Source organism: Schistocerca serialis, chromosome 8, assembly GCF_023864345.2.
Source record: "Schistocerca serialis cubense isolate TAMUIC-IGC-003099 chromosome 8, iqSchSeri2.2, whole genome shotgun sequence".
NCBI lineage: Eukaryota > Metazoa > Arthropoda > Insecta > Orthoptera > Acrididae > Schistocerca > Schistocerca serialis.
Genome location: NC_064645.1, coordinates 114,013,653 through 114,085,741, shown reverse-complemented (window position 1 = coordinate 114,085,741; position 72,089 = coordinate 114,013,653).

The following is a 72,089-nucleotide window of genomic DNA, read 5'->3' as shown; positions in this document are numbered from 1 at the left end:
TATAACTTCTGTCTTTATTTTGATTGATAGACTGAGTATGAGTGGTTCTGAAGCGAGAAAGGTATTTCTGATGGGCAGCAGTTTTAACTAGAAGCATTTCTGACATATGCTTCTTCTGTTATTTATGAAGCATTCTGAAGAGTGATACTTTCAGAGTTGTATGAATACACACTGTGAATCTAGGGTATACTGTACGATATATATATGGAATGTGATGAGGAATTTTGCTTTAGGATTGCCATATGATGCTTATGATGTTATTATGGATTATTATGATGCAGCTGTTGTATAGTACACTGCAATTATGATATATTATGTGAAGTGGATTATGATTTGTCGGATATTACGCTGAAGGTCCCCCAATGAACCACAGACCTTGCTGTTGGTGGGGGGGCTTGTGTGCCTTAGCAATACAGATAGCTGTACCATAGGTGCAACCACAATGGAGGGGTATCTGTTGGGAGGCCAGACAAACGTGTGGCTCATGAAGACGGCCTGCAAGCTTTTCAGTAGCTGCAGGAGCAACAGTCTGGATGATTGACTGATCTGGCCTTGTAACACTAACCAAAACGGCCTTTCTGTGCTGGTACTGTGAACGGCTGAAAGCAAGGGGAAACTACAGCCGTAATTTTTCCTGAGGGCATGCAGCCTTACTGTACGGTTAAATGATGATGGCGTCCTGTTGGGTAAAATATTCTGGAGGTGAAAAGGTCCCACATTCGGATGTCCAGGCGGGGACTACTCAAGGGCATGTTGTTATCAGGAGAAAGAAAACTGGCGTCCAACGGATCGGACCGTGGAATGTCAGATCCCTTCATTGGACAGGTAGGATAGAAAATTTTAAAAGGGAAATGGATGGGTTGAAGTTAGATATAGTGGGAATTAGTGACGTTCAGTGGCAGGAGGAAGAAGACTTTTGGTCAGGTGAATACAGGTTATAAATACAAAATCAAATAGGGGTAATGCTGGAGTAGGTTTAATAATGAATAAAAAAAATAGGAATGTGGCTCTGAGCACTATGCGACTTAACTTCTAAGGTCATCAGTCGCCTAGAACTTAGAACTAATTAAACCTAACTAACCTAAGGACATCACACACATCCATGCCCGAGGCAGGATTCGAACCTGTGACCGTAGCGGTCGCGCGGTTCCAGACTGTAGCGCCTTTAACCGCTTGGCCACCACGGCCGGCTAGGAATGTGGGTGAGCTACTACAAACAGCATAGTGAACGCATTATTGTGGATAAGTTAGACATGAAGCCATGCCTACTACAGTAGTACAAGTTTATATGCCAACTAGATCTGCAGATGATGAAGAAATTGATTAAATGTATGATGAGATAAAATAAATTTTTCAGGTAGTGAAGGGAGACGAAAATTTAATAGTCATGGGTGACTGGAATTCGAGAGAAGAAAAGGGAGAGAAGGAAACATAGCAGGAAAATATGGATTGGGGGTAAGAAATGAAAAAGGAAGCTGACTGGTAGAATTTTGCACAGAGAATAACTTAATCATAGCTAACAATTGGTTCAAGAATCATAAAAGAAGGTTGTATACATGGAAGAATCCTGGAGATACTAGAAGGTATCAGATAGATTATATAATGGTAAGACAGAGATTTAGGAACCAGGTTTTAAATTGTAAGACATTTCCAGGGGCAGATGTAGACTCTTACCACGATACATTGGTTATGAACTGCAGATTAAAACTGAAGAAACTGCAAAAAGGTGGGAATCTAAGGAGATGGGACCAGGATAAACTGACTAAACCAGAGGTTGTAGAGAGCTTCAGGGAGAGCATAAGGGAACAATTGACAGGAATGGCTGAAACAAATAGAGTAGAAGATGAATGGGTAGCTCTGAGATATGAAGTAGTGAAGGCAGCAGAGGATCAAGTAGGTAAAAAGACGAGGGCTAGTAGAAATCCATGGGTAACAGAAGAAATATTGAATTTAATTGATGAAAGGAGAAAATATTAAAATGCGGTAAATGAAGCATGCAAAGAGGAATACAAACGTCTGAAAAATGAGATCGACAGGAAGTGCAAAATGGCTAAGTAGGCATGGCCAGAGGACAAATGTAAGGATGTAGAGGCTTATTTCACTAGGGGTGAGATAGATACTGCGTACGGGAAAATTACAGAGTCCTTTGGTGAAAAGAGAGGCACCTGTATGAATATCAAGAGCTCAGATCAACCCCCAGTTCTAAGCAAAGAAGGGGAAGCAGAAAGGCGGAATGAGTATATAGAGGGTCTATAGAAGGGCAATATACTTGAGGACAATATTGTGGCAATGGAAGAGGATGTAGATGAAGATGAAATGGGAGATGCGATACTGCGTGAAGAGTTTGACAGAGCACTGAAAGACCTGAGGCGAAACAAGGCCCCGGAAGTAGACAACATTCCATTTGAACTACTGACGGCCTTGGGAGAGCCAGTCCTGACAAAACTATACCATCTGGTGAGCAAGATGTATGAGACAGGCGAAATACCCTCAGACTTCAAGAAGAATATAATAATTCCAATACCAAAGAAAGCAGGTGTTGCCAGATGGGAAAATTACCTAACTATCAGTTTAAAAAGTCACAGCTACAAAAGACGAACGCGAATTCTTTATAGACGAATGGAAAAACTCATAGAAGCCGACCTTGGGGAAGATCAGTTTGGATTCCTTAGAAATGTTGGAACACCTGAGGCAATACTGACCTTACGACGTATCTTAGAAAATTGATTAAGGAAAGGCAAACCTAGGTTTCTATCATCTGTAGACTCAGAGAAAGATTTTGACAATGTTGACTGGAATACTCTCTTTCAAATTCTCAAGGTGGCAGCGCTAAAATAAAGGGAGCGAAAGGTTATTTACAATTTGTACAAAAACCAGATGGCAGTTATAAGACTCGAGGGGCATGAAAGGGAAGCAGCTGTTGGGAAGGGAGTGAGACAGGGTTGTAGCCTCTCCCCGATGCTATTCAATCTGTATATTGAGCAAGCAGCAAAGGAAACAAGAGAAAAATTCGGAGTAGCTATTAAAAACCATGGAGAAGAAATAAAAAATTAAGGTTCGCCGATGACATTGTAATTCTGTCAGAGACAGCAAAAGACTTGAAAGAGCAGTTGAATGGAATGGACAGTGTCTTGAAAGGAGGATATAAGATGACCATCAACAAAAGCAAAACGAGGATAATGGAATGTAGTCGAATTAAGTCGGGTGATGCTGAGGGAATTATATTAGGAAATGAGACACTTCAAGTAATAAAGGAGGTTTGCTATTTTGGGAGCAAAGTAACTGATGATGGTCGAAGTAGAGAGGATAGAAAATGTAGACTGGCAATGGCAAGGAAAGCGTTTCTGAAGAAGACAAATTTGTTAACATCGAGCATAGATTTAAGTGTCAGGAAGACGTTTCTGAAAGTATTTGTATGGAGTGTAGCCATGTATGGAAGTGAAACATGGATGATAAATAGTTTGAACAAGAAGAGAATAGAAGCTTTCGAAATGTGGTGCTACAGAAGAATGCTGAAGATTAGATGGGTAGATCACATAACTAATGAGGAGGTATTGAACAGAATTGGGGAGAAGAGGTGTTTGTGGCACAACTTGACTAGAAGAAGGGATCGATTGGTAGCACATGTTCTGAGGCATCAAGGGATCACAAATTTAGCATCGGAGGGTAGCGTGGAGGGTAAAAATCGTAGAGGGAGACCAAGAGATGAATACACTAAGCAGATTCAGAAGGATGTAGGTTACAGTAAGTACTCGGAGATGAAGAAGCTTGCACACGATAGAGTAGCATGAAGAGCTGCATCAAACCAGTCTCAGGACTGAAGACCACAACAACACCGAGGAAGGTTAATGAAATATGTTGTTCTAAGGAAGACAGACGAGCCATTATATACGATTTAGTAAGGAAGCATTGTTTGCAGCTGTATATTGAACAAAACAAGGTAAGGACTGTACACTCTTTAAACGAAGCAGTCCACAGCTGTAATAGATACATGGAGGCTGTGTTTGTACGCACTTAATTGGAAGGTAGAGTCACAGTGATATCTTCAAAAGGGTTTCTGAGAGCACAGCACTACTGAATTTTTGTTGCTACTGACGAAATACATTACTACATTAAGAGCCATCGATTATAGAAAGAAAACGAATTACAGTTTGAGACACTAATCATACATGCTATAAACATTTTAAACTCAAAAAAACACTGAACTTTTATCTGCATGGAACACTAGCGGTTGCAGATGACACATTTTCATTTTACCTATTTGGAGCTAAGAATGCATATGTGGATGTGACTGTCGACAAATGAGCATGAATAGCTTTCCCACTTTTTTTTTCTCTACTTCTGAATTACGTGAGGTAGCGTGAAATTAATTATCTAGCTTTGTGAAGTTGTGGAATGATTGTTCTGTTTGTTGCTGTTTACACACCCTGTACTTCCTTTTTTGAGTTTGACATGAACATAATTGAATTTGTGTATGATATTGAATAAGTGATTAAAAAATATCAGAGGAGGAACGTAACATATGCATGCATCAATGCATCTCAAAGTTTGTAAATAAACTTGGTGATCAGGATATGTCATCGACGCCACGTAACGTACGCTCTGTATGTGTTGAAGAATTCACAAAGCGTGTTTCTGAAGTTATCCCGGCAGAAAGGATATTCCATTATCTCTCGGAAGTGTATGCTGTACACCACTATCTCTCCACACCTTGAAGAGAGCCGTACGGTCATCAGCGGAAACAGCGAAAGAAGAAACGTTGCTGTCTCGGATGCACGCCCGAAAGGAGATGGAATGGAACTCATAAGACTGTTAAAGATAAAAAGGAAGCCTTTTGAATTGCTAGGCCAATTGTATGGTATGGAGACTATTCACGTGTCTCTGTGAAAAGTTTTCTCATCTCGCGGAAGAGAATTTGAAAGAAGGCCTATTTGTTTGACGTGGCATTCGAAAAGGTTGACGTGACATTCGAAAAATGATCTTCGAATCCTAGTTTCAGTCAAAAATGACAGAGTCAGAGAGAAGCTCGGTTGTTGTTCAGGACTCCAGCGTGGTCCACATTTCTTGTGTTTGCCGGTCGCAGTGGGCGAGCGGTTCTAGTTGCTTCAGTCTGGAGCCGTGCGACCGCTACGGTCGCAGGTTCGAATCCTACCTCGGGCATGGATGTGTCTGATGTCCTTAGGTTAGTTAGGTTTCGGTAGTTCTAAGTTCTAAGGGACTGATGACCTCAGATGTTAAGTCCCATAGTGCTCAGAGCCATTTGAATCATTTTGAACATCGCGATCGAGGTGTGTTTCTGTTGTATCCAACAAGCTGGAAAAGTTCAAGAATTTAGGATGACCGACTGGCTTCAAGATCCTGGAAAGATACCTTGATAGTTTCGCTGAAGTTATGGGTGTTGTTAATGTGAAGCAAAGTGTTCGTCTTCATGCAGACGTTGGAAACACGCTACAGGGGACGCTAGAATAAAAATATGATGGGTGATCACTGTTGGCCACTTAATCGAAACGTATCAGCAAATTCCTAGGAGAAAAATTATATTGGCTGCATTAAGAAATGATGTATAAGCCAACAAGCACATAATTTGTATGTAATAATGAAGTGATTAATTTTCTTATTGTTGTCATTCTTGGCAAAGCGAGACGTTGAACTATATAGAAAGCTTAATAATAAAAACTGTCCGCTGTCTCTATAGCATAATTACTACATCAATATACATTACGCATTCACTGAACTTTCTGTAGTTTTGTAACGACCTCCATTGTGTTGACAGTACGCCAGAAAAGCGGATCAATTTATTTCTTTTGTATATGACGTTACAGTGAATCAGCTCCCACTCAGATAGAACTGTCTGGCACGGATCCCTGCTCTGTAGTAGTTACATATGCGGCGAACCAATTACTACATGTAAGTATAGTGCTATCAACATTTACTTCTGATATATAGTATAAAACTCAGGCATAATATTTCACCGATATGCCAGACACCTCAATGTTCCATCAGCCTATTGACGAGGTATGCATTGCTAGAAGTATTTCGAAACTCACAATGCTGAAATAGGGAAGAACGTTCCGTTTTCTGAGTGTCTAACATACCCGCGCATAGTCATGTATTTTGCAGGTAGAGTTCACGGCCACTGCATTTACAGGATCGCCTCGTTTCAGTGCAGCGTACAGCATCAGTCATCTACCTGTGGCCAAACTGCACCCAGAATGCCACTTTAGCAGTCCTGATTGGCGATCAGTGCCGTCTGCTCAGAGTCACCGCCATTCCTCGCAACAGCTCTATTTTTACAGCTGCCTCCCTGGAGCTTACACACATACCGTGTACGGGGGGGAGGGGGGGGGGGAAACAGCATGCGTGCAATGTTGACCAGTGAAGTTTTATGTGTCCCTGTTATTCTGAGCCGAACGTAACCATAACCGTAAGCATCGATTGACGCTGCCCTTTCTCGATTTAATGGGGTGCTTATAGGACATGATAGCAATCTGATCTCTAGCGCACTTTTTGCGCTATTCCACCGTTCCGTTGCATGTATATATGAGATTTAGCTAACACGACTATTCCACATTTCAGTTCACTGGAACCAGAGATCCCCATGTTTGTAATTTGCGTTATGGTCACCTGTGAAATAGTAATCATTATGCTTATTATGAAACCATCAAGTTTCATCTGCAGAGGGCAGATTATTCAAAGCTTGTTCTCAGTGATAATCGATGACCCATTATGTAACTACTTCTGATGGTTTAAGATGAATGAACTACCAGTTTTCTTATATACTAATTTTAATTTTAAAAACCAACAGCCTTAGTTGCAAAGTTTACCTACTTTTACCTGGGTTTCAGTCGGAATAACCCAACCTTCTTCACAATAAATGTAACTACCGTTTGTCCATAGTGCACACCGTTTATTCTGAAGAAGGTTGGGTTATACCTACTGAAACCTAGGAAAAGCTAGGTAAACTTTGCAACTGAGGATGTTGGTTTTTAAAATTAAAATTAATATTTTTACATTTGCTGACAGGGCGCGAAATGTGGAAAATATTAAATTTCTTGTACACCTTTTTTAATATAAGTGCTTCTCATCCTTTCATTTACTTCGTTATTCAATAAATTATGATCATAAATTTTGTGTAGTACTTCTTTTGATGATAATTGTTATTATACCTTCTTCTGTAATAAGTGAATTATTTGTTGCTATTTCTGAGGTTGGAAACTCAAGTTGATTGAGTTCTTTTATTGCTCATATAATTGCATTTCCTTGCCATCAAATCTATTTTAACACTTACTACTCATATGTTTGCTGTAGGTTCTTATTTGGTTTATGATATCACTGCGTTTGCTATATTATTACTCGCAATATTTTTCCTATATTTCTGCACTACTAGCCATTAAAATTGCTACACCAAGAAGAAATGCAGATGATAAACGGGTATTCATTGGACAAATATATTATACTAGAACTGACATGTGATTACATTTTCACGCAATTTGGGTGCATAGATCCTGAGAAATCAGTACCCAGAACAACCACCTCTGGCCGTAATAACGGCCTTGATACGCCTGGGCATTGAGTAAAACATAGCATGGATGGCGTGTACAGGTACAGCTGCCCATGCATCGTCAACACGATGCCACAGTTCATCAAGAGTAGTGACTGGCGTATTGTGACGAGCCAGTTGCTCGGCCACCATTGACCAGACGTTTTCAGTTGGTGAGAGATCTGGAGAATGTGCTGCCAGGGCAGCAGTCGAACAGCTTCTGTAACCAGAAAGGCCCGTACAGGACCTGCAATATGCGGTCGTTCATTATCCTGCTGAAATGTAGGGTTTTGCAGTGATTGAATGAAGGGTAGAGCCACGGGTCGTAACACATCTGAAATGTAACGTCCACTGTTCAAAGGTACCGTCAATGCGAACAAGAGGTGACCGAGACGTGTAACCAATGCCACCCCATACCATCACGCCGGGCGATACGCCAGTATGGCGATGACGAATACACGCTTCCAATGTGCGTTCACCGCGGTGTCGCCAAACACGGATGGGACCATCATGATGCTGTAAACAGAACCTGGATTCATCCGAAAAAATGAAGTTTTGCCATTCGTGCACCCAGGTTCGTCGTCGAGTACTCCATCGCAGGCGCTCCTCTCTGTAACACAGCGTGAAGGGTAACCGCTGCCATGGTCTCCGAGCAGATAGTCCATGCTGCTGAAAACGTCGTCGAACTGTTCGTGCAGATGGTTGTTGTCTTGGAAACGTCCCCATCTGTTGACTCAGGGATCGAGATGTGGCAGCACGATCCGTTACAGCCATACGGATAAGATGCCGGTCATCTCGACTGCTAGTGATACGAGGCCGTTGGGATCCAGCACGGCGTTCCGTATTACCCTCCTGAAACCACCGATTCCATATTCTGCTAACAGTCATTGGATCTCAACCAACGCGAGCAGCAATGTCGCGATACGATAACCCGCAATCGCGATAGGCTACAATCCGGCTTTTAGGAAAGTCGGAAACGTGATGGTACGCATTTCTCCTCCTTACATGGGGCAGCACAACAACGTTTCACCAGGCAACGACGGTCAACTGCTGTTTGTGTATGAGAAATCGGTTGGAAACATTCCTCATGTCAGCACGTTGTAGGTGTCGCGACCGGCGCCAACCTTGTGTGAATGCTCTGAAAAGCTAATCATTTGCATGTCAGAACATCTTCTTCCTTCGGTCAAATTTCGCGTCTGTAGCACGTCATCATCGTGGTGTAGCAGTTTTCATGGGCAGTAGTGTATTACATTAGATTTTTCATCTCTGTGTTATACCTTGTACAACGCTGATGCTATTTAAAGCGTTTCTCTGTGATAAGCAGCTCTATTGCAGCAGTATGTGAGATGAGCATGCAGGTACAGAGGTGCTGGTATGTGATTTCAATAAATGAACCTGTTTACTAACCAGAAGGCGATCAGGACGAAACTCGGAACGGTGCAGAAAACTACTGGAACTACGAATCAGTCTGATGTGAGTTTCCACACCACTTGGTCACGAAGGTGTTGACCCGTACGAGCCTGGGCCAACGCATCGGCACCGCAAACGTGCCATTAACCACTACAAACATCCTCTGCTTCTAGCACAGTAATGCGCGTTCTGGCAGCACACTCCGCGATACCACCGCCATACAACTCCCCGCCACGTTACGGGACAGCGCGTAGACAACGCCGGCCCGGGTAGCCACCTGCTCCAGCTACGGGGGTTGAGTCTCCAACAGTGAACTCGGAGCACTGCGACTGCAGGCTCTGCAGCGGAACCCTTAACATCTGCCTTACAGGACAGGGGGGTTTCGCAGCCAGGGCAGTATCACCGCCATCCATCCGCACCAGGGGTAGCGCCGGCCGGTGTGGACGAGCGGTTCTAGGTGCTTCTGTCTGGAACTGCGCGACCACTACGGTCGCAGGTTCGAGTCCTGCCTTGGGCATGGATGTGTGTGATGTCCTTAGGTTAGTTAGGTTCAAGTAGTTCTAAGTTCTAGGGGACTGATTACCTCAGATGTTAAGTTCCATAGTGCTCAGAGCCATTTGAACCATTTTTGAACCAGGGGTAGCAGTACGGTAGTAGTGTGCACCTCTGCGAGAATCCGGGCTGACGTTCGCGACCGCACAGTAATGACTGCTGCGTAAAGCACGTCCATCGTGCCGTCACGGTCTTCCCTAGCTAACAGCGCAGCCGGCGATCGCACACCTGCAGTGGGCGTGTCCGTGGGTGCAAGACTGAATAAAAATGATTTACCTTGCAGCCGCATTCTCCTAGCATCCACTGGACAACACCAGCCCCTCAACACCCCACCAGTCCGGCACCTCTACACTGCAGAGGGACCATTCGCACCGGGTAGCTACACTCTGATTTCAACAAAATTTAGTAGAAATTTGCCTTTGAAATAGGTTGCTATTCATTAAAATCTTTTGATTAATTTTTGGGGAAATTGTTAGTTGCTCAAGGAAGATAGGGTAGGCGGGGGCAAAGGGGCACACTTAACACTTTTCTAATTTTCACTTCTGATTTTGCGGTTACAGTGACACAGACTGTAGACAATACACCTAGCACCGTACTTTACGCGATATCATAAGTTCAAGTTTACTTGTATGGTGTATTAAAGTTGTATTTAATTTAACGTTACAACTGAAGAAACTGGGCCTTTATCTCAGGTCTGTGGTAATCATCCTATTGTTATAGGGCAAAATTCCACACAAAAATACATTATTATCATAAAATAATGGAACATTATAGCGTCCCATAAAAACACGGGAGAAGTGCCGGATTTCAGTAACGTCCTGCCATGATACTTCGGCGCAGAGTCTTCTGGCCACCTTAAGGTGAGTACCACTGTAGTAGTACTGGCGAGTATGCTTTTTTCTCGTTTATTGCAATTTTAATACCGCTACAAAGGTAGGCTGGCAGCAGCATTCTACGCTGCTCTTCAGCCTTAGAGTAGACAATTGGAAAACAGAAAAATACTCACAATTGACATAATGGCGGGTAAAAAATAGTAGACAGAGAATACAAAACATGGAGCCGTTCACATTTGACGATAATCGACACTACAAACTGTTGACACGACGCACAAACACTGATGATTTCGATGGCAGATGTGAACGATGGAGCGTGACGGTGAACACTAAACACAAAACACGACGGCACACACGAGAAACGGATGGCGATGATCTCCAGCGCGCGAATGTCCACGTAACGTGCGGTTCCGGGGACCTGCCAAGAGGGAAAGAAGGGTGAGGGAGAGGGAGAGGGGTGAGCAAAGATGCCAATGGCAGAGGAGATGGGAGGAGGAATGGAGGGACGGAGGTAGGGGAAGCCCGAGGGAGAAGTGTGGAGAAAGGGAGGAGGGAGGGAAGGGGGAGAGAAGGGAGAGAGGGTGCCCAAAGGAACAAACACAGGAAGAGGGAGGGAGGATCAAAGCTGGTAGGAGGGGTAGATGGAGGGGAGGAGGGCATCATCAGGGAGAGGGAGCTGGCAGAAGCCACCTTGGGAGAGGGTGTGGAGAGTGGAGAGATGGAGAGCAGGTGGGACATGGAAGTACAGCCGCAGCAGTGGACGGGGCCGGGAGAGGATGGGAGAGACCAGCAGGTGAGGAGGATCGAGTTTGCAGGAGGTGTAGAGGATCCGTATCCGTTCGAGGAAAAGGAAGAGGTGGGGGAAGGGAACTAGGTCATACAGGATCTGTGTGCGGGAGGGGAGACGGATGCGATAGGCGAGGCGAAGAGCATGGCGTTCTAGGATCTGGAGGGATTTGTGAAAGGTAGGAGTGAAACGTCCCCTTTTTGAACAGTTATACAAGACTGTGCTTAAACTGACACACAGTATTTTTAGCGCAACGCAATCTGACTTTAAAAAAATCCCTACAAAAGAATGGCCCTGACTAACATTAGCCTATACGTTTCACAAATCACTTACCTCACAAAAATCTTCGCTACTCAAGCTACTGCAATACAGCGAGCGCCACTACTGCCAGCTAAATAAAAGATTCAAACTACTGAAGGCACTAACTACTGATAGGGATAGTTAGCAAATGAAAGATATTAATAGAGAACAAACAATGTATTTACCTTGATATCATCATATATAAATATAGCAGTTCATGACAAATTTCAAAACTCCGCCATCTCTCTCCCCACATCCACCACTGCTGGTGGCTCACCTCCAACTGCGCAATGCTACGCGCTGTTCACATCCAGCTGCCGCTGCCCAACACTACAATGGCAGACAACAATGCAAACTAGCCACAGACTGCACACAGCACAGCCAGTGATTTTCATATTGAGCGCTACGTAACGTTGCCAATAAGAAAACATAAACAGCCTACTTACATAGAGAAAACATAAACAGCCTACTTACATAGCCCCCATGCTTCCCACAAAAAATTTTACAAAATTTTTTTTGGGCAGTGGCCAATAATGATTTGATAAAATTTTTCATAATTACAATAACAAAGAAATCAAATGTACACACTTATTGATACAATGTTGGTCAAAAGCTAAAATTTTCTCACAGTCCATAAAGATAGTCCTGATCATTCATCATAATAGTAATTACAGGTTTTTTTTCACAAAGTCTGATTAGTAAAATAAATTGCACACAGAAGTAGTGGATTTCCATGCAGTCTTGAAGAAGTAGTGTTGTCCTTCCAACGGAAAGACAGTGCTGACTCTTGACATGCTGACAGGTAATGGGCCACAATGGAGCAAACCCACAGCAGAGTCATTCGAAGTTTTGAAGAATATTGGTAGGTAGGTCATCACAGAGCAGACCCACTGGAGTCCTGGTAGAGATTGTGGTATTGGTGGGCCACCAGAGGTGCAGACCCACTGCAGTCCTTGTAGAAATAATGGTATTGGTGGGTCATCAATGATGCAGACCCACTGTAGTCCTTGTAGAAATAATGGCGTTGGTGGGTCATCATAGATGCAGACCCACTGTAGTCCTTGTAGAGATAATGGTATTGGTGGGCCACCAGAGGTGCAGACCCACTGTAGTCCTTGTAGAAATGGCCAGCAGCCATCTGTTGCGATTGTGCAGGTGCACATTCACCATCGAAGAGTCTTGCGGAGAATATAGCAAGTCCATAAACCACCACTTGTGCATTCACAAAGTTTTTGGAATTGTCCTTAGAACCAGCAATGCTGTTATCCAGTCCCTTGCTGAATTAGTAACACACGTGCAAACACTAACAGTCCCAACTTCTCACATATTGTCCATATACTATGACCAACAGAAACGTGTGCAGTGAAATGTAACTAACAAGTTAATAATATCATGAACTGGTGACAATTACAATTTTATAACATAAGAATACAATAACAAAGGTACAAAATACATCGTTAAAAACATAACAATACAGATAAGATTTGTAGTACAGGCTTTACAAAAGAATCGAACTATCATATACATCAGTGGAATTATGACATGAGTACATACATAAAAGATCAGAATAACTTTCGAAACATCAGCTTCACACATGAGCATTAAAACAAAACAGGATAAATGCCCAAACATCTTTACAATGTAAATAACATATTATTAGAAAAATTCTACAACATAACTCTTATCAGCTAAACACATAAAGACAGCTAGAACACAAATACACAAGGGTACACAAACACATAGCAGAATAACACAAGAGGAAAGGGCAGAGTTTGTTTTCAGTGTAAAATTTGGTACTGCAGTCCAACCCAAAACTTCATTCCATAAATCTTTCGTCTTATTTCAACATTTGTTTCCACCAAAAAAATTCTATCCAAGCATGCTTTCTGTATTTATATGTTCACACATTTCTTACCTCTTTATTTATTTACCATTATCTTACCTCATCATTTATTTCCAAGAAAATCCTACCTAAACTTACTGTCTCTAAACCCTACTTTTTTGTTCATCTCCTCTTTCAAAATACTTTTTTTTTTGGCCAAACCATATTCTTATATCTTCTCAATGCATTTCTTCCAATTCATCATAGTTAGTTGCTTATATAGTCTACCCCCTCTTAAGCTAACTTAAATCTACTGAGCTCAGATGCTAAACTAAGGGACGAGGCAATGCAGCAGCACAAAACAATTAATAACAAACATCAATGACAAAAAATTTAAATAGGCAAAGCAAGCAGCATAAATTACAACTAATATAAGGCAATGAGCAGCAAACAAGAAAAATAAATCAGTAGTAAACTGGCTTAGCAGAGTAACACAAATTAAAATTCAGTAGCACTATGCCTGGCAAACAGCAGCAGATAATGAAATACCTAAACATGACATAGCTCAACCAGAAAAATAGTACACTAAAGATAACAATGCAGATAAGGGAAATGAATAATCACATCTTAATGTCTAAGTAATTAAAGTGGTGCACCACAAATTATTCTACAAAAGAAATTACCAAGTACTTGAAAAGAAAATTATAGATGCAGTTACTGTTATTAGTCCCTTCTTATTGTTCTCTCCATTCCAAGAGCTCCTTTTTCGAAGAATGTGGATCAGAAAATAATTATTTAATAAATCTGTTGACAGAAAGTGTTCACATTAGAATATGCATTTAAGTTTATTTTATAAAACCAATGCTGCAACACAGCTGGAAACCAGATATTAAACAAAATGAGCAATCTCTTAACTACAAAGACAATAGATGTAAAGTGTTTCTAATCATTTCATTAGGCATTTTAGTAAATATCATAAATTACGAGCTCCACAGTATGCTTTCAACAAGGAAATGTCAATAGCGAGGACAATGGCCTCCCCTTTCTTTTTTTCTACCTGTGCTTCTGATGAGGCACTCACTAATGACTTGTTCTCCCGGCATCTGACACAGCTGCGTGGCCACGACGCATTACGTGCAGGTGGTCACTTAACTTTCTTACGGAAATATTTACGACAGCAGATTCTGCTACTGTGACAGTCTTATATACAAAATTTCACGGGTCGAGAATTTGCGTTGCAAATGTGTAGAAACAAAACCCTATAAATATAAGTGTCCAAATAAAATATTCGTCAGCATTGTGATACAGTCACGCATTTACGCACATTTCATAACTCTTAAAGTACACTTCTTGGTTTCCAACATACTTCTTATTCCTCATATACGGTAGCATCATCTTATTGATCATAAACATATCTCAACAGCATAGTACACATCGTCGTTTTAATAATATCATAACATCTCAGTCAATTCTCAAAATCGTTGTAGCTTCCTCCAATAATTTCAAAACCTAAAAAAATTCTCTGCTCAAGTCAATAGTGTCATCTGCCTCAAACGTACTTTAAAAATCATGATCCCATACCAAATACATCATTCAAAGCTCTCATAGTATCACAATGGTTCCGAAAAAATATGAACAGTTTACAAAGTACAGACAAAATACAGTTTCATAAGTGTGAAGTTATCCAACTGTGTAATTACGTAAACATCTGTCACTGATATAGTAAAATAAATGTTTGTCTCTCTCAGTTACATGATCAGATAGCTGTGTAATTTGTGTGTTAGACAAATATGGTACCGATGTGTAAAGTTGTATAAGCAAATACCATATTAGCTAGGGTTCCTTGTGGTTGCCACACACATGGTACACAAAGTAGGCGTGTAACCCCCTGAGGATTAATGTAATTATGCCCTCAGGTGTTACAGATTACAGCAACGGAATGAAATGTATCACGGAAAACCTTTGTATCATTGTACTCCAAATATCTTTAAAAATAAATATTTTAAGTACAAAATCAATCACTCAAATACGTGTCCTGTAGCGCTAAATGTGCGTCTTGTTGCAACATAATCTCTGTGGAAGTGTCGTAGTTATCGTCCTCCGAAAGCTACGTTCTGCAGAAGTCAATGTACTTACCTCATAATACACAAAAGTGAAATGCTTTGCGTATAAATGTCTTAGTTATTACGCTTATTGCCATGATGAGGAAAGTACTGTGCTGTAACGTATTGTTGTGCTACGGTAAAGGCAGTCTCATTGTAGCTAGACCACAAAAGTTACTACTAAAACCTGTTTTACTTTCCAGAAGAATTCAGAAAAACTGTGCAGATATAAAACAGATACACCGCAAAAGCAACATTGTAAATTGTCACTTATCAGTAGCGTCGTGATAAAACCGTGTAGTTGTCACATAAACTAACCACTGTGTCGTCTGGTATCTCACAGAAAGTACTTTAAACCCAGAATGTATTTTCAAGTAAACCAAAATGTTGCATCAAAATCTCATTAGCAGTACCAGTATGTGTCCTAAGTATGTAAGCCTGATAGCCGTTACGTAATCGTGCAACTAACAAGCAAGAATGTACAAATACAACACTGTGTCATCTGTCCACTATAACAATGCATTCGTAATTTCTGTTTAAAAATGTTCCCTAGGTTCTAGACTGGATATTTAACTTCAAACATTGTTGCATGTTAACAGTTTCTTAAGTCAGACAAAGCATACTAGAAATGTGAAGTGAAAAGTTTTATAGCAAAGACAAAGTTAAAAAGTAGATTATCTTTCAATAAACGGTTTTACATGTGAAATGTGGTGTAAACCTTTACTCTTCCTAGTACGCAGAGTTTCAACTTCAACGCAATTATCATGTGGTATCCATCGGTAAAGAATACTGGAATATTTCTCAAGGTTAGCTTCTATGTTATTTTTCTCTGAGCCAGCCGGCGCACGTGGGTGCCTGCGGCGCGAGTCATTGTCTGTTCCTTCGTTGGCGCGCGTCGTTATTGGGATTAGGAGACCTAGCTTCTACAAATTCACCGTGACGAGAGGGTCCTGCCTTGTTTAAATCCTGCCAGTTCCGATGCAATTCAGGTCTGTCGTTACGATCACATCGTCTGTCGTCATGTCGGTAGTTCCTGTAGTTTCTTTGTTGTCGGTTAAGTGGTGGAGAATTTCTGCCTGAATCGTAACTGCGCGCTGGACCGTTGCATCTAAAGTTATTCTGTCTCCCTTGATAATAATTATTTTGGTTCCCAAATTGTCTGTTTCTCTGATTGTCTCTGTGATAGTCACTACCGCGGAGAGGTGATCTTTCCCTGTAATTATTACTACTCTGCCAGTGGTTGTAATACGGGTGGTGTCTGTTTCGGTCACGATTTGTGTTGTGAGAATAGCCTTGTCGCGTCCAGTTATTATTTCTTTCATCGCGGAATTGCGACTGATGTGATCTGTAATTGTTGTGCTCCTGCGTTCCGCAATTGTCAGTGTCACTTTCCAGTTCTTGTAACAGTCCCTGAAAAGCTTCAATGTCGTCTTTGCAACGTCCTGCCAAAATAATATGTCGCAAATGTTCAGGTAATTTGATTAAGCAAATGCGGATGAGTTCTGAGGGGCTGTATGGGTTTGACAGGTACTGATTCTTGTGCAACATGTCTTCAAAATATTTCACAAGACTGGAGAATTCAGATTGTTCGCAATGTTTCATCATTATGATGCCATGTTTTACTCGGTCTTGTGTAGCTTGAGACCAATATGCTGAGAGGAAGGCATGGTAAAATTCTCCTTCACTGTGACAATCGTGAATGACCGATCGCATTCTTACAGCTGGTTCATTCTCTAAATAGCCACACATAAATTCTAACCTGTGCTCCAATGACCAGTTGGGAGGAAAACAATGAGAGGATTGATGGAGCCACGCTTGTGGATGAATGTCGTTGCCGGAATTCTTAAATGTTTTGAATTTATGTGTAGTAATGAACAGCTTATAGTCAAAATCATCATGTCGGCGAGTCGCATGTCGGTCATTGTTACGTCGTGTCGGCTGTTCAATCTCAAAATTCGGTGCACATTGCCAATTTCTTTCATAATTTCCGAAATGCGCTGTGTTATTATTTTGTGGCTGTACCGTATTTCTATGTCCCTCTTCCCGTATTGGGGCGCGAGTATCCTCTGAAATACGTAATTCTTGTACTACTTGTGCCAACTGATCTTGCACTTCCCGGATTTCTCTTTTGTACTGTGTATTGATTTGATTTTGATTTTGTTTGAATTTTCTTATTTGTTCATACTCTTCTGTGTCAGTGAAGGCTACGGGTCTTGTGTCATTCAGATCATCATCTACCTTTGTAGATAAGTTAGTGACCTGATCCGAAAGTTCGGCTACTTTCTCCAATAGTGAAATTATTTCCTCTGTATGTTTTTCTGAACCAAGTTTCAGAGTATCTACTGTGTCCATTAAGTTTTCCTGAGTTTTTGCAAGTTGCGTAACCGAATCGGTAGATGCAACTGAGTCAATTTTAGCTTGCAAGGTCTCATGATTTTCATGAACAATAGTTTGCAGTTCTTTTATGGCTGCTTCGTGATTCTGTAATACATTTTCATGACGCGAAAAAATAGGTTGGAAATGCTCACAAATTTGTGTTTTTACGTTATTACAGACCTTTTGACATTTCGATTCGATGTTATGTAACTCAGTGGTTAAATCTTCACGTGTTAGTTCAAGTGTAGTGTCTAACTTTTGAAGATTTTGTCCCATTGCGTCTAACTGTTGCTGTGTTTGTCTCTGGTGTTGTTCCATTGTGTCTAACTTTTGAAGATTTTGTTCCATTGTGTCTAACTTTTCAAGCTTTTGTCCCATTTGTTGCATTAATTGTAATAACAATGCACTGGTGTCTGAAACATGTTCCTCAGTGCTTTTCGGCAGTGAATTTGCACCGCCAACATTCACATTTTGACAAGCGGAAAATGTGTCTTGACTCATTTGAGAAAACGGTGAGGACGCAAAACCTGAATCTACAGTATTTGCAAAATTGTGTTCTGTCATTTCGGATTCCTGAGGCGAGCTGTTGCCGACCGATCGATCGATAATGCTTCCCTCTTCACTAATTGTTTCACTGTCCACGCCATTGTTTTCCGCCCGCTCCATTTCCCTATGCACAATTACCAAATTACTACTTTGAACATCAGTTAATTCGTTACTCGGTGGCGCTAACACACTGCTTTCATTTTCACTGTCATTTCTCAGTTTACTTTGGAGCCTAGTCTTACGTTTTTCACACGCCATTATTGTCACAGTATTTCACACGACAACACAGAAAAACACAATTTGAAGATCAAAAATAAGAGAACACATTAACATAACACTGATAATAATATCTAGGTAATTGCAGCTGTGAAATACTTGGTGCAAATCTACATGCATGCCACAACTGTTTTACTGTACAACAATGAAAGACTGCAACTACAAAGGAGATTCTCTCTACAATTACGCGCTAGCAATAAACAAAATCTACACTAACTACACAAACTACACGAAAAAATCAGAAGATTCCAGTGAGGTATCCTCGGCTAAGGGTCGACATATGAAACGTCCCCTTTTTGAACAGTTATACAAGACTGTGCTTAAACTGACACACAGTATTTTTAGCGCAACGCAATCTGACTTTAAAAAAATCCCTACAAAAGAATGGCCCTGACTAACATTAACCTATACGTTTCACAAATGACTTACCTCACAAAAATCTTCGCTACTCAAGCTACTGCAATACAGCGAGCGCCACTACTGCCAGCTAAATAAAAGATTCAAACTACTGAAGGCACTAACTACTGATAGGGATAGTTAGCAAATGAAAGATATTAATAGAGAACAAACAATGTATTTACCTTGATATCATCATATATAAATATAGCAGTTCATGACAAATTTCAAAACTCCGCCATCTCTCTCCCCACATCCACCACTGCTGGCGGCTCACCTCCAACTGCGCAATGCTACGCGCTGTTCACATCCAGCTGCCGCTGCCCAACACTACAATGGCAGACAACAATGCAAACTAGCCACAGACTGCACACAGCACAGCCAGTGATTTTCATATTGAGCGCTACGTAACGTTGCCAATAAGAAAACATAAACAGCCTACTTACATAGAGAAAACATAAACAGCCGACTTACAGGAGGAGCGAATATCCAGGCAGGGTGGGCGTAGCAGAGGATAGGGCAGATGAGGGATTTATAGGTGTGGAGGATGGTGGAGGGGTCCAGACCCCATGTACGGCCAGAAAGGACTGAGGAGACAGAGGTGGGAGCGTGCCTTGGCTTGGATCGTCCGGAGGTGGGGGGTCCAGGAGAGGCGACAGTCGAGGGTGACACCAAGGTACGTAAGGGTGGGGGTGATGTAGAAATCGAGGAGGCGGAAGGAATGGATGGTTTTGCCTACTATGATCGCCTGGGATTTGCCAGGATTGATCTTAAGCAACCACTGGTTGCACCAAGCGGTGAACCGGTCAAGATGGGATTGGAGAAGGTGTTGGGAGCGCTACAGGGTGGGGGCAAGGGCAAGGAAGGCAGTGTCATCGGCATACTGGAGAAGGTGAATGGGAGGTGAAGGCCACCGTATACAAGAGGTACAGAAGAGGGGAGAGGACGGAACCCTGGGGCACAGCAGCGGAGGGGAAAAAGGTGCAGGAATCCGTGTTATGGATGGTGACGCAGCAAGGATGGTGGAAAAGAAAGGAGCCGGTCAGACAGACGTAGTTAATAGGAAGGGTGAAGGTTTGGAGCTTGAAGCGGAGACCGGAATGCCACACACGGTTATAGGCTCATTCAAGGTCAAGGGAGAGGAAGGCAGAGGAACGATGGGAATTAAGCTGTTTGGAGATGAGTGAGGTGAAGGAGAGGGTCATCGGAAGAGAAGGACGGCCGAAAGCCACACTGGGTAACGGGAAGGAGGCGGTGCTGGCGGAGATGCCGATGGATGCATCGGGTGAGGATGGATTCCAGGACCTTGCTGAAGACCGAGGTAGGGCTGATGGGATGGTAGGAGGAGACAGCGGTTGGCGGTTTACTGGGTTTAAGTAACATCAAGATGTGGGAGGTTTTCCACAGGTCAGGATAGTAGCAGGTGCACGGGACTACATTGTAGAGCCTGGCCAGGGTGGAGAGGAAAGAGGCAGAAGCTTCACGAAGGTGACGATAGGTGACACGATCGTGACCAGGAGCGGTGTTGCTTTTCGTGCGGAGTGTAGCGACGAGATCCTGTGTAGTGATAGGGGCATCGAGTTCCGTGTGTGCAGTGTTGTCCGAGTACTGGAAACCAGGTGTGAGGGGAGGGACAGAGGTGTCAGTTCGATCGTGGACATCTGGGAAGAGGGAGTAATCGAACTGGGGATCGCCAGGGATGGTAAAGACATCGGAGAGTTAGGAGGCAAAGTGATTGGCCTTACTAATGACGTAAGGGAGGGGTTTGTTGTCATGATAGAGAGGATAGTAGGGAGGGGGGGTTAGATCCGGTAAGGCGGCGGAAAGCTGACCAGTACTTGGACGAGTTGATAGGAAGGGCAGCGTTTAAACGGGTGTATCTCTGTCGCCAGTCCCGGCGTTTCTTAGCCGCGAGCAAGTTACGGATGTGTCTGTAGGCGGGGCGGGCTGGCAGCAGCTTAGTATGCCGCTCTTCAGCCTACAGACTTTGTTTGAAAGATGAAGAGAAGAAATAATAAAAACAGGCGATAAAATCGGAGACTTAAAAAGTAACATGGCGAAAAGAAATCGTGGAACTTAAAACAAAGAACAGAGGGATGATGACGCTAAGAAGCAGACAGGTAAAACAATACACAGACAATTAAAACAACACGGCGACAGTCTGGTTTCTGTTCTCAAAAGTCATAAAATTCACACCTAGCGACAGCATGGTTTCTGTTTGCAACATGAGAAAGACGAAACACTGAACAGTCACTGGAACACTGCACTAAAAAGTTGGCAAATGTGACATACCACAGCCGAGAGCAGGTGGGGGGAAACTGGACAGATGACAGGAAAATAAAAAGGGGGGAAGGGAGAGTAAAAGTGAAGGGGGGGAGCCGGGAAAGAAGCTGATGGAGGATAAGGACCCATAAGAGGGTTGGGGGGCGCAGGGCAGACGCGACAGGGAGTGGGGTAGGCAGAGGAGGGGAATACAAAAGGACTCGAGGGGGGGGAGAAGGGAGGTAGGGACAGGTGTAGTGGGGTGAAATCAGGACGAAAGGGGGGAAGAGGGAGCCCAGGGAAAGGACAGAGGAAAGGAGGGGGAGTGAGGATCAGAGTTGATAGGAGGGATAAATGGTGGGAGAGAGGGCATCATCTGGGAGGGGGTGAGTACGCGATGAGCTCTGCTATTTAAAGCCATGCTGGGGTGACATTGCCCAGGGAAAGGACAGAGGAAAGGAGGGGGAGTGAGGATCAGAGTTGATAGGAGGGATAAATGGTGGGAGAGAGGGCATCATCTGGGAGGGGGTGAGTACGCGATGAGCTCTGCTATTTAAAGCCATGCTGGGGTGACATTGCGCATGCGCTGCTCAGCGTGCGCGTTCATAACAACTCCGTGCGCTGCGCCTCGCGCCCTCCGAGTGAAACCTTGGCGTATCGATATAAGGTCGATTTTCATCTTTACGCAGATAACTACGTCGACCACGAAGTTTCTCTATAACAGGATTCCAAGCAGAGTTTAGCTGATAGCCGCTATCTCGATTTATGAGAGTCTCGTTGCCAGACGATCTTATTTCCACAGATTCATTGATAACTGAGCTACAAACGTTTGGTGTATGGGCCAAAATTTTTGTGCCGTTGTAATTCATGGAATGGTCTGTGGAAATACAATGTTCGGCGATTGCGGACTTGGTGGGTTGGAGAAGGCGAGTATGCCATTGGTGTTCCACAATGCGTTCCTCCACAGTTCGTGTTGCTTGCCCTGATTTGTCGCATTCACACAGAATTGTTTTAACACCTGATTTATGCAGGCCCAGGTCGTCTTTAACGGATTCCACCAGTGCTGAAATTTTGGAAGGAGGGCGAAAGATGACTCTAACTTGATACTTTCTCAATATTCTGCCGATCTGTGAAGAAATATTCCCAATAAATGGTAGATAAGCAGTCGACCTGAAGGCCTCCTCCTCTTCATTGTTCCGTCGTTTGCAGGCCTGCATCACTCTGTTCACTTGCCTAGGTGAAAAGCCATTCTTCAGAAATACTTTTTGCAGGGGCTCCAGTTCCGCTTGAAGACTGTCGGTGTCACAGATGGTACGGGCACGATGGAACAAGGTTTTGAGAATGCCCATTGTTTGTGCTGGATGGTGGCAACTAGTAGCTTGTAGATACAGGAACAATCAGTACGCCGGGAAAGCTTTAAACATCACATCGAGTATTATAGTGTTTGCCAGGTACTATCATTATTAAGTTTTATAATAATTTACTATATAAAAACATCACAATCGTCATCAACATTGTCTCCATAATCGTGATCTTATTAAACATTAACACATGCCACTAACACATTACTAATTTAAATAAAAACATTTTAAAACAAGGAAAAATATTTTATTATTATTTGACCTTTTCTTACTACACTTTTCTGTCGTTTTCCTTCTTCAGTCTGCATTTCTCTTTCGTCTTCATTATAGAATCGATGGGGCGGAAAATAGTATTTAAATTGTCAATTACTTTATTGAACCTCATTATACTCCCGATACTGATTATAACGAGCGATGAATGAGCGAGCCCTGTCTTCCCCTGCCTCTTCGTTTTCTTTATGAAATGAGTTGTTTACGCCATTACTTTCGTCAAACTGATGTATTAAACGTCGTAAGTGTTTAAAAGTAGTGCTGTAGAACGTAGAATCCAAATTAAAACAGTTCCCTCTGGCTCAGAAAATACTCTCTTGAAACGCCCTAATGATACCACTCCTTAGCCGGCTTTAAGTCTTTTACGCAACGTCAATTCTTTTGAATGAATTCATGATGCCTTCAACTGCTATTCTCTTTATTTCATGTATGATTGTACAGTTTCGACGCTTAGGCCATTTTCAAGTATTTTATAGATGATGCTATATCGGTATACTATACCACGTACGTCCTTGGTCCTATGACTACATCTAATGGTCATAAAATAAATAAGGAATTTTTTCCGCTCTTTTAAGAGCACGACATATATCAAAGTCTTTTCGCTGCTTTTCTAATCAAAGATGCATTTTGTATTACCTTCTTAGCCTTAAAATATAACGACGTGGGCGACGCTTTTCTCTCCTAGTTTCTTTAAAATGAAGTTGATCTAGTTTTGTTAATACGTATTTAATGAAATATCTTAAATAAACCTACGCGTTCAGTATCAAAACGGGCGAAAGAGAACACAAATGTTCTGAGGCCAAGTATGCGTGCGGACATTTGCTCCAGGTAATTTGTAGGATCTTTACCCCAAGGCGTTGATTTCTGAACTTCTGGTATTAGCTGCCATATATGGCACCTTGTTAAACTAACAACTATGCTTAAAGTGTGAGTTAGGTTATGTACTTACATACAAGGTATTGGAAATTCTTTGGGATTTTACGATACCAAAAAGGTAGCCATCAATTACATTGTAAATACCTGGAGATCAGAAAGTTCCAGAACATTAACTCACCTCATATCTTGCAAGCTTCAAAGCGCAAACCACTAACACAATACTTCTGACACTTCCACCATGAAAGTTCTCAGCTAAAGATGCAGGGCTGCCACACTACACTCACAAGTAGTAAAAACCAAAGATTCGCTTCTTTGCCCTGTGCGCAACTTGGTCCCCGCCTACCCTACGCGCACAGTTCATTAATCTATACCCCCAAGGTAATACTCGAAGTTAGTACGGTCTTAGCTTTAAAATTTAATTTTTTATTTTAATTTTTTGGAATATTTATTTGCTAGTGAATTTACCTTTGAGCGAATATCAAGCGTATGCTGTTTTTGTTATTCCACAAGTAAGTACTTAAAGCCTGGATTATCGTGAAACTTGTTTAGGTTGAGCTTAATGTATTAAGGGCAACGGCCTTGCCGCAGTGGATACACCGGTTCCCGTCAGATGACTGAAATTAAGCGCTGTTGGGCGTGGCTGGCACTTGAATAGGTGACCATACGGGTCGCCATGCGCTGTTGCCATTTTTCGGGGTGCATTCAGCCTCGTGATGCCAATTGTGGAACTACTCGACCGAATAGTAGCGGCTCCGGTCAAAGAAAACCATCGTAACGACCGGGAGAGCGGTGTGTTGACCACACGCCCCTCCTATCAACTGAGGATGACACGGCGGTCTCAGGATCCTGATGGGCCACTTGTGGCCTGAAGACGAAGTGCTTTAAAGTATTCAGAATATTTATAACTGTAGTGGTTTCGCTACTGCAGTATGTCTTGTTAATGATTTTAACCTGTAACTGGAAATTCTCATTTATGTGAAACCGATAACCAACCAAAAAAAATTACTGAAGCAGGCTGAATACAATAGCAGAGGGGAACGCTGTACTGAAACGATTGATTTCTACTATTTTCAGAATCTTGAATACAGAGCGACCGTCTTCCTGTACTCGCTCTTACACCGCTTGACGCTTCAGTCGTTATGTGACAAACAGACGCAATGCTCATCAACCGTGGTCTCGTTTGCATGGTACAGCAATAGTGCAGTACATTGCTTAGACAGCATTACAGAACTCTCTTCAATGTAATTTTAATACTTTAATTACCGTACTTTACGAACTATAAGACGCATTTTTTCTTCGAAAAATTGCCTCCGTAATTCAGGTGCGTCTTTATACTCCAAATTAATATAAAAATGTCCAGTGTTTGGTTTAAAATTCCCGTTGCTCTTATAAATGGCCATATATTCGGTGCCGCGGGAAACGTATCTCAATCCGGCAACACTGGATTCAGCTGGCAGCAGCAGTGCACCGAACGACAACCATGAGTTGCGGGGATTGTTAACACTGTCTCCCTCCCGTATCGCCATCACAAACCCAGAACACTGTCTTGCCTCCATGCGTCTTTGGACTCTACGATGCCAGTGAACTTGAACTGAAAGTCATTTGTGTTATCAGTAACAGTACAATACTTATGTTACTAGCTAGTTTCGTAATGGAAAAAGTAAAAGTTATTCATACGATGCGGGCTATAAAATGAAAGTAACAGCATATGCAGAAAAACATGGGAACATTGAAGCTGAGCGGCATTTCGGCCATTCCCCAACAGAAAAAAAAACTTTCGCGATTGGCGGGCTAATAAAGAAGAACCAAACAAAAAATTAGAAAGACTAAATGTGCAGGTAGAGGACTGAATGCAAAATGGCCAAAACTAGAAGATTACGTATTAGAGCGGATTCATGAACACCGTCAAAATGGCAATGGAATTAATACAAAAATGATTCAAATACACGCTCGCCAGCTAGCGCTACAGTGGAACATATCGGACGTCAAGGAGCTGGTTGGCGCTACCGATTTATGGAGTGTGATGGACTTAGCTTGCGAACCAAAACCAAAATATCTCAGAAAATGCCACAAGGCAATGAAGACAAAATTTTATCTTTCCACTTCTTTATTATTCAACATCGAAAGAAAACCAGGGTCGAACTAAGCCAAATAGTGAATATGGGCGAAACACCTGTGACATTTTATGTACCGAGTAACAGAACTGTTTCCCGTGAAAGGTACTAAAACCGTAACTATAAAAACAAATGGACATGAAAAACATGTGCTGCACTGTTGTCCTTTCATTTTGTGCTGACGGCACTAAACTTAATCCAATTATCATTTTAAAACGCAAAACAATGCCAAAACCTTCCGAAATACCACCGGGTGTTGTTCTTCACGTACTTAACAACGGTTGGATGGACAAGGCTGGTATGAAATTGTGGATTAGCAGAATATGAGAGAGAAGGAAAGGTGCTTAATTGAAGAAGAGTTCTCTTCATATACATGTACATGGATATTCGGCAAATAATATTTAAGTGCCTGGCAGTGGGTTCATCGAATCACCTTCACAATTCTCTATTATTCCAGTCTCGTATAGCGCGCGGAAAGAACGAACACCTATATATCTTTCCGTGCGAACTCTGATTTCCCTTATTTAATCATGTGATCGTTTCGCCCTGTGTACGTCGATGTCCCCAAAATATTTTCACATTCGGAGGAGAGTGTTGGTGAGTGAATTTAGTGGGAAGATTCCGCAGCGCACGAAAAACGCCTGTGTTTTAATGACGTCAGCCCCAAATCCTGTATAATTTCAGTGACACTCTCTCCCCTATTTCGCGAGAACACAAAACGTGCTGCCCTTCTTTGAACTTTTTCGGTGTATTCCGTCAATCCTATCTGGTAAGGATCCCACAACGCGCAGCAGTATTCAAAAAGAGGACGGACAAGCCTAGTGTAGGCAGTCTCCTTAGTAGGTCTGTTAAATTTTCTAATTTCCTGCCAATAAAACGTCCCCACAACATTTTCTATGTATTCCTTCCAATTTAAGTGGTTCGTGATTGTAATTCCTAGGTATTTAGTTTAATTTGTGGCCTTTAGATTTGACTGATTTATCGTGTAACCGAATTTTAACGGATTCCCTTTAGCACTCATGTAAATGACCTCACACTTTTCGTTATTTAGGGTCAATTGCCAATTTTCACACTATAAACATATCCTTTCTAAACCGTTTTACAATTTGTTTTGTTCTTCTAATGACTTTACTAGTCGATAAACGATAGCGTGATCTGCAAATAACCTAAGACGGCTGGTCAGATTGTCTCTCAAATCGTTTATATAGATAAGGAACAGCAAAGGGCCTAGAACACTACCTTGGGGAACGCCGTAAATCACTTCTGTTTTACTCTATGACTTTCAATCAATTACTACGAACTGTGGCCTGTCTGACAGGAAATCACGAATCCAGTCACATAACTGAGACGATATTCCGTAAGCACCCAATTTCACTTCAAGTCGCTGTGTGGCACAGTGTCAAAAGCCTTCCGGAAATCCAGAAATACGGAATCCATTTGAAAAACCTTGTCAACAGCACTCAACACTTCGTGCGAGTAAAGAGCTACTTGTGTTTCAGAAGAAAGATGCTTTCCAAATCCGTGTTAACTGTGCGTCAGTAGACCGTTTTCTTCAACGTAATTCATAATGTTCGAACACGATATATGTTCCAAAATCCTGCTGAATTTCGACGTTAATGATATGGGCCTGTAATTTAGTGGATTACTCCTACTACCTGTCTTGAATATTTCTGTGACCTGTGCAACTTTCCAGTCTTTGGGTACGGATCTTTCGTCGAGCGAACGGCTGTATATGATTGTTTGGTATGGAGCTAATGCATCAGCATACTGCGAAAGGAACGTAATTGGTATACAGTCTGTACCAGAAGGCTTGATATTATTTAGTGATTTAAGTTGCTTCACTACTCCGAGGATATCTACTTCTTTATTGCTCGTGTTGGCAGCTGTTCTTCATTCGAATTCTGGAATATTTACTTTGTCTTCTTTGGTGAAAGAACTTCGGAAGTCGTGTTTAGTAACTCTGCTTTGGCAGCAGTGTCTTCGATAGTATCTCCATTGCTATCGCGCAGAGAAGGCATTGATTGTGTCTTGCTGCTAGCATGCTCCACATGCTACCAGAATCTCTTTGGATTTTCTGCCAGGTTTCGAGACAAAGTTTCATTGTGGAAAGGATTATAACCATCTCGCACTGAAGTCCGCACAAAATTTCGACCTTTTGTAAACGATCTTCTTGTGCTAGATCTGTTTAGCAGTCACTGGAAAAATTCTGTGAAAGAGAAACTGAGGCAGGAAAATACGGAGGACTTACTTCACAATTGCATCCTCTTGATGTCTCGACACATAAACCATTTGAAGTGTATATGAAAGGGGAATGGGACAAATGGATGATGGATGACACCCAACATGAATTCGGCCGAAGGGTGCTTTAAAATGACCTATAGTCAAACAAGTCAGTCGATAAAACAGTCGTGGTCCGGATTGAAAGAAGACATTACTGTTAAATCTTTCACGAAGTGTGGCATAAGTAACACTCTTGATGACAGTGAAGACCTCGTATATATGAATAGGATAACGATGACGTCGAAGAGAAGGAAGAAGAAGAAGGAAGTTCAGAAGATGATTTTCAGAGATTTGAAATGCCAGTTCGGTTTTATAAAGTAATAATTCTTTTTAGTGTGGCTTTGCGATCTAATAACAGAAATGTTAAAAATTTATTAAAAATTGCTTAAAAAATAAGTTTTATCTTATAGTCCGCAGCGTCTTATAGTCCTTAAAATACGGTAACTTTCTGTTTGATTCTTGAAAGAGAATATATTTTTTTGTATTTGTACATTTTTCACCAAAATTTATTGAGGGGTAAAATTTTTTTTATGTAAAGTGAATGTAAGTTGCAAAACGTCTTCCTCTCTAGATTATTGACGTCGTACGTCACCATATCTTATCACATCGGTAAACATATGTAATGCTTTATCCATTTCATGTTAACTTACGTATTATTTCTTTCACTATTCAAAAATATAAATAAATGTACAATTTAATATAAAGGATGTTACAATACTCTACAAATGCAAAGATTACGCGAGTATTTGGCTTACACGATATGATTTACGACGAATTTAGTGTACAGTTAGTGCTTGCATAATGTAATGAAGCTCGTTCAAAGTGAGATATGAAGAATTTCAGACTACATTAAAGTTCCCACAATAGTGGCGATTGCTGCATGAATAAAGCCTTTCGAACAGTCTATGTACTATAAAGAATACTTCAAAGATATTATTCAGCTGTGATATCATTGTCAGAATAGTCATGTAATAAGTCGAGCTTTTACTACCCAAATCTTGGCTTTTAAGAGATGTGAATTTTATTTATTACGTTTACAAATACAAATATATGGAAAAAATTCATAAATAGCAGCAGCAACTATTTTTGTAATAAAACCCTAATCATTTCATGACAGAAAAAACAGAAAAAGAATATACTTAAACGAAAAGTCTAATGAATACAGAATGTCACCAACGAGACCGACAAAGAACAAAAGCCGGAAAAACTGTACCTATTATCGATGTTGATGATAATTGGCAGCAATAAATTAAATCATCTCACTTAATAGATGGTTTTTCACTTAACTGAAACTGCACTATCCGGGGAATATTTTCATCCGCTGTCAGAATGGGATCCATAAAGCCGAAGAGGTTCCATTACTTTTTATGACTGATTGGTATTGGAGAACGAATCAGTCATCGTGGAATGCCAATTGTGAGCACCGCATTCATGGGTAACAGTGCTGTGTAAATGCCGTTCACAGTACAAATTGGTATGTCACCTGAAGAGGCTAATGGAAGCATCTATCATTTCATTACGGGCATGTATAATAATATCTGAAAAATTCCAGGTGTCGTTAAGGCGGCGATATTTCTGTTGTGGCTACATATACACAATTAGCGAAGAGAAATTACAAGCCTACGTAAATTAAGCAGAATATATCCTCTTATTTTATTATTATTTTTAAAAAAGTATTTCGAAATTGCATCTTGCCGGGTATTGAAACAAACCATTAAAAAAATATTATGACGCCTTCGTCATGGACATCTAATTTCGGCAAAAATGTCTTTGAAAATAAATGATAACTGTTTTGTGTAAACGTAATGACATTGGAAAACCTTCCGGGAGTTCGCTTAATTCGTGGAGGTTGCTATCTCGTTACACGTAAATTTTCGCAAATATTTTACTACTCTTATATTTGATTAATAATGTATTTGCGCTTACAAACCCAGCGCTTGAAAAAAAGGCAGTTTACAGAGACTTGCAAGCACTATGTTCAAAAATGTTCAAATGCGTGTGAAACCTTATGGGACTTAACTGCTAAGGTCATCAGTCCCTAAGCTTACACACTACTTAACCTAAATTATCCTAAGGACAAACACACACAACCATGCCCGAGGGAGGACTCGAACCTCCGCTGGGTCCAGCCGCACAGTCCATGACTGCAGCGCCTAAGACCGCTCGGCTAATCCCGAGCGGCTGCAAGCACTATGGAAAAGAGTAACAATTACTCCCAAGCGTGTAGCACTCCTCAACTCAATAGGAAAATCACATAACCAGTACGTAATACACTCTAAACAATTTCTCAACTTCAAATCAGATCGCTCCTCATACCATCAGCTGCAGTGGTAATAATGAGACGTAAACAGAACATAATAAACAAAAACATTACCGTAAATACGTTTCACACGAAAGGGAGAGAAAGTATACGAATAGTACATGAAATGGTTATACAGTTTGTAAAAACACGTACTTATCCATATGAAACGAAACTAAATTACTTTGGCTGGCTGGAGTGGCCGAGCGGTTCTAGGCCTAGAGTCTGGAACCGCACGACTGGTACGGTCGCAGGTTCGAAGCCTGCCTCGGGCGTGGATGTGTGTGATGTCCTTAGGTTGGTTAGGTTTAAGTAGTTCTAAGTTCTAGGGGACTGATGACAGTAGTTAAGTCCCACAGTGCTCAGAGCCATTGGAACCAACCATAAATTACTTTCAACTCAAGTAAATAGTAATGAGTGCAGTTAGCAATAGATGAACACTACGCTATTGTCGGAAAGCCTTGCATGGTAAGGAAAAAGATAAAATGGGAAGAGAAAATTATAAAAATGCCTCTAGTCTGTTCTTTGAGACATGTCTGTAAGAACAGACAACCCTCGGAATCTGGAGCTGCGATATATTATGTGTAAATTGAAGGCGGAGGGGGAGAAAGTAAAGAAAATGAAAGGGATTACTCATGTCAGCCGCATCAGAACATTACGCGGAATCAATGGTGACGAGTGAAAAAGTGTACCGGACTGGGATTCGTACCCAATGTCTAGGCATTTACGTTAACCACTATGATATCCGAGACGCAGTGTAGCGTCTAGGAAGCCTGCGTACTAGACAAACAATCAAACAAGTCATATAAATGAGTTTTATTGGTTCAAAATGGTTCAAATGGCTCTGAGTACTATGGGACTCAACTGCTGAGGTCATTAGTCCCCTAGAACTTAGAACTAGTTAAACCTAACTAACCTAAGGACATCACAAACATCCATGCCCGAGGCAGGATTCGAACCTGCGACCGTAGCGGTCTTGCGGTTCCAAACTGCAGCGCCTTTAACCGCACGGCCACTTCGGCCGGCTTGAGTTTTATTACCATAAGAAAATTACTATACTTAACTTTGGCAGTTACCCAGATATGTCGCAAGGAAAGGGCGACATACGAGATAATCAGTCTTACAGTGACTGCTGATCTCTAACTGAACTGGGCCATCACTAGTCGGTCGCGGCGCTTATGTCGTCTTCACATAAGGGCCGCTGCTGCTGCGTTGTCATCCTGAAGGGAGGTCCGGTCTCACTTCTTCTCACAGCCTTCTCGTCCCTGTCGTTCCTGACAGGCGTGCTGGCGCCTGACTTTATGCCATAACACACAGTGTTATCACAACTCCATGAGTAGTAGAGCTACAAGGATGCCAGCACATTTTGTTAGTGCGGTTGCCTACATCAAGGGCAGGTATGCAGTCAGGGGCAGACCTATTCTTCTGCCCCTGAGTGCATACCTGCCGCTGATGTAGGAAACCTGCACTAACAAAATGCGCTGGCGTCCTTGTAGCTCTATTACTTGCATGGACTATCTCAGCATACCTCACGGACGACACACATTCCCACTAAATGCACCTGTCCACATCGCTGTCCATTTCCTCCATGCTTGCTACACTGAGATTCCCAAAGAAGAAGGTGGATCCATTGGCCATCTAGGCAAATCAGTTATGTGAATGCGTAGTGTCTGTTCTGTCAAACATGTCTGTAATAACAGACACCACACAGAAAATGTGTATCGGACTGGTACACATTTTCACTCATCGCTACTGATTCCACATAATGTCCCAATGCAGCTGACATCAGTAATCCCTTCTCTTTCCTTTCCTTTCCTTTCTCCCCACTCCACTTTCAATTTACATATGATGTATCACAGCTGCAGATTCCGTGTGGTGTCTGTTCTCACGGACATGTCTGAAAGAACAGACACCATGCATTCATATAACCACATGGGTGGGCAATGGATCCACCTTCTTTAGTGCAGTTGCACAAGTACGTAAGACCGCCTGCAGGAATCTCAGAGTAGGTAGCATGGAGAAAATGGACAGGGACTGCAGATAGGTGGTACTCAGTGATGATGTGGGTCGCCCATCAGGCGGACCGAGAAAGTACGCACAATTCCCATAACACTGTCTCCTGGATGGTGTGATGTTTAATTCACCTGCCTAGAAGCAGGAGATCGAATCCTGGTCTGATACACATTTTCGCTCATTGCCACTAATTCCGCATAATGTCCCGATGCAGCTGACATCAGTAATCACTTCCCTTTCCTACCCTTTCCCCCCCTCCACCCTCAATTTACATATAAGCAAAGAGAAAAGTAAAGAAGAAACTGTACATGCCCGTCATTATTTTCTCAGAATCAACCACTGTGCTATCTGCATACAGAAGGAGAAGAGCCATGTGGTTTAAAGATAACAAAACTGCCTCAGTCGTATTTATGCATTCTCTATGAGGAGAGTGTATGTAGTCTGTCGGTGAATTAAAGAAAGTTGTGACACAAAGACGCTGTTTACAGCTTGTAGAATCTAATCGTAGGATTACACAAAGCAGGTCAGATACAAATTGCACTAACAGAAATGGTGAATTTGACACCATGAGCCATATCTGAATTTGGTGACGATTTTACACACAGAAGACATTCGTTGTAGGCCACCACACAATCAGATGAGGGAAGTAAGTGAGGGAAGGGACCAACTGTGTGGTGAAGTACACCAGTGTTAGAAAGAAAACTGTTTACACTGTCTACAGCTGACTCGCTAAAATATCTACCTGAGGCGGAGAAGAGTTAAGCCATATGTAATTTACTCTATCAGTAGTGGAGGAATACACCTTCTTGTTCCGGCTTCAGGAATGTTGAGATTGGATCACGAATATACGAAGAAATGTGCTGTTCGCCGATGAATCTCTCTACAGTTAACAAGCTGACTAGCGTCAACTAATCCTCTTGCCGCTAAAGTCACAGAATCATTGTGGAAAGAGACAAGCTTGGTAGTAGTGTGGGGAAGTATAATCTTGTATGAGAGGGCAGATCTTCACACATGTGTTAATTAGTGAGGAAATATTTCTAAGGCACAGTGGTTCAGGGAAACGTGCTCCAACCATAGGTATGGGTTTCCAGACGTAGAGTCTCTCCCAATTTCATACACGATGACATTGCAGTACAGTGTGAAGTGCATGGTGGAAACGACGCAATACGCCTTTGAATTGCGGGACGAATGATTGACTAAATGCCTCTCCTTACTGTAAATAGTCTCCTTTTGTATTTGTGGTACCTAAGCACACTACATGAGTATGATTTTGGATAGGGTCTGCCTTTAGCAAATGACATTTTTGATTTTTAACCCAAACATGTTTCACTGCAGTAGCAGCATCTTCAGTGGGTTTTTATTTCTCATCTGCCAAAAATAAAGAATGTTCTATACTGTTTGTATACATGTAATTATTTGTTTATGAATCGTAATTACAGATATTTGAAAAAACATATAAATTATGAATTCACACCTTTTTACAACATGGTGTGATTTTTCTGATGTGTTGTGTTTCTACAGTGACTGGTTTGTTCCGCTTTTTTTCATCTGCAACCACTTACACCTTAAAGTAGATAAATTGTTTAATCAAAAATTACTATTTGAAATAGTTATTTCTATGCCTGAAATTAATTATTGCTATATATATATATATATATAATATATATATGTGTGTGTGTGTGTGTGTGTGTGTGTGTGTGTGTGTGTGTGTGTGTGTGTGTGCGTGCGTGTGTGTGGGGGGGGGGGGGGCAGTTGAAGGTGTAAAAACAAGATGGGTGGCAATGGAACAGCTGAAAGGTGTGCCTGGCGGTTGTTCTGAATGTTTCAGAGGTATCTGTCAATTTTTGGTGTGTGTGTGGATCAAATGGCTCTGAGCACTATGGGACTTAACATCTTAGGTCATCAGTCCCCTAGAACTTAGAACTACTTAAACCTAACTAACCTAAGGACATCACACAACACCCAGCCACCACGAGGCAGAGAAAATCCCTGACCCCGCCGGGAATCGAACCCGGGAACCCGGGCGTGGGAAGCGAGAACGCTACCGCACGACCACGAGATGCGGGCTGGTGTGTGTGTGTGGTGTGCGTGCGAGTGTGTGTGTGTGTGTGTGTGTGTGTGTGTGTGTGTGTGTGTGTGTGTGGTTGTGTGGTGTGTGTGGAGTGTGAAAAGGGGGGGGGGGAGAAAGAGCGAGAGAGAGAGAGAGAGAGAGAGAGAGAGAGGGAGAGAGAGAGAGAGAGAGAGAGAGAGAGAGAGTCAATGTTACAGTAGGTTTTAGGATTTCTCTGTATGCTTTTACACCTTCAACTGTTCCACTGCCCGCCATGATGTTTGTTTCTATAGCTGGGAAACAGTGAAACAGTGACAGTTACATTGGCAACTCAATACATAGTGTTTGACAGTGATGAAGATGAGGAAAGAGAACACATAAGAGAAATCTTATCTAAATACACACACACACACACACACACACACACACACACACACACACACACACACACAGAATTAATTAATTTCAGGCATAGAAATACCTATGTAAGTGGTTGCAGATGACAAACTGTGCAACAAAACACTGTAGAAACACAACACATCAGAAAAACCACACCATGTGGTAAAAAGATATGTATTCATAATTTATGCGTTTTTTCAAATATCTGTAATTACAATTCGAAAACTAACAGTTACATGTATACAAACAGTAATGAACATTCTTTATCTTTAACAGATGAGAAATAAAAGCCCACTTAAGATGCTGCAACTGCAGTGAAACATGTTTGGGTTAAAAAAAATTAAAAAACAAAATTGTGTTTTGCTAAAGGCGGACCCTATCCAAAAACATACCTATTGCTAAAGAAAACACGGTAAAAAGAGGTTCAACCCCAAGATGATTGAATTACATGTGGTGATGTGGTTTACAAGTAGCTTTCGCATTGTAGGTATTTATAAGTACAGGACTATTAAAGAAGAAGGAACAGATTTCAAAAATTTATATCTTCCAAATTACAAAATGTAGCACCATAAATCCAACGTTCCAGCCCAGATAATAGTTTAAAATTAGAACAGTCTGGGTAGACTTTCCAATCATGGCCTCAATGGCGCTGTTGCTTTCTTCTTCGTGGAGAAATCTGTGGAAGGACTAACCTATCTAGATAGGTTTCACAACTGGTTATTTTATCAACTGGAAAACGAGTCAGATGACTTCATCTTCATGCAAGATAGTGCCCTGCCTCATTTCTCTTAGCACTTTCGACGTTACCTGAATGACACCATACCAGGACGTTGGACTGGAAGAAGGGGTGCAGAAGATCATCGCCTGTGGCCTCCAATATCTCCACACCTCACACTTTGAGACCTTTATCTGTGGAGTTACGTAAAAGACCGCGTTTTTATCTTCCTACACCTGTTAATATTGAAAGTCTGCGACATCGCATTGTTGAAGCTGTGCCTTCGATAACGAGAGACCAGCTGCTTCGTGTGTGTCAGGAAAAGAGTAACCGTTTAGATATTTGTTGTGTAACATATGGTGCTCAAATTTAAAGCATAAAAATTAGAACTTTTTCTCTTTCCATGAACGTTGGAATTGCGTTTCTATCTTTTGTAGTTTGGAAGCAATAAATATTTGAAACCTGTTCCTTCTCACTCTCTAGCCCAGCATATACGAGTTCAGGTTCTTCTCGTGAAACTATCTCGTGAAGCAACGAAGCCCACAACCATTAGTGGTGCCCTTCGTACGTTCAAGAACCCCATTAGTCCTGTTTCACCTTCCTAATACCAAATATTTTTTGTTACACTGAGTACCACTGCGGGCCTCAAGTGACACCACTTAATTTTTATTAAGGATAATTGTAATAAGTGTAGAATATAATCACGTTCCTTACGTTCTTGTCACGTTCTAAAATTTGATGGTAGTGAAATTGTAGGGAAGCAGCCTACTCACGCTGTAGTAAATTCACATCAGTTTCCATTGTGTGCCAGCCAGTCTGCTGTAACTAGCTCTGACGTCATAAATGTTGCGCAATACCTTAAAAATCAAGCAAATGACCTAAAACTTTTCTAGCATGTCAGGAATAATACTAAATTAATGTGTGTTAAATATCAGTTCGATAACTTCAGCCATTTTCGAAATTTGGACGTTTTTCTAAAAAAATAATTGGCGCAACAGAAAAGAGCTAGAGACTTCAAAATTTATATTTAGATTCATCTTTCATAATGATTTAATAAAAATAGTACTTTGGATTTCACAAATTAAGATTTTAGTGGAAATCCATGATTTTCTGGTTTTCGTCTCAAAACTAAAGGAAGCAAGATAGATTAAGTAGGCTAATATATAAGGCTAGGATGTTTAGATTTAAATAGGTTGGAGGTCCGCTATGACTATGAAGATGTGTAAAGTTTCTTTTGAATACCTATAAAATTATAGCGATAGCGGACCTCAAAAGGGCCAGTTCAGAGCTCATCAACTGCGCACAGTGTAATTTAATTAATTCTCTCGCCCAGAATATTTAACTTAGCCACGTCAAAATTTTATTATCAATACTTACCTGCGTGCTGAATGCACGTTTAAATTAAGAGCTTCATCGGCCATCAGAAAAAGAAGCTATAAATTATTATGTAACTTGAAGTGGTGCATTACTAGCCCAGCGGCTAGTCGGGAGAGCCGAAAAGATCAGGCGTTCCCTTAGCCATCCGCACCGCGGCTTTATATATAAGAACGCTGCGCGAGGAAGAAAGGCCCCAGTTCTCTCCAGACGCCATCTGTGTCGGGAGTCGCGTCGCGTCGGTATCACTGCTACATACAGCCTCGGGTGCCGTATTAAGTTACTAGAGATACGCGGAACCATGAAAACATTCCAAGTGAAGTGTTAATTCTGGGATGATTTTCATTATCTAGCTTCAGTTTGCGTATTGTCGTATTTTCAAGTGCCGTCGCGGGACAGACATTCTACCAAATATTTAGCGTGGCGTTTGATGAAATATTTTCATCAAATTATGGCGAGCATTCTTTTTAACATTTAATTCGGACATTTATAGTTGCATCAGCGCATTAGACTCTGAACTGCTCTGTTAGTTAGGTTGTAGGGATACTTGTGTTTTTTATCAGTGAATTTCAGAATACACTCAACTATTTTGGAAAACCGTTTTTGATTAGAAATCCCAGACAATCTCCTAATTCCTCAGAGCTATAAGCTGCAGCTATAATAACATTCTCAGATAAAGTGGGCACTAGGATCTCTAATTACTGGTTCCATGTTTTATTAAATCACTTTCTGGGTGCCAAAAAGTAAATAGAGAGCCAGTGTTGAGAACGGCGAAAGACAGCATTAACAACATTCTAAAAGCTAGAAACTGATTCAACATGCAAGCATTTATACAGCAAACATAATTATTTATACAAACTCACTCGCCGCCCCACATATGGTGCATCGGCCGGGAAATGTTACAACATTCAAACAAGGATATACAGTTAATTATTTTTACAAACTCACTCGCCGCCCCACATATGGTGCATCGGCCGGGAAATCAACTAAGTGAAAGTGATTTTTAACTATTCGGATTCGCGAGCTGGCACTGAGTCTAGCGGTGCTGCCGGCATCGCGAGAAGCCAGTCTCGCCGCACCGCAGTCGTCCGCTGGAGCAGCCAGCGCAGAGCCTGCAATTGCGGGCCACGCAAACACACAACAGCCGTCGGAGAGCCGTCTGCAGTTCAACGTGCCACGTCGCATCAGGAATCCTGGTACGCCGCGCCGGCAACGCCATACGTCGTGCAGAAGGAACTAAGTTAAGTAAAAAGCTGTTAAAAATTTTACTAACCTGCACTAAAAGACTGTCAGCGATGGAACCGCCAAAAGAAACTGAGGTTAAACTTAAATCAGAACCTATGTCTGTTGAGGGAACTGTAAATCCAGACAACGGTTCAAGTGTAAATATGCATGGAAGTAGTAATGTTAAAGTGAAATATGAAGTATTGTCTCCTGACAGTAGTGTGCGAAGGGGCAATGATTCAATAATAGAGACCCCTGTAGTAAAGCGGAAAGTAGAAATGGAAAATTTATTGGATGATAGTTTCTCTGATGAATTAAAAACGAAACAGTCATCAGAGATGGTAGAGTTTAAGAAGGAGAAGTTAGTGATGACTAATCAATCAGAAGTTTCATTTAATTTTGATGATTCGGGTATTGGAGATAGTTTTTTGTCACCTGAGTGTGATAAAAAGCCAGCCAGTGAGCAACCCAAAGATGCTGGGGCTGTTGATCTAAATGTTATATTACAAGCAATAGCTGCCAGTCAAACAAATTTTAATATGCGGTTTGAGGCAATGGACAATAAATTAGAATCCAATAATGCTGAAATGTCAGCCAGTAATGCTAGAATGAATGCTGAATTAAAGTCTGAAATAAGTGAACAGGTCAAAAGCAGTAATGCTGAATTAAAGTCTGAAATTGTGGCCAGCCAAACAAATTTTAATAAACTATTGGAGGTAATGGACGATACCTTCAAGGCTGGTTGCAATAAGTTGAAAGAGGATCTAGACAGTTTGAATTATAAAATTGATTACAATCATGAAGATATTAAGAAAAAGGTTGCTCAACAGTTTTCTGAAATGTATAAAACAGTTAAATCCGAAGTTGCTGAGGTTCGCAAAGACTTCCAAATGGAAGATGCGAAGCTGGAGCACAAGTTAACAGAAAAGATCGAGGCGGAATCTGAACTGTGCTCAGATAGATTTAAAGATGTTAATATAAAAGTAAACATATTTCAAGCAGAAGTAGAAGCAATCAAAACTGACACTACTCATATTGTGCAAAGAGTAGATAATGTTGAAATGAAAGTAGAAAATATAAGTACTAACATTGCTAACATTGAGAGTAAAGTAGCTTCAGTAACTTCTGGTAATGGTAATGTACAACAAGTTGTAGCTGCAAACGCCACTTTTATCGGGTGTCGGCAGTTCTTGCGGTTCGATCCAGACAAAAATATCCATCCGCTAGATTTCTGGAACGATTTTGAAGATGTGATTCCATCAACTTGGTCTGAGCGAGAGAAAATCTCATTTATTAAAAGCCATTTAGCAGGTGACGCCATGCGTTGGTCAGCTGATGTTATGTTGAAGTGTAAAACATTAGCGGAGTTTAAAACAGCTTTCATTAATGAGTATTGGTCTAGCAATAAGCAAAATGAAGTGTTGAGAGAATTTTGGAGTGGGAAACGCTTCAATGCAGGCAAGGAATCAATTAAAGAATTTGCTAGGTCATGGATCTCACGGTTGTCACATTTGGCGGAAAAGCTAAAACCAGAAATGATTATACTAGGTCTTGAAGCCAAACTGCCATGGTATTGGCAAACTAGAATTATATCTGCCCCTAGAGACAATCTGGATCGTTTCATTGAGTATTTGGAACGTGTAGAACGTGTTGCTGCCAATGAGGAGCAAGCACGTAATAACAGAAATGCTAATAACAATAGTAGTAATTTTAGGAACGAGCAAAATGGCAATGTAAACATCAGAACAGTAGGTGTTCGCCATCCTAAGAGAGGTAGGAATTGGGGAAATAATTATCAGAGCCAACAATGGCGTCCAAGGGATAATAATGTTGTTCCAAACAGAAATATGCATGTAAACAACAGTACGGAAAGTAATGCTGTGCCAGTCAACTATAATGAAACTAAAGGAAACAGCAGTAGGCCGAGGCAGGAAAACTAGTTCCCGTCTATGAGGACACTGGCGCTCACCAGGCGGTTACTTTTCCTAAGCCAGTAGTTAAGGGAATTGGTAAGACAGATCAGAATACTCAGACTGAACATGTGGATGAAGAGTCGGTAGCATCTAAGGATACAACAGAAATATTAGATCACTCACAGTGTTTGATAGATACCGTGTTAGAGACGCTTTCTAAGTGGGAAGAGAATGAGAAGGTGCAGCTGTTTAACGATAGGGACGAGCTACAAAATACTGAATTGTCAGGTGAAGAAGCAGAAGAAATTCATGCTTATATTTACGATGAGAATGATGTGCTCTTATCTAAAGTGCCTGTGCAGGATGTTGATAATGTACTAATAGATTTAGGACAGGAGATAAGTGAGAATGTAGAGGGTAGGCTGTTGAGGGTCGATGAACCCAGTAGCTGTGACCAGTGGTCACTTGAGAAGGAAACCGACGATAAGGGTGAAAGTGGTTTAGCTGTAACTAGTGTTATGCCCGGTCTGGAGACGCAGAATCGCTCAGACTACAGTAATTTGGGTTATGTTCAGCAAACTAAATGTAATGAAGTCGTGCGGTGTTTTGATTTAAAATTAATAGACCGACTGGAAAAGGCAGCTGAAAATGTAATTCAGGAAACCCCTACACACTGTGACCTAAATGTAATGAAAACAGATGTCGATCACTTTAGTTGGAGACAAATCCAAAAGGAACTACTAGATGAATTTGAGGAACCACCTGTACAACCTAGAATAAGCCACCCTATAATAATAGTGAATATGTTGGGTATCAATGTACGTTGTCTCTTAGACAGTGGAAGTGAAGTGAGTCCAATATCTCAGTCCATCTTTGACGCATTACCTGGTAAGGACAAGCTTACAGTAATGAGGGTATCAGGACTAAGAATAATTGGTGCTACTGGCAAGGTGTCAAAAACGGTAAAGCAAGAAGCTTTGCTGCCCTTTAACATTAATGGTAATTTAATTGATCATCCATGTTTAATTGTAAACAATCTCAGTATTGAGGTTTTAATTGGCATAGATTTCTTGTCAAAATATCAGGGTGTTGTTGACTTTGAAAAAAGCCAGTTAAAAATGGTCTTGCCAATAACTGGAGTAATTATAGTACCTTTTAGTGATAAACATGTAGTAACTGATCATGAAACTTGGGAGCTGCCTATACGAGTTCTGAAAAATAGGAGGTATTGGGACGAGGATGTTAATCTTGGTACAAGTAAGCTAAACACAGAAGAAGAGGAAGAAGCAATTATTTTAGACAAGATAGAAGCTAAGTTGCAGGAAATCGATAAAATTTCCGCCAATCAGAAGGAAGAACTGAGACAGGTTCTAAAAAGGCATCATAAGGTATTTTCGGATCGACCTGGCATAGTCAAAGGTTATGAATGTCAATTAAAGGTGAAACCCGGCCAAGTGTTTTTCAGGAAGCCATACCAAATACATGTAGCTAGGAAGGAGGCGGTTCGAAAGGAAATACAGAGAATGCTGGAGTGGGGTGTGATTGAGAAAGCGGTCAGTGAGTACAATAATCCTCTTGTTGTTGTACCAAAAAGAGACGGGAGTGTCAGATTGGTCTTGGACGCTCGTTGGTTGAATGAAATAGTGGTTAGGGAAAGTGATAGACCGCAGAACATGGACGAGTTATTGCAAAAATTCCGGGGAGTAAAATTCTTAACTTCTATGGACATCACGTGTGGATATTGGAATTTGCCACTGGCGGAAAATTCAAGAAAGTACACAGCTTTCTTGTACGAAGGAGTTTGTTACCAATACCGTGTGGTACCTTTCGGACTTAATATCTCTGTTTGTGCCTTCGTACGTGTGATGTGCCATGTTTTAGGACCAGCTTTAAGTAATAAAATAACAGTCTACGTCGATGATCTGTTAATAGCAACTCCTACCTGGGAAGAACACATAGCTTTATTAGAGGAAGTGTTAGAGGCTATTGAGAGAGGTGGCATGAAACTAAAGATTGAAAAGACAGAGTGCGTTAAAGAGGAAATAGGTTTCTTGGGATATAGGATAAGTGGAAAAGGTATTCTGCCTGACCCAGGCAAGCTAGCAGTCATTGAAAAATTTGAGGCTCCTAGAAACAAGAAGCAGTTGAGATCGATGTTCGGTCTTTTTGGCTTCTATAGGCGTTTTGTTAGTGATCAGGCTTTTAATGCTCCCTGTCTTCACCTCCTGCTGAAAAAGAATACCCCTTGGGTTTGGACAGCAGAATGTCAACAGGCGTTTGAGGTGCTTAAACAATCTTTAATTAATAGTCCACTTTTGCATCATCCTGACTTTGAAAAACCATTCTGTATGTCTGTTGATGCTAGTGGCTATGGTATAGCTGTGGAGATATTCCAAGTAGAAATAGAGAACGAACAAGAAGTGCACAAGACTATAGCTTTCGCAAGTCGATCTTTACAGGCAGCAGAGAGAAATTATGGCATCTCAGAACTAGAAGCGTTGGCAATTGTATTTGGGGTACAGAAGTTTGAACAGTATCTATTAGGTCACAAGATAATAGTTTACAGTGACCATAAGGCATTGACCTTTTTAAAGACCTGTAAATTGAGGAATGCTCGTTTGGTAAGATGGTCATTGTATCTCCAGCAGTTTGACCTTGAGGTTAAATATATTCAAGGGAAAGGCAATCTGGTAGCTGATGGGTTATCTAGAAGTGCAGAACTCTGTGATGACGCGGGAATTACAGCAACCGACCTAAATGAAGTTCGAATGTTTGCATTGCACGAAGTAAAGGAAGAAAGTGCATTAAAGAGAGTGATTAAGAACTTGAGACGTGAGCAGAATGCAGATGACCAACTGAAATTAGTGAAGAGCTATTTAGGGAATGCGAACTATCCTAAGGTTTCGCAATACTATTGTTTGCATAAAGGTATTCTGTTTAGGAGGAAAAAGGTAGGTGTTTCTGAGTGGAAGCTAGACTTACTAATCGACTATGTACACCTGAGGTATGGGCACTACGGTGCAAAGAAGTGCATTGCAAAATTACAAGAGAAGGTTGTGTTTGATAACATGTACAGCCGTGTGGCCAAGCGTCTAGCGTCGTGTGTAGTGTGCCAGAAAGTCCGTGCTGCCAACACCAGAATACAAGGGGATATGCATTCAGTAGAGCCAACTGAAACCCTAGAATTACTGGCTTGTGATTTGTTTGGCCCTCTTCCTGTTTCGAGAGGTGGTTGCACCCATGTTTTTGTTATTGTGGATGGATTCAGTAAATATGTTAAGCTATACCCAATTAAAAGAGCAAATGCTAAAACATTGGTTGAAAAGTTGGAAAAAGATTTCTTCGTGAACGTGGGTGTTCCGAAGAATTTGCTGTCAGACAATGGGCCTCAATTTACTTCTGATAGATTTAAGGAATGTCTAGATAAGGCAGGCGCGAAACATCTGAAAATATCTGCGTATTTCCCCCAAGGAAATATGAGTGAACGTATTATGAGGGAATTGAATAGGCTTTGCAGAATTTATTGTGCTCGGAAACACTCAAGTTGGGCAGAGCACATTAAGTATTTTGAGAATGTAATTAACAACTTAAGACATGATGCAACTGGTTTTGCACCTTGCGAATTGATGTTTGGCCAAGAACCGCACAATGTGATTGCAGATATGGTAGAATTCCCTATTCTAACGCAAATATCCACAGACGAGAAGAAACTAAAGGCTAGGGTAAATATGAGAAAAAGAGCGTTGGAAAGGAAGAAGCGTCATGACGCAAAAGCTGTACCTACTAGCTTTGAAATAGGTCAATTAGTCCTTGTTAAAACCAAAGAAAGATCAAAGAAAGTAAATGCTGAAACAAAGAAATTCATGTTCGTATACCAAGGACCTTTCAGGATCATAGGAAAACCACATGCCAATGCATATAGGCTAGAGTACCCTAAAAGTAAGAAGCTATTCGGTCTCAGGAACGTGATCGACCTAAAGAAATTCATAGGTAGTGAATGAATGCTGTAGGGAGGAGGTTGTTCTGTTACCTCTGCAAAGTGTGGCAGCTGTGCAGTCCCAGCTGTGTGAGATCTTCTTTCCTTTTCAGGTCTCACTCACTCTTCATCTTTTCTATCCACCTAAAATTTCTAACTCTTCTTTACAGCATTAAACCAATGAATGCTGTAGGGAGGAGGTTGTTCTGTAACCTCTACACAGTGTGGCAGCTGTGCAGTCCCGAATGCTGTAGGGAGGAGGTTGTTCTGTAACCTCTACACAGTGTGGCAGCTGTGCAGTCCCAGCTGCGTGAGATCTTCTTTCCCTTTCAGGTCTCACTCATTCTTCCTCTTTCCTGTCCTAAAAAAAGAAAAGAAAAATTTCGACATCTTCTTCCAACACATAAAATTTTCCGTTATGGATACCAAGCCAACAATAAGCTAATGAATGCTGTAGGGAGGAGGTTGTTCTGTAACCTCTACACAGTGTGGCAGCTGTGCAGTCCCAGCTGTGAGAGATCTTCTTTCCTTTTCAGGTCTCACTCACTCTTCATCTTTCCTCAAAAAAAAAAAAAAAAAAAAAAAAAAAATTCGACCTCTTCTTCCCAACACATTAAATTTTGGTCATGGCTATCAAGCCATGAGTTATGTAACCATTCTATCTACCGATTAGTGAAGCAAAATACCTAATGTGACAAACCTAATAGTGACAAACAATAGAGAAGTATGACGTAATTAAGATACAAATGTATTTGAGTAACAATTATGTATAGTACCCTGGTAATATAGTAAGTACAAAGTGTTGTTTTATTGGAAATGGTCCACCAACAGTAATTTAAAAAGATATATGAATTCATGTACAAGCAGGATCTGAAGTGGTAGTGAAACCTAGTGTATGCATTAGAGCTAACTAAGAAATAGTAAAAGAGATTGCTTAGTGTTATGAAAAAAATGCAGATAAGTTGTAAGGATGAACTCACCTTGTGTAGCAAGGAAAGGCAGTGTAATAGAATTGAGCAGTGTTTGTGGTTGAGACGTGAAGGACACTTACCTGAAGTATTTATAAGATTGGAGCTGGCCATTATTTTAGTGTAGAGTGTGACAGGATACACCTACACGTATTGAGGTTATGAGTTGGAGGCGTGAATGCGACCATAGGTACCCTTATGTTAGATGAGACAGAGCAGCTCATGGTGTCCTATAGGTTTAAGGAATTTAGCATTATGCTCGTCCATAATTACTTGATGCACTTTAGTGGTAGGTCTGAGAGAGCCTACCTGAGGTTTCAGCGTCCGATCGAGTGGAAATGGATTGCCACATGAGCAAACTAATCAGCTGCAATACACTATGAATATGAAATAAATGTGCTATCCTATGCTTTAAATATTAATAGAGTGAGTGTCAAATAAGTACATATACTAGCAAAATAAATAAATAACATACTGACAGACGTGAAACATTATTTTAGCTCAGCATAAATGCACTTCAAAGTAAGTAAGTACCTAATTGCAGATGTGGAACTGACAACAGCAGAGGACATATAAGTGGATTTAGTAGTCAACTAAACGTAGTGTGTTTTGAACACTCACTACTGTACTATTACCAAAAGTTACTCGCATGTACAAGGAAGCTGAGAAAACAACCACTAATCATACTCATACTATCTCTAAGAATAAGGTAATCAAAGATGAGTCAGTTAAGTAAATAAAATACAAATGTATCAGGAATATACCGAGCATTGGTTCAGTGTTCCGGCCCAGAAATAATAAATTCAGATTAAATATGATTTATGATTGTATGCCTTAGGAGCATAAATTTTCTCTAGTACATGACTAAAGGCGTTTTGAGCCATTTGTTTAACGATTTTATGACAGTTAAGTAACCGTAAGAGTAAAATTGAAGAAGTTCTGTTAACTTTGTTCCAGCAAAATATTGAAGATAAATTGTATATATCCCCATTTCATTGTGACCCACCCATAGATATTAAGTGAACAGTGTCTGAGGCACTCTTTTTGTTTGTTCTACAGGACAAACCAGATAATGGCAGCATGGTAGCTGCGTGAAAGCGTGAAGTGACTTGGACACAACTCACAGTGACCCCTCCCCTTTCCCCCATGTAATTTAGAGAGAACGTGAAGGACGCACACCATAGCAACTTCCCCTCCTCTACCCTTGTGAATGGAAGTGTAGGACGCCAGCCAAAGCGGCTACAACCACGTGTGTAAAAATTATTTGTGAACTTTTCTTTCAGGTTTAGAAAAGACTGCTAAGAGATAATCATCTGTTTATGTATCATGTTATTTTCTTTGAATTTGTGTATGTAAAAATGTATTTAATGGATCTAAGATTTTCATAATTTTTCAATTTGTATGTGTTTGTTTGTCTAAGGCAATATGTATGCCAAAATATTTCATTGACTTTGCTTAAAATTTTGAGTAATGACATTGTTTAAAAGGCAGTGAACATGCCTACAATTTAAATAATTAATGTAGGTAATCAGTTTTCTTTAATGTTTCTACAGGTTTATATTTCAATTTTGATTTTTCATAGGGAGTTAAACTGTACTCTTGCTTCCCTTTTTGTAATTAAATTTTTTTTCATTCATTAACATTCATAAACAAAAAATTTAAGTAGAGGGTGATGTAGGGAAGCAGCCTACTCACGCTGTAGTAAATTCACATCAGTTTCCATTGTGTGCCAGCCAGTCTGCTGTAACTAGCTCTGACGTCATAAATGTTGCGCAATACCTTAAAAATCAAGCAAATGACCTAAAACTTTTCTAGCATGTCAGGAATAATACTAAATTAATGTGTGTTAAATATCAGTTCGATAACTTCAGCCATTTTCGAAATTTGGACGTTTTTCTAAAAAAATAATTGGCGCAACAGAAAAGAGCTAGAGACTTCAAAATTTATATTTAGATTCATCTTTCATAATGATTTAATAAAAATAGTACTTTGGATTTCACAAATTAAGATTTTAGTGGAAATCCATGATTTTCTGGTTTTCGTCTCAAAACTAAAGGAAGCAAGATAGATTAAGTAGGCTAATAAATAAGGCTAGGATGTTTAGATTTAAATAGGTTGGAGGTCCGCTATGAATATGAAGATGTGTAAAGTTTCTTTTGAATACCTATAAAATTATAGCGATAGCGGATCTCAAAAGGGCCAGTTCAGAGCTAATCTACTGCGTACAGTGTAATTTAATTAATTCTCTCGCCCAGAATATTTAACTTAGCCACGTCAAAATTTTATTATCAATACTTACCTGCGTGCTGAATGCACGTTTAAAATAAGAGCTTCATCGGCCATCAGGAAAAGAAGCTATAAATTATTATGTAACTTGAAGTGGTGCGTTACTAGCCCAGCGGCTAGTCGGGAGAGCCGAAAAGATCAGGCATTCCCTTAGCCGTCCGCACCGCGGCTTTATATATAAGAACGCTGCGCGAGGAAGAAAGGCCCCAGTTCTCTCCAGACGCTGAATGACACACCATCTGTGTCGGGAGTCGCGTCGCGTCTGTATCACTGCTACATACAGCCTCGGGTGCCGTATTAAGTTACTAGAGATACGCGGAACCATGAAAACATTCCAAGTGAAGTGTTAATTCTGGGATGATTTTCATTATCTAGCTTCAGTTTGCGTATTGTCGTATTTTCAAGTGCCGTCACGGGACAGACATTCTACCAAATATTTAGCGTGGCGTTTGATGAAATATTTTCATCAAATTATGGCGAGCATTCTTTTTAACATTTAATTCGGACATTTATAGTTGCATCAGCGCATTAGACTCTGAACTGCTCTGTTAGTTAGGTTGTAGGGATACTTGTGTTTTTTATCAGTGAATTTCAGAATACACTCAACTATTTTGGAAAACCGTTTTTGATTAGAAATCCCGGACAATCTCCTAATTCCTCAGAGCTATAAGCTGCAGCTATAATAACATTCCCAGATAAAGTGGGCACTAGGATCTCTAATTACTGGTTCCATGTTTTATTAAATCACTTTCTGGGTGCCAAAAAGTAAATAGAGAGCCAGTGTTGAGAACGGCGAAAGACAGCATTAACAACATTCTAAAAGCTAGAAACTGATTCAACATGCAAGCATTTATACAGCAAACATAATTATTTATACAAACTCACTCGCTGCCCCACATATGGTGCATCGGCCGGGAAATGTTACAACATTCAAACAAGGATATACAGTTAATTATTTTTACTAACTCACTCGCCGCCCCACAAAATGAACATAAATGAAAATGTAAAATTATTTTGACCATTTATTTCAATAAAAGGTACAAACGATTCTGATGAAACTACAAATATTTTTCATCCAATAAGAAAATGACAAATATGAAACATTTCATTTAACGAAAGGAATTGCCGACTGGTTTTTACACTCAGAACATCCCCATTTTGAACACTTATCAGGATATTTTCTGTCCACAAATGTTCCACCGTCCTCGTTATTTCGTCTGTGGTGTTTTTGAAAGTACTGGCGAAATACCATAATACTGTTTAGTTTTCTGCTAATGAGATGTTTTCCTAGTTCCATGACGAATACCCCCCTTTTGTAAATACTCCTTTCTGCCCAGCCTGGAGAAAGATGCAGCCATATTAAAAGTACATTTAATGCACTAATATCATCCATCTAATAAAATAATTAGCCACCTTCTGCTCATCTCCTTCACAGTGTACGTTACGAACAGCTTGTCAATTGTATCCACTCCTGACTTGTTTCACTATAATCCTGAATCATTATTGGTCTTGATTCTTCACGATCTTCCTCTTCCTTCCACGAGTGCATTTTACTACAAAAGTTACAACTTTGTCCTATTTTGGACAATACGAAACAAATGTTACATGCTCTTAGAACCCAAGAAAGGTGACTCGAACTTTGGTTTGAATGAAAACTTCTGGTAGTTTTTTACTTCTTCTGATTATTCCTAAATGTGTGAGATCGAGCCGGCCGAAGTGGCCGTGCGGTTAAAGGCGCTGCAGTCTGGAACCGCAAGACCGCAACGGTCGCAGGTTCCAATCCTGCCTCGGGCATGGATGTTTGTGATGTCCTTAGGTTAGTTAGGTTTAACTAGTTATAAGTTCTAGGGGACTAATGACCTCAGCAGTTGGGTCCCATAGTGCTCAGAGCCATTTGAACCATTTTTTGTGAGATCGAATTTCTAGACAAACTAAGGACTGTGAAGCAATTGTCATTCTTTACATTTGTAGAACTCTTTTTAAGACTTCCACCATACCTAAAACATTCTCTTGCCTTGACGAACTTCACGTGTTCATTTTCTTGCCGAGTAGTTTAAACCAACAGATTGAGAATGTAAAATGTCGCACTATCATATATAGTCCATAACGTCAACCCGTATTTTTCTGGTTTTGAAGGAATATATTGCCGAAAAGGGCATCTATTGTGAAATGTCACAAGTTGTTCATCAGTTGTTACATTTGTGTCAGGACCTCAAGCGCCATAAAAGTCTTTAACTTAGTTTCAGATATTTCTCTGATGGGAGCCAGCTTGTCAGGTACGACGTCTCGCTTCTTCGTCGAGAAATCGGATGCATCTTGAAATTTGGATAAAACTATTTCCAGACTTTGTTTCACTAAAAATAAGTCTACTATCCACTTTTTTCCAGAGGTGTATAATTGCTTCATTATGGGCAATGTAAGCACGTGCTAGGACCAAGACGCTGATAAAGCATTTCAATTCAGCGGCATCTACTGGTGTACTTGTCTCTCTCTGTATCTCTCTCTTGTTAGTTCACTTTAATATCTCATCAACTACATTTTTCCTAAGAAACAATTGAGAAGCTGATTCTGTGGTGTCCACATTTATTTCTGCGAATTTTGTTGGGCGAGGCTTTACTCGCATTATTTTGCATCTTTATTCTCGTCCACAAGTTCTCAACTAGGGGTTGTGCTACATTTCTTCTTGGTTTTTTGACTTAGACCAGGCAGACAAAAAGTATATACCGGCGTACTACACGCAACGCTTTCGATTTTGCCGATTTCTGACAACTGAGGAATAGAGTAAAACTAAGCTTCTATGTTTTTATCTGAGGATATAAAACGACACATTGTGCCGTTAAACGAATTTGCTAGAACCAGGAAGGCACCTATTCATAGTGTTGTATAATATGTTCTTGGAAGCGGTTTATGATTGCGATTTCATACATGTAAACGTTAAACGTGTGCGTGTGTGTGTGATGTGAGCGGGGAGGGGGTGGCGATGCAGGAGGGGGGGCGCACAAGTGTAAATCGCCAAATAGGACGAAACAGGTTTCTAATATGACACACACGTCACCAACGTTGTACCATTTAAAATCACCAAAGCCTGAAATTGGGCAGTAATTTGAAAATGTACTTGGTGAAATAGATGCACTTTGCGTAACAAAACTGACAGCCTATCGCGGTTTTAAAACGGTCTCATCATTTTGAATTTGACGATATTTACGACGATTCCAGTGACTGTGGCATGTTTTCAACACAGTTTCAACGAATTGAAACTGACAAAAAACTGTTTAAGATCGCGTATAAGAGAAGCACACGAACTACAGTTATTTTATCAATAGAATAAGACTCTACTGCTAAGTTTGACTTCAATGACGTGATCACTGAGCTTACTACGCTCAAAGGCAATGGAAAGTAAAATTATGTAAAAGGAATGTTTTCTCAACAATTGACTGCAGCTCTTTTTATTTCGAATTAATAATTTACATAGATTAATAATTTATGATGAGGAAATAAAATCTGTTAGTTATTTATTTGCTTATTACTTATTCGAATAACTCTTTTGGAGCGTACTGTAAGTAAACTTTGGTTTCGCTACTTTGTGTTTAGTTTTCTTGACTCTCAGACTTTCTTCATCCTTTTAGAGTGTCGTTCCTCATCTTCCTCAGACAACCATCTCCTTTTTGGAGACCTCTTTCTTTCCTGAAATCCTGCGTTTTGTGTTACTTCTCTAAACGGTATACTGTTACCTATTATGTCCATTCTAAGTCCTGTGTTTTTCATATCTTTGTCAATTTCGGTGAACCATGCTGGTTTGGATTGGCAGCTATTTCATAAATCGAGGATAAGCTTAGTTGGTCTGTAACTACCTATTCTTTATATGTTGTCGTAAAGCTACAGTCATCTTTTCCTCATTGCCTCATTTAGATTTTCAATTTTCAAATAGAGCTCTCTGTTTGATCTTCACTTGTATTCAATTTCTGTATTACTTCTAGGTCACAACGTTTTGCTTGGAATTCTTTTTTCAGCTGTTTCTTGTTTTTCAAGATCCCTAATTAGTTTAAATGTTTCTCTTCCGTACAGTGTTTCTCACCTTACCACTTATTTTTGGTGTAACAGGAGAAAGGTTTTTGTTATATATGTTTTTTCGTAGGGAATGCCCTTCCCATTTTATGTACTCCATTTTCTGTGGTTTTCATTTCTTTTTTGTTGCTTCATCCATCCTCATACGTATTTAAAACAGTTTGTTTTAGGTATAGTTTTCTCACGATTTTCAGATTTGAAGGGGCGTCACCGATATCTCTTCACCGAGCGAGGTGCCGCAGTGGTTAGACACTGGACTCGCATTCGGGAGGACGACGGTTCAATCCCGTCCGGCCATCCTGATTTAGGTTTTCCGTGATTTCCCTAAATCGCTCCAGCCAAATGCCGGCATGGTTCCTTTGAGAGGGCACGGCCGACTTCCTTCCCCATCCTTCCCTAATCTGATGAGACCGCTGACCTCGCTGTCTGGTCTCCTTCTCCAAACAACCCAACCCTATATCTCTTCCTTATTATACATCACAATAAAATAGAGTAGCTACATGAACAAGACATAGACTTTTTTGTTTTCAGTTTTTTGAAAGGTTAAATAATTTGTTGGCTGGCTCTGAGCACTATGGGACTTAACAGCTGTGGTCATCAGTCCCCTAGAACTTAGAACTACTTAAACCTAACTAACCTAAGGACATCACACACATCCATGCCCGAGGCAGGATTCGAACCTGCGACCGTAGCAGTCGCACGGTTCCGGACTGCGCGCCTAGAACCGCGAGACCACCGCGGCCGGCAAATAATTTGTGATTCATATATTACAATGACGCTTTTTGTTTTTTGTAAGCAATATTTTTCAATAATATAGAGATTTTACCTAATATTTGTCGATAACGTTTCATTATTATTAAACCTACCTTACAGATTACAAAATTTCCTAAATATTTGTAGAAAAAATGCAGAAATGTAGTTCCATTTTTTTTAGGAGCGGGGAGGGGGGTTCGTCTTTGGTAGTTCTGCCACGCACGCAGGATCACATCACTACGGGTCTGCCGCTGAGTTTCCTCCAGGATACGTTCGCTTTCGTCGGTGGATTCCAGCTCCCAACTCGCTCCAACACGGGTCCTGTCGCTGGCCAGAGAGGCGCCACCCACTATGCACTGCTGACAGTCTCAATAAATAAATACATAAATCTTCCGGGTGTCCCGGCACACTGTCAAATAAACCACGCCCCGGCTAGCGGCCGAATAGACAAATCTACTGCAATACAAGGCACAATCGCCCTACCCCACCACACTTCATGAAGCAACACATACTGAAAGAACATGCGAACTATAATCATACAAAGCAGAAACAACGACTTACAACCAAGGCAGTTTGTATACGGGATTAAGATGGTAAATTTTTTCCCTACTCGTGTTTGCTGTGTCTAAATCCTTCAATAAAACTGTGACAGGAGACACAAACTTGGTAATATGAACCCCCCCCCCAAGAAAAAGAAGAAAGTATGGCAAAAGCTTACCACTAACATTGCCTCTTGCTTGCTCATTTTTCCCAGGAATCCGCAGATACACTCAGCCTGCCACTTTGAATATTCATTAGCCTCCCACAGTTATAAAAATGTCTCTCCTGCTCATGGGAGGCTAAGTTGTTTCTTAGTTTTCTTTGTTACTTCTCCCTAAGTTTCTTAAAAGATATTTTGCTCGATAACAGCTAATCACGCGACCACAGATTCGAGTTCGTCATAAACCCAAACAATCAATCAATCCAATTAATTGCGCTGTTTCAAAAAAAGTTCAATGTGTGTGAAGTCCTAAAGGACCAAACTGCTGAGGTCATCGGTCCCCAGTCTTGCACACTACTCAAACTAACTTAAACTGACCTATGCTCAGAACAGCACACAGACCTATGACAGAGGGAAGACTCGAACCTCCGGCGGGAGGCGAAGAGCAATCCGTGACATGGCGCCTCAAACAGCGCAGTCACCTGCTCTGTTTCATCTACATGTACATGTACATGAATTCTCTGCAAATCACACATAAATGCCTGGTAGAGAGTTCATGGAATCATTTTCATAATAATTCTCTATTATTCCACTCTCGAACAGCACGATGAAAAAAATAAACACATATATTATTCCATGCGAGCTCTGGTTCCCCTTATTTTGTTTTGATGATCGTTCCTCCTTCGGTAGGTCGTCGTCATAAATATATTTTCGCATTCGGAGGAGAAAGTTGGTAACTGAAATTTCGTGAGAAGATCCCGCCGCAACGAGATCTGTTACATATCTAAGCGTTCTGCCAATAAAACGCACTCTTTGGTTCACCTTCCCCACAACAATTTCTATGCGTAATTGTAAGTCATAGGTATTTACTTGAATTTACGGCCTGTAGATCTGACTGATTTATTGTGTAAACAACCTTTCACGGAATCCTTTTAGCACCCATGCTGATGACCCCATACTTTTCCTTATTGCCAACTATCAATTTTTGAACCATACAGATATCTTTTCCAAATCGTTTTGCAATTTGTTTTGATCTTCTGGTGTCTTGACTAGACGATAAATGACAGCATCTTCTGAAAACAACTCAAGACGGGTGCTCTCATTCTCTCCTAAATCGTTTATATAGCTAATGAACAGCAGTGGGCCTATATACCTTGAGGAACACCAGAAATCCCTTCTGTTTTACTCGATGACTTTTTACGAGGTGAATGAAATCGTTATATGCCGCCCACAAACATGTCAAAAATGGCACAATGCTCTGAAATTTATTTCGCCATTGGATGAATTTGGCTTTATTGCATGAAACAGGCTTTACATTCCTGTTGTTAGTTAGTACAAATTATGCAGTTAGTTTATAGAAGTACCATCAGGAAAATTATTTAAACCATACAAACGTACTTGCATGCCAATAACAAAAACAAGACATACATTGTTAGTAGGAACTACAAATTACAACATATGACTTACAGAAAGGGCATTTTGACCTTATGGCCCACTAGCAATGTATTCACGTAAGCTGAACAGTAATCTGCGGTACAGATATGTAAGAACTAAATCCACGAGAAACCATGCAGTCATGTGCAGTACAACCATGGGAATTAAAACAATTAGCTAAAGGGCACTGATTTCTGCAGCTTTTAATGTTTTGAAATTTGTAAATGAGTACACAGCAAATATTAAGAAGCAGCCATCGTGATGATGACGTATAGTGACTGATTGATGAAGAATATAACAAACGATTAGTTTCCTTTCTTATTTTAAACGAGAACATCCCATGGTAGATGAGTTATGAGCCTATAGTAAATTGAGAAACGTTATATCACTGCAGTGTGAGGAAAAAAAGTTATCTGAGCAGCGTCTGTCGAAGTTGCAGTAGCCGGCCGCTGTTACCGAGCGGTCGCGACCGCTACGGCAGCAGGTTTGAATCCTGCCTCGGGCATGGATGTGTGTGATGTCCGTAGGTTAGTTAGCTTTAAGTACTTCTAAGTTCTAGGGGACTGATGACCTGAGATGTTAAGTTCAGCAGTGCTTAGAGCCATTTGACCTAAACTACTGGCCATTAAAATTGCTACACCACGAAGATGACGTGCTACAGACGCGAAATTGAGCCGACAGAAAGAAGATGCTGTGATGTGCAAATGATTAGCTTTTCAGAGCATTCCCACAAGGCTGGGGCCGGTGGCGACACCCACAACGTGCTGACATGAGGAAAGTTACCAACCGATTTCTCATACACAAACAGCAGTTGACCGGCGTTGTCTGGTGAAACGTTGTTATGATGCCTCGTGTAAGGAGGAGAAATGCGTACCATCACGTTTCCGACTTTGATAATGGTCGGATTGTAGCCTATCGCGATTGAGGTTTATCGTATCGCGACATTGCTACTCGCGTTGGTCGAGATCCAATGACTGTTAGCAGAATATGGTATCGTTGGGTTCAGGAGGGTAATACGGAACGCCGTGCTGGATCCCAACGGCCTCGTATCACTAGCAGTCGAGATGACAAGCATCTTATCATCATGGCTGTAACGGATCGTGCAGCCACGTCTCGATACCTGATTAAACAGATGGGGACGTTTGCAAGACAACAACCATCTGCACGAACAGTTCGACGACGTTTGCAGTAACATGGACTATCAGCTCGGAGACCATGGCAGCGGTTCCCCTTGACGCTGCATCACAGACAGGAGCGCCTGCGATGGGGTAGTCGACGACGAACCTGAGTGCACGAATGGCGAAACGTCATTTTTTCGGATGAATCCTGGTTCTGTTCACAGTATCATGATGGTCGCATCCGTGTTTGCTGTCATCGGGGAACGCACATTGGAAGCGTATATTTGTCATCGCCATACTGGCGTATCACACAGCGTGTTGGTATGGGGTGCCATTGGTTACACGTCTCGGTCACCTTTGTTCGCATTGATGGCACTTTGAACAGTGGACGTTACATTTCAGATGTGTTACGACCCGTGGCTCTACCCTTCATTCGAACCCTGCGAAACCCTACATTTCAGCAGGGTAATGCACGACCACATGTTGCAGGTCCTGTACGGGCCTTTCTGGATACAGAAAATGTTCGACTGCTGCCCTGGCCAGCACATTCTCCAGATCTCTCACCAATTGAAACCGTCTGGTCAATGGTGGCCGAGCAACTGGCTCGTCACAATACGCCAGTCACTATTCTTGATGAACAGTGGTATCGTGTTGAAGCTGTATGGGCAGCTGTACCTGTACACGCCATCCAAGCTCTGTTTGACTCAATGCCCAGGCGTATCAAGGCCGTTATTACGGCCAGAGGTGGTAGTTCTGGGTGCTGATTTCTCAATATCTATGCATCCAAATCGCGTGAAAATGCAATCACATGTCAGTTCTAATATAATATATTTGTCCAATAAATATCCGTTTATCATCTGCATTTCTTCTCGGTGTAGCAATTTTAATGGCCAGTAGTGTATTTTTTGAAGTAACAGCAACATCAGAACGTACCACAACCCGTGTAAATATGCATGTACAGAATAGGACATGTAATATTTAGAACAATGGCTCTAACCTTCGTATGAAAACCCATCTGAACGTTTTGGAATGGATGAATTTATACAACGGGTGATTAAATATTACGCCGTGTAATGGCTGCAGAATTTCAGTTTGTTAGTATATTTAAGTAGTAGGTAAGGACTTTTGATCATCACTTCATGTGACTGATACGTGAAACCAACTGAACAGGGTGGTACCTGGTTTTCCGATCGCACGTACAACACGTGTCCAAAAGTACAGATAGGTATTTACTATTTCCGTAAGCAACCAAGAGTTGCTAAATTGGAAGGAAGAATGACTAAATTAACAGAATAATTCCTCCGATCGAAATCTAACATTAAACTCTGTAATCAAATGGTTCAAATGGCTCTGAGCACTGTGGGACTTAACATCTGTGGTCTTCAGTCCCCTAGAACTTAGAACTATGTACTTAAACCTAACTAACCAAAGGACATCACACACATCTATGCCCGAGGCAGGATTCGAACCTGCGACCGCAGCAGTCACGTGGTTCCGGACTGAGCGTGTAGAACCGCTCGGCCACCGCGACCAGCTTCTGTAACCAGCTTCTTGTCTACTCACTCCACAAAAACACCAGGAGAACTTAACATCACGTGGAACCCAAGCTGACAACTGTGAGTTATAGCCGTTTACCAACGTGAAATACTGAATAGTTGAACTTGAAATATTAGTCCTAAATACCCTTGCAGATAAGCTATGCCTTTGGATAACCCCAATAAAAGGAATTGTCTCACCAAACTGTTATTTTAAGATGCCACATTCGACATCAGTCGGTCAAGTCCACGCAATCGAGAACAAGGAACAAACAAGAAGTGTTTGAGAATCTACAATGGAGCATTCTTTGCTGCCGCGCTCACGCTCTTTGACTACCAAACCAGGAAGCGTGAGATCACGGTTCAGCTAGCCTCATTAGCAGAAAACGTCGAAGATAGGGACTGTTTGTATCGCTACTGGTACAGAATCATCTCGGCAGTCAAGCTGCGATAAATATTTCGCGAAGAAATGAAAATACACAGAAAGCAAAATAGAGCTTTGAAAGTGGCGAATTAACTGTTGCTTGTTTCTTGAAATAAATTCGTGAAAATATTTAATTCACTTCACAGACACTGGAAAGGTGTTCCATTTTGACAACAAACGCATTGACTCATAGAAAATCGTTCAAATGAATTCCGGATAGGCGGAAAAATTACTCAACAATTCCGTTTTTCGACTGTGTGTTCTCCTGCGGTTTTTCTCTCCGGGGAAGCTGTCACTGGTTCCGACAGCCGAGGCGAGAGACTACCGTATCACTTAGTTCACTGCCAGCAAAGATACAGAACGAAGTAGGGGTGGTAAACATAACTGTGTAAACGTAACTTTCATGTGACGTAGCGTAACACGGGGAAATAGCTTTCCTTTGAGAAGTAAATTGGTTTCCTTCTCATGAACGCTCTCAAAGCACAGCCGACAGGCAAAAGCAGAAGTAGAATATTCTCTGGAGAGTATGACTTGTCACAAACAGAAACCGTGGAAATTACATACGTACCTGCAGAGGTAATGTCCCCTCCTTTTCTGTTCCTCTGCATAGATATTTAAACTCAGTTTTCCCGGACTGTAAATATATCCGATCGAAGTTTTGAGAATTCTTAAAAGTTCTTTACACAAAATTCACGCACTTGTGCTTCGAAGCTACTTGTGATTCTAGAGATAAAGGTAAAAGGACGTTGAGGTAGATAATGGAAGCAAGACTGAGGGAAAATCAAGACACGTTCACGGCATTTGTAAACCTGGAAAAAGCGTTCGACATTGTAAGACGGTGCGAGATGTTCGAAATTCCGAAAACAATAGGGGGTAAGCTATAACAAGAGTTGGATAATATCAGTATGCAACAGTACTTTCAGGAACCAAGAGGTAAAAATAAGTGTGGAAGACGAAGAACGAAATGCTCAGATTTAAAAGGGTGGAAGACAGCGACGTAGCCTTTCGCCACTACTGTTCAATCTATACATCGGAAAAGCAATGTCGAAAATGAAATAAAGGTTCAAAAGTGGGATTAAAATTCAAGGTGGAAGGACATCAATGATAAGATTTGTTGATGACATTGCTATTCTCAATGAAAGTGAAGAAGAATTACAAGATCTGTTGAATGGAATGAACAGTATAATGAGTACAGAATGTGGACTGCGTGTAAATCGAAGAAAGATGAAAGTAATGACAAGTAGCAGAAATCAAAACTGCGGGAAGTCTAACATCATAATCAGTGATCACGAAGAAGATAAAGTTAAGTAATTCTGCTTCTTAGACAACAAAATAACCCATGACGGACGGAGCAAGGAGAACATCAAAAGCAGGCTGGCTCTGGCAGAAAGGGCATGGCTGGCCAAGAGAAGTCTACTAGTATCTAACATAGGCCTTAACCTCAGGAAGAAATTTTTGAGAAGATACATTTGGAGCACAGCATTTTCTGGTAGTGAGACATAGACTGTGGGAAAATCGGAACAGAAGAGAATCGAAGCATTTGAGATGCCATGCTACAGGCGAATGTTGAAATTAGGTACACTGATAGGGTAAGGAATGAGGAGTTTCTGCGCAGAATCTTAGAGGAAAATCGATAAGGAGAAGGGATAGCTTGATAGAACGTCTCTTAATACAGCAGGGAATAAATTCCATGGTACTTTAGGAATGGTAGTGGTAAAAACTGTAAAGGAGGACAGAGATTGAAATACAACCGGGAAATAACTGAGGACGTAAACTTTAAGTGCTGCTCTGAAATGAGAAGGTTGGCATGGGATGAGGTGGAGAGGAATTCCTGATAGACCACGTCAGACGCGACAGAAGACTAATGAAGATATCTTTGAGTCATAGATAGTTCTGCTAATTCATTACCACTGTTTCTTTTCTGCCCGCTGTATGAACTATCAGATGACTCTGCAGTAAAACAAATGCATCGTAAGACAAAAATAAGGAGGTTGAAGCCAAATATACACAAATTGTGTGTACAGTCGCACTCACAATGTAAATGATTTAGGATTCATTTGAACGTATGAAAATGAACTGAATCACTAAGTATAAGATAAATTAATCAAGGACAAGACATTCGCTAAACGATGTTCTGGGCTTATATATCTACTAGCTGAACCGCAATGCTTCGCAATTGCTAAACATATATGGGAATTGCAAAATCGTCCTAAATTCTTTGCCCCCTATCTCCGTGTATCTCCTCATACACCCTCTCTCGGCACACCTCTCCACTTCCACCCGTCTCTCCGTGCATAACCACCTCTGCCCTTTCTCTCTCTTGTGGTGTCACCGCCAGACACCATATTTGCTAGGTAGTAGCCTTTAAATAGGCCGCGGTCCGTTAGTATACGTCGGACCCGCGTGTCGCCACTATCAGTGATTGCAGACCGAGCGCCGCCACACGGCAGGTCTAGTCTAGAGAGACTCCCTAGCACTCGTCCCACTTGTATAGACGACTTTTCTAGCGATGGTTCACTGACTGCATACGTTCTCATTTGCCGAGACGACATTTTAGCATAGCCTTCAGATATGTCTTTTGCTACGACCTAGCAAGGTGCCAATTTGAGTTATTGAATGTATTCTGAACAGATAATATTGTGAATCATGTACCGTCAAGAGCGACGTTCATCATTAATGGATTAAAGTTGAGTATCAAACTAACTACGTCCGCTTTCTGAATTCTAATTCCTTGTCATGTTCCAGACCTCACGTCAGTATAGTTCTCCCCTCCTCACGCCAGCCTACGTGAGCTAAAACGCGTGCATTTCGGCCTCCTCTCGTAACACGGTGTTGGCTCTTCTGCCAACACTACATCTCTCTCTCCACCTTTTCCTCACTCCTCTTTATATCCATTTCCGTCTGAATGTTCGATAGGGTATCGTGTAAAAAAAAATGAAGTAAATCCTTGATGAACTTTTCGATATTTTTGGTGAAATGTATCCTCTTTATATATCGCATAATTGTTTGTGTATCCAACACGTTACAAAAATATGCAGCCTATGTTCGTCCGAATGTTCATTAGATTACTGTGTAGAAACAGGGAGTAAATCTGTTAAGAACTTCTCGAGATTTGTCATAATAGCATTTACCCGTTTATATGTATATATTACAGATCTTACAAAAATATTTTAAGTATGTGCTTTTGATCTCCTGAATGTTAGAGTATCTTATGAAAGTTTGAAGTAAACTGGTAGAGAACTTTTCGAGATTTCCGGTAACTACAGTTTCCCTTGGTGGAATTCAGTATGATGTTGGCCCACCGTTAGCCCTGATGACAACTTCCACTCTCACAAGCATACGTTCAATCAGGTGCTGTAAGGTCTCTTGGGGAATGGCAGCTTATACTTTACGGAGTGCTGCATCGAAGTGAGGTATCGATGTCGGTCGGTGAGGCCTGGCAAGAAGTCAGCGTACCAAAACATCCCAAAGCTGTTCTATATGATTCAGGTTAGGGCTCTGTGCAGGCCAGTCAATTACAGGGATGTTATTGTTGTGTAACCACTCCGCCACAGGCCGTCCAGTATGAACAGGTGCTCGATCGTGTTGAAAGATGCAGTCGCCATCCCCGAATTTATCTTCAACAGTGGGAGGCAAAAAGGTGCCTAAAACATCAATGTAGACCTGTGCTGTGATAGTGCCACGCAAAACAACAAGGGGTGCAAGACCCCTCTATGAAAAACACGACCACACAATAACACCACCGCCTCCGAATTTCACTGTTGGCACTACACACACTGGCACAGGACGTTCACCGAGCATTCGCCATACCCAGCGGATCGTCACATTGTGTACCGGGATTCGTCACTCCACACAACGGTTTTCCACTGTTAAATCGTCCAATGTTCATCCTCCTTGCACCAAGCGAGGCATCGTTCGGCATTTACTGGCGTGATGTGTGGCTTATGATCAGCCGCTCGACCATGAAATCCAAGGTTTCTCACCTAACTGTCATAATACTTGTAGTGGATCCAGATGCAGTTTGGAATTCCTGTGTGATGGTCTGGATGGATGTCTCCCTATTACACATTACGACCCTCTTCAACTATCGGCGGTCTCTGTCAGTCAACAGACGAGCTCGGGCTGTACGCTTTTGTGCTGTACGTGTCCCTTCACGATTCTACTTCACTATCACATCGGAAACAGTGGACCTAAGGATGTTTACGAGTGTGGAAATCACGCTTACAGAGACGTATGACACAAGTGACAACCAGTCAGCTGACCACGTTCGATGTCCGTGAGTTCTGCGGTGCGCCCCATTCTGCTCTCTCACGATGTCTAATGATTACTGAGGTCGCTGATACGGTGTACCTGGCAGTAGGTGGCAGCACAGTGCACCTAATATGAAAATCGTACGTTTAGGGGTTGTCCGGATACTTTTGATGACATAGAGTATATTGTATATGTGTGTTTATATTATATACATAACTGTCAAACTCATTTTCTTCTTATGAAAAGATGTGACAGCAGAACTACCAAACTGAAGGGAAAATTTTTTTAAAGTTTCTTTTTCATACCAAAAATACCGTTGTCGTCCACAGTTCAGAATAAAACAACATAAAAAGTCAACCAAATCGGTCGAATCGTTCTCAAGTGATGATTTTTCACAACTTATTTTAATTTCCGACTTTTTCAGTGGATTTTCCAAAAATTTTTTTTTCATTCAAATCTTACCCTGATGATTACGAAGACAAAAAAACGAAAATTAACTAAAGCTGTCGAGGTGGTCTTAATTGATGATATTTCATACGTGTGGCAATTGATGTTAATTTCTAACTTTTCCTCTGGATATTCCAAAAATTCTTTTTCATATATACTTTTTCCTGACAATAACGAACATACACACCCACACACATACACAAATGTCAGATGTTTCATATATGCGGCAACCGATTTTTATTTATATAAATTAATACTCCTTTTTGCTAGCCCTGTAGCCAGTAGAGCATGCAAACTGCTTTACCTCTACCGTCGCAATAATACCTTATTACTTACGGTTATTTCATTAAATGAAAACATTGAAATTCAAGTCTCCAAATACGTGTATCCCCTTAAATGCTTTTGGTCACTAGCATACATTTTATGCCGAAATCCACTTTAACAGCGTAACAGTTTGATTCGCCAGACATGTAACTAAAATTATTTTGACCCACTTTCAGTACTGTCACAAGATCTATTAGGTCTACAGCTTTGCTTCCGCCTTTTTGCAACAGACGGCAGTAGCGGCAAGTGGAGTTCAGGTGGCTGATCATAGGTGTTAATACAATAAGCTTAGGCATCTGTTAACGTAATGCCATCAAATATTAGTTGATTTGTGATTGCTTCATAAGGTTATTCCAGATTAAGTACGTCAACTTACGTACCAAAATCTCGCCATTTTCTGCTTTAACATGAAGAAATTTGCCGCTGTGGCTCTTGAAATGCTTGGTAAGGCCATTGGTGAAGGAACTATTAGTGTGTTAGTTTACTGTACTCCCTGAACACAGTGAATCTTTTCAACGCCTTAAGAACGGTGGTTTTGATGTCGAAGCCCGGCATGGCGGTGGAAGACAGAACTTTTTCGTAGCTACTGAAACAGACGAAGACAGTCACATGACATCATTACCAAAAGGTCCGCCCCCGGTAGCTGAGTGGTCAGCGAGACAGAATGTCAATCCTAAGGGCCCGGGTTCGATTACCGGCTGGGTCGGAGATTTTCTCCGCTCAGGGACTGGGTGTTGTGTTGTCCTAATCATCATCATTTCATCCCCATCGACGCGAAAGTCGCCGAAGTGGCGTCAAATCAAAAGTCTTGCACCCGGCGAACGATCTGCCCTAGTCACACGACAATATTTATATAATTATTATCGAAAGCAATTGATGGGTTCGAGCCCAGCACTGAAACGCAGAGGGCCACAATACAGCAATAGACGCATAAAGGTAATTTTGCAGCATGTCAATGCTCGACCCCATGTCGCAAAACCCGTCAAAATATAGATGGAAACGTTGAAATGAGAAGTACTATCCCTCCCGCCGTATTCTCCATACGTTGCTCTCTCTGACTGCCACCTTTTTCGATCAGTGGCATACAGTGTGGCTGACCAGCACTTCCGATCATATAAACAAGTGCAAAATTGAATCGATTCATGGATCCGCACAAAAGACACCGAGTTCTTCCGCCACGGGATTCGTGTGCTATCCGAAAGATGGAAGAATGTAGTGGCCAACGATTGGCAATACTATGAATGATAATTTACACAGTGCGGACCGTGTTGCCTGCCGGCCGCGCTGAGGTGCGCGCGCCTGTTTGTTTACGCCGGAGCAGCTTCGCGTGTGCGGTGTTGTGAGTCTAGAACGAGATGGCACACTTGTACAGGAAAACGACTTTGAAGTTCAATTTTGTGAACGACTACACACGACCGAAGGCACACGAGATTGAACGTTTCTTAAGAGAAGTGGTAAAAATCGATCCACAGGAAATCGTGGGAATCAATTTATCGATCGTTTCTAGCGTCGTCTATGTCAAGCTAGTTGACGATGCTGCTTGCGAAAGACTTCTACAACGATCACCGAACGGGTATCGTTTCTGTCATGCCGACGGGAATGTTAGTGCCGTTACAGTCGATCACGCGGGAATGGGGATCCGCACTATACGAGTCTTCGAACTTCCGTTTGAGGTCCCGTCTGAACTTGTTACCGACGTCTTTCGACCATACGGTACAGTTCTATCCCATGTGGCCGAAAAATGGACGAGTTTTTCCACGTACCCCGTTTTAAATGGGGTGAGACAAATACGGATAGAACTGCGAAAGCACGTCCCCTCTTATTTGTACATAGGAGGTTGTCGAGCGATTATAATCTATGATGGGTAACCTCGCACTTGCTCGGGGTGCGGGAAAGAAGGTCACATCCGCTCGGAATGCCTCCAGCGACGTTTAGTGCACACTACACGGGATGACGTTCAGATGCCACAACAGATGACTGTCTTACCGTCGACCTTTGTGGAAGCCCTGAGAGGCGACGTGAGGGAGATATCCGATGGGCACCAGCAGCTGCCTCCAATAGAGAACATGGACACCAACGTACTGGAACTCCGACCACCGGTTCCACCACAGCAGACACAGGACACCGCACAAGAGATGCAGCTGACGGACGCTCCAGAATCATCCGTGGTGGCTGCCAGTGCTTCCACCGAGAGCGTGATAGGCCAGGCCCAAGACGGAGGATACGCAACCCAAACAGCCAATGCGGAAGCAAGGCTACGGAAACAGCGTTCGCCGAAGAGAAGAAAGAAGCGCCTACTGACTTCTGCTGACGATAGCCATAGTCCCGAGGGGACAGTGGACGACAACGACAGTATCGACCTGAGACCAGTGGATTCAACAGATACCGAGATGACGATGCAGGAATTACACAGCGACGATAACTTGAACTCTCCTTCTGGTGACCGGAAGGCAGAAGTGGAGATGACAATTGTCCAACACCAGAGCGGTGACGACGTTGCCTTCCATCCTTCGACCAGTTCCGTAAATATGTTGGGGGACTGGGCGCAAGAAATGGACCACCAGGAACAGAATGAAAATACGAACGCGACGATTGAGGATAGTCCTGGCCAGAGGGCGGGAGGGGTCGGGAAATGTTGAACAACTTAGTGTGGTGAGGAGCGCCGGGGATGCAGATAGACGCTTAATGACACCGCCCTACAACTGATGAACACACGCCAGGCGTACCGCATTGCCACGATAAACATTAATGGTATTCGGACACCGCTTAAAATTCAAATGCTGAAAGATATGTTACGCGCTGCGGACGTGGATATTGTACTCCTACAAGAAGTGCGTTTCACATCGCCGCCAGAGTTCTAAGGCTACGAGGCACACTATTCAGTGCACGATGAAAGTGGATGCGGTATGGCGATTCTCAGCAGGGAAGGAATAGGACTGGAGGACGTCAGGTCTCTCCCTTCGGCACGTAGCAGAGCGATCACTGTCGACGGCGTTCGTTTCATCAATTTATACGCACCATCTGGCTCCACAAAACGAAGAGAAAGGGCGACTTTTTACACCGAAGAGATAGCACCGTTGTTCGCTGGACCCTATGATAACTATATAGTGGGCGGCGACTTTAATTGTGTCGTCGACAAAAAGGACCAAGTACCTCCTTATGTGCCATGCATGGAACTGCGTCCGTTGATTACCGAAATGGCGCTTCTGGATACCTCGCAACTGCAGCATGGTGACAGACCGGGTTATTCGTTTGTCACGGGACACTCGGCGAGTAGACTTGATAGAGTGTATGTGACACGAGCTCTACGGACGGCGATACTGGATGCCTAAATCTGGCCAGCGGCTTTTACGGATCATATGGCGTACGTCTGTACGATTTCACTAACGCGTCAGAAGATATGGCAGAGTAAGGGTCACTGGAAAATGAATTGTACACTTTTACGTGACACTGAATGTCGCCGGACGATAGAAGCGGCCTGGGAGACCTGCGTTCGCCGCCAACGAGCATACAACTCGGTTCTCCAGTGGTGGATTAAATGCGCAAAACCAACGTTACGGAGAACGTTGATACGATACGGGCAGGACAAATCGCAGTGGAACCGCACGACGGCTGATTTTTATTTTACAGCCCTGAGGGAGCTGATGACCCAACAACCATCGCCGGAAAGGCACACGGCCATGCGCAGGATAAAAGCCAAGTTATTACAGCTGACGAGACTAAGAATGGAAGGTATAATGGTCCGGGCGAGATTGGCGGACACTGTTGCTGCCGAAACCCCCTTCATGCACCACGTAGTACGTGAACGCCAACGACGACGCAGGACATTGATCAGGGAACTAATCTCTGAAACTGGCCAGCAAGTTGTGCACCAGCGTAATATTGCGCATGTGTTTACTCACTATTTCCGCCAGTTATATGGACCTGTACAAGTGAACCACGAGACACTACATGATGTCATCTCGGAAATGCCAGATAGAGGACCACCACTGGATGCAGAGACTTTCAACACAGCGATAACAAGAGGACGAGCTGACGGATGCAACTGCCAGGGGGGGCTCCGAACAAGTCCCCAAGACAGGACGGCTTCCCAATTCAATTTTACCGCGCCTTTGCATACCTCATGGGACGGACCTGGATTCAGATGTACAACGAACTCCTGTTACCACACACTGAGACACCTGCCGAATTCACGGAGGGTATCATCATCCCAATACCCAAACCCCGCGGTGGCAGAAGGCCAGGAGATTATAGACCACTCACTCTCTTGAACTGCGACCATAAGATTTTCGCGCGCATCCTTGGGGCTCGCCTGCGGTCTTCAATTTCTGATAGACTCCTCATAGATCAAACTTGCCTCGGCGGTAAGAGTAACGTACATACGGCGCTCGATGACTACCGAGATATCATCGCATTAGCAGCGGCATGCCGTGTGCGTGGGGCAGTCGTCGCTGTTGACTTCGATCATGCGTTCGACAGAGTGGATCATACCTTTTTACATGCGGTGATGGGCAGATTGTGAATTCCACAGGCCTTCATTCTAGTGATCATGCAACTGTTACACGGTGTGCGATCAAAGGTCTCGGTGAATGGGCGGGGCACTGACTACATTGTTATTTCAAGGTCACTTCGTCAAGGTTGCCCCCTTTCGATATTTTTGTATGCAATGGCTTTGGAACCCTGTCTATATGGTCTCCGAAGACGGTTGGAGGGAGTGCCGTTACCACAACTGACCTTTCACTGGCGCGCTTATGCTGACGATGTGATGCTGGTGGCACGAACAGACGAAGAAGTACGTACGGCGTTGGCATGGATACAGCGATACAGGATGGCGGCAACAAGCGTGCTTAATCTACATAAATCATGCTGCATGACTGTCGGTCGAGGATTATAACCGGGGGAGGAAGGCCCGCTCATGTTAGTTAAGACCATAAAATGCCTAGGTATTACGTTCCACACCGATGTGCAGCGGACAGCAGCAGATAACTACCGACGCATATTGAAGCTGATGCGGGCAATGGTGCTGTTACAGAAATTAAGAGCGTTGTATATGATTCAGAGGTTGACCTATGTTAACGTATACCTAGCACCGAGACACTCACGTAGCGCATGTCCTGCCTTTAACGCGCACAATGGCATCACGGATACAAGCAACTTTCGGAACCTACGTGGGTGTGGGACACCTGTTTAAGATCCAATACACAACGCTTACTCTACCACCTGGAGAGGGCGGACTTGGTCTAGTGAACGTATATGAAAAGGCACGGGCGTTATTCGTCAGTACGATTTTCCGACAGTGGCGCGGTCAATTTCGCAATATCTCGGGTCCGTTGGCCGATGTACTAGCGCCCACTTCAATGCTGCCCCCAGTCAATGTGGGCCATATTTCACCGAAGCTGTCACATTTCAAGTCTTTTTTTCTTTTTTGGAGCTTAGCTATGTCAGAGATTCCTTCCCAACAACACGACTACCGACGACGCGAGATGTATACCAACTCTTACTGCGCCGGTGTCCCAGGAATGCCCTGGAAAAGAAGTACCCAGACAAGAACTGGCGACAGATATGGCGCGTTATACGAAACGCATACCTCCCAATGTCGGTACGCTCAACATGGTATGTGGTGGTAAATAGGAAGTTCGCAACGAATCAACGGCGGCACGCGATTCGTTTGGCAGACACTCCACTATGTTTAGGCTGCGCGACAGTGGACACTGATGAACATCGTTTAGCATGTAGTGGGACGGCTCCAGTGTGGCACTTGGCACAACAGATATTGGCGTTCCTGTTACGCGCCGCCCCTCACACAATTTCATCAGACACACTTTTCTTCCTCCAAGAATCTTATTTTCCGGTCCAAAAAACCAATGCAGTGACATGGGTACGGGGAATGGTGGTGGGCTACGTGTATAACGAATCGGAAAAGGACAAAATTGATTTTTGGCATTTTCTCCTGGATGGACACACGAAGCTGCAACAGCATAAGAAATATGGGCAAGACTTCGCTAATTACTTGCGACTTACATTTACCGACCTGCTGCCAGATGGGGTGTGACGGGTGAGAGATGAGATAGACGAAGAAGCCGAGATAGACATGGATCACACTTACGGACCCTTAGTTAATTTCGAGAAGACGACCCAGTCTTACACCAACGTCTGGAGAACGAGTCGATAGATGGCTCTCTTGTTCTATCGAACGTCGGGTCGTGAGCAGGTGTCGCCCCCGACACGAATTTCATTTCATTGCTACAGGAGCATGTTTCTTTTACATTTGTACTATCCTCAATGCCTTCATGTCTTTCATTTTGGCATTTACAGTTTCATTCATTTCCTTAATTAATTAATTTTCTAATTTGGCACTATTTGTCAACATATGGACATTGTAGACATTATTTATTCGGTTGTACAACAAAATGTATGTCAGCAAAGGTGGTAAGCCTGACATTGGAAATAAATAAATAAAAAAGGGGAGTAATCGTAAAAAAAGAAAAAAAAGTAGCTAGGATAGCTGGCTTTCAAAAAAAAATAAACAGAAAAGAAAAGGAAAAAGTAAAAAAAGAAAAAAAAGAAAAAACAAAAAAACAAAAAAAGATGGATAGAGTGTCTAAAAAAAGTGGATAGAGCGTCTGCCATGTAAGTAGGAGATACCGGGTTCGAGCACCCGTCAGGGCACACATTTTCAGCTGTCCTGACTTCTTCTAAAAAAAAAAGAAAAAAAAGTGGTCAGTGAGACAGAATGTCAATCCTAAGGGCCCGGGATCGATTACCGACTGGGTCGGAGATTTTCTCCGCTCAGGGACTGGGTGTTGTGTTGTCCTAATCATCATCATTTCATCCCCATCGCCATCCTAAGGGCCCGGGATCGATTACCGACTGGGTCGGAGATTTTCTCCGCCCAGGGACTGGGTGTTGTGTTGTCCTAATCATCATCATTTCATCCCCATCGCCGAAGTGGCGTCAAATCAAAAGTCTTGCACCCGGCGAACGATCTGCCCTAGTCACATGACAATATTTATATAATTATTATCGAAAGCAATTGATGGGTTCGAGCCCAGCACTGAAACGCAGAGGGCCACAATACAGCAATAGACGCATAAAGGTAATTTTGCAGCATGTCAGTGCTCGACCCCATGTCGCAAAACCCCTCAAAATATAGATGGAAACGTTGAAATGAGAAGTACTGTCCCTCCCGCCGTATTCTCCATACGTTGCTCTCTCTGACTGCCACCTTTTTCGATCAGTGGCATACAGTCTGGCTGACCAGCACTTCCGATCGTATAAACAAGTACAAAATTGAATCGATTCATGGATCCGCACAAAAGACGCCGAGTTCTTCCGCCACGGGATTCGTATGCTATCCGAAAGATGGAAGAATGTAGTGGCCAACGATTGGCAATACTATGAATGATAATTTTTTTTAGTTTTTCACAATAAAGCCCCGAATTCGAGAAAAAACGGGGGAAGCAAAGTCGTAGACCTAGTACATCTTCTGAGAACGCTTTACGTACGCCCCTGTTACAATAACAGACCCTTTATGCTTCCATTCTGAGACATATTCCTCTTTTTTTCTGCTTTTCCTTGTTTTCCTGATCTGATATTGTTCGTAGACAATTACCTGGTGCATCCCGAGAAGAAAGAGCTTCGATCATCAGTTTTCTTCGAATCACAATTCAAAGTGAGCCTGACGTTGTGACAAACGAGTAACTGATAACCGAGATGAACCAAGGGGCTACCAACAGGGTCTCCTCAACGATCGCTCAGCGAAGGTTGTTGCGTTTGGGCCTCCGCACCAGGAACCTGGTTCTTACACCAATGCTGACTGCCGTTCATCGGCGTCGAAGACTGGAGTTTGCGCGCCAATACCATAGCTGGACGTCCAATGACTGATGACGGATGTGCCCTGTTTGCGTGAAACCTCTGAAAGCAAAAAACCTGAAACAATCGCTGGAACGGTTCAGACCAGAGGAGGGAGCATTACGCTCTGGGTGTCTTATCGTCTTTTCCTGGATGATCTCGTCATTCTGGAAGGAACACTGGATCAACACAAGTATGCATGTATTCTTGGGTACCGTATACACATCTACATGCAGTCTGTTTTTACTCTGCACGGTGGCATCTATCAGCGGGACAGTGCGACGTCACGACATGTCACACAGCTCGCAGTGTGCACGCATGGTTCGAAGAGCACCAGGCTTAGTTTACTGTACTCCCTGGACACCAAACTCCCCTGATTCAAACCCAGTCGAGAATCTGTGTGACCACCTCGATCGAGATGTTCAAAATGATTCAAATGGCTCTAAGCGCTATAGGATTTAACGTATGAGGTCATCAGTCCCTTTGAACTACTTAAACCTAACTAACCTAAGGACATCACACACATCCATGCCCGGGACAGAATTCGAACCGTAGCAGCTGCGTTGTTCCCGACTGAAGCGCCTAGAACCACTCGGCCACCGTGGCCAGCCGCAATTTTCGTGCCATGGATCCTCGCCCGATAAACCTAGCGCATCTAGTGACAGCACCGGATCGGCGTGACTCCACATCCGTGTCGCTACCTTCCAGAACCTCAGCGACTCCCTTTCTGCACGTCCCCCAGTGGTCCGCGCTGAAAGAGGTGGTTACTCAGTCTTCTGGTCACATTAATTCCACTGGACAGCATATGTGAACAAACGGTGAGGAAAATCTGTTACTGGTTCTCCATAGACCATAATCGTTGATGGTTTCACAACTTTTCGTTACTGCATTTGTTGAAGGACCACGAAAACATCTCGATGGATCTTTTCCCGGTGGGCTAATACACATGACCTGAAATGGAGTTCCTCTTGAACGAGCGGCGGGTTACATTTCTACATCTACATGGGTACTCTGCAAATCACATTCAAGTGCCTGGCAGAGGGTTCGTCGAACCACTTACACATTTCTCTATTATTACAGTCTCGCACAGCGCGCGCAAAGAATGAACACCTATATCTTTCCGTAAGAGCTCTGATTTCCCTTATTTTATCGTGGTGATCGTTCCTCCCTACGTACGTCGAAGTCAACAAAATATTTTCGCATTCGGAGGAGAAAGTTTGGAAATTCGTGAGAAGCCTCCGTCGCGACGAAAAACGCCTCTCTTTTAATAATTTCCAGCCCAAATCCTGTATCATTTCTGTGACACTCTCCCATATTTCCCGATAGTACGAAACGTGCTGCCTTTGTTTGAACTTTTTCAATGTACTCCGTCAGTCCTATCTGGTAAGTATCGCACACCGCGCAGCAGTATTCTAAAAGAGGACGGACAAGCGTAGTGTAGGCAGTCTCCTTAGTAGGTCTGATACATTTTCTAAATGTCCTGCCAATAAAACGCAGCCTTTGGTTGTCCTTCCCCACAACATTTGCTATGTGTTCCTTCCATTTTAAATTTTTCGTATTTGTAATACCTAGGTACTTAGTTCAATTTACGGCTTTTAGATTAGACTGATTTATCGTGTAACCGAAGTTTAACGAGTTCCTTTTAGCACTCGTGTGGATGACCTCACACTTTCGTTATTTAGGTTCAACTGCCACTTTTCGTACCATTCAGATATCTTTTCTAAATCGTTTTGCAGTTTGTTTTGATCTTCTGATGGATTGTCTCCAAAATTGTTTATGTATATAAGGAACAGCAAAGGGCCTATAACACTACCTTGGGGAACGTCAGAAATCACTTCTGCTTTACTCGATGACTTTCCGTCAGTTA